Below are 72089 nucleotides of genomic sequence, written 5' to 3'. Positions count from 1 at the left end.
TTTGAGAAACTAGTGATTTCTTATGATGGCCCTGTTTAAGGGACTATGGGCCAGATGTACTAATGATTTTTGCAGGCGCAAATGGGTTTTAGACCTGTTTACGACTGCAAAAAATGTGTGGCCCACGTACTACTCCTATTTTGCGAGTCGGAAATCAATTTGCGACTCGCAAAATAGGATTAGTGACTCGCTATTAGGAATGTGGAGTTCCAAGGGCGTCCCATCCTAATAGCGATTCCTGAAGCTATATATGACTAGTTTGCGATTGCTATTGCGGTAGAAAAACGATTGCTGTTTACCACCCTTCAAAAACAGGAAGGGGAATCCTGGGGAAACCTTCCCTTTTGTGAGTGGCTCTCAAAATATTTCTCAAGGGCAGGCAGTGGTCCCTTAAAAATTGAAACTGAAAAGTTTCATGTTTATTTTTTAAATGCATCCCGTTTTCCTTTATGGAAAGCAGGCTGCAATTAAAAATAAACTGCTTTATTTATAAGCAGTTCCAGACATGGTGGTCTGCTGACCCAAGCAGCCGCACCATCTCTGGGAGTGCAGCCATTCCCAATGGGGTTGCAAATTGCGACAAGCTCATTAATATGCTTGAGGCATGCAATTTGCGACTCCATTGGGAATCGAAACAGTGTCTTAGACATTGTTGTACATCCCAATTTGCGAGTCGCAAATTGCGAGTCGCAAATGTGGTGCAATTTGCGACTCACAAATTGGTGGGTCACACATCTGGCCCTATATTCAATACACGGCCTGAGTTCTCCATTTGATATTGGTACAAAGAATAGTAGGGTAATGGTTGAGGAACCTAAGGGTCAGATGAAACCATTGCCCATATTTTCCTTCAGATACTTTTTTAAGTAACCATTCTCAACCATAGTCAAGACTTAAACCATATTTCAAGGGATTTGGGCATTTTCACTCGATTTAAATGGCAATCCAAACGCCTATGTGGTGGAAGATTTTCTCCTTTTCTTTTATCAGTAACTTGAGCAAAGTTAGCATTACACTGAAGCAGTTGACAATCTACTTACCCCATTGCAATTTCAGTTTAAACATCCCTTCTTCGAACTTTTTTGATCGGATAATTTGCCAGAGTAGCTTGTTTTATAGAGCAATGCTCATAAGAATAATATGAGAAAAGGGATACCATTCTGGAATCTGTGTAACATGAATGAATGAAAAAGCTTTATTCGATTTTAAAATACATAAAATCATAAAAGCAACAGATTCAATTTGATACATACATTAGTTCATATAATACTTTAAATGAAATTAAAAAACAATTAAATGTAGAGAATATTTAAGCTTTTCCGTTTTTTTAAAACACTTTTTAAAAAACCTGTCATTACAGCCACAGTATATACATCATTGAGGATAACAGAAACAATAGGGCAGGCCTGCATTGTCTCCATGTTCCATACTTTTTTTAAAAGTGGTTTGATCCACCTCAACCTTTCTTGAACATAAAATTTGCAAAACATGGTAGCATGCAAAGTTGATTGAACTGACTTATTGTCACACGGACAGCTGCATAGCTTCCTATCCCAGTTATTCGTATTTGGGAAAGTTATTAGGCGAAAAAAGATATTAAACCTAAACCTTGTCAATAAATATAAATCAAAACCATTTAGACACCAATTTAAATGGGGTTGAATAGAGTATGACACTAACATGAGTTGGTGTTGAGACACAGATTTCTTAACCAGTTCTACACCTGCCCTTAAAGTTTCCAAGTGATTCCAGCAAAGCAGCTTCAACTCCTTCCTCGTAATTTTACACAGTGAGTCGGATGCATAATAAAACTCAGGTCTCCCTAAATCATTTACAAACTTACAAATATAAGTCAGCCAGGGGATTCTAGTCGCCCGGTCTAGGCTCATACAATCTATAATAATATCCCTATTCAGGCCAAGATCGGGTGAGGTCCATACGCGGTGCCACAGCAATAGCGGTTGCATGCTAATAAGGTCACTAATGTATCGAATACCCAGCTCTGCGTGACAGTTAAAATTAGGTGTGCTTTGGGGAACAGCAAGAATAAATTTTAAAAATGCATTTTCTATCTTTTGCATCTGTGTTGAATCGGCAATGCCCCAAACTCCAGCCCCATAGATTGCTGTACTGGTACACTTTGCTTGATAAATTTTCAGTAGAATGTCTGCGGGTCTTTTCCCCATTTTTTTGGAGAATATCATCAGTCTGATGTAGCTCGTTTAAACGTCAAGGACCTAGATCTGATTGCAGGGACCCAGCTACCTGTCTCATCTAATACAATGCCCAGGTAGGAAAATGTTTTGGTGGGGGCGATCTTCTCTTTCCCTGCAAACAGACGACACTCTCCATTCTTGCGTCTGCCACAGGTCATTACAAATGTCTTCTTTACATTAAGTTTCAACCCCCTCAAATCCATGAAATTCATATATGTGTCTAGGGCCGTTTGTAGCCCTCTTTGAGTTCTAGCCATGACCACAGCATCATCGGCATACTGGAGAGAAACAATTTGATTGTGTTTGACCTGGGGGGAATCACGCACCTTTACCTTCAGCTCTTTCTCTAAGTCATTTGTGTATAAGTTAAAAAGAAAAGGGGCGAGAACACATCCTTGCCTGACGCCCCGCCGGACATAAAATGGCTTGGTGCATTCGTCGTTAGTGCCAAATCTGACTTTTGCCTTGGCACCCACATAAAGCTGTCTAAGGAAAGAAATTAGGACCTCGTCCATCTGCATCTCCTCCAAGATCTTCCATAGATGACTGTGATTCACACAGTCAAAAGCTGCACTTAGATCTGCAAATACAGCGTAAATTTTACCCTCCCTTGCCTGGGTATATTTTCCTTGAAGTAGTGAAAAATTGAGGACTTGTTCAACTGTGCCCCGACCTTCCATAAATCCGTATTGAACAGGTGACAGGATTTCTGCTTCTTCGGCCCATTGCTGCAGTCTATTCAGAATTACTCTTCCAGTTATTTTCATAAAAGAGTCCAGGAGCGATATCGGGCGATAACACGAAGGATTATTTCGATCACCCTTTTTGAAGATCGGGATAATTATTGAGTCTGACCATGTGTCAATAAAACCCAAGTTGCAACTGGCCTCAAGGACACGTACAAGGAGCAGGGACCATAGCTCGTTCTTAAACTTAAACAGATCGATGGGAATGCCATCTGCTCCCGGCGCTTTGCCACCCTTGCTTTGGTTTATAGCCTCTGTAATTTCTTTGACAGAAATAGATAAGGATAAAGGGGCAAAACTGTCCTGAGGCCCCCCTGTTAATACTCTGGTTTCCGCAATGTTGTTTACCACCCCCGGGTTGTAAACGTCTGAGAAAAAGGTAATCCAGGACTTTTCGGGTATTGCCACTTCAATTTTTGCCAGGTCTGCTGGATTAAACAATGGTGCTCGAACTGCAGCCCAAAACGAAGAGCTATCCCTTTTTTGTGAGGCTTCGTGTAGATTCTGCCATGCATCATCTTTAATTTGTTGTTTACGTGCCTTCCTTGCTAGATTATACTCCTTCCTGCACCTTATTATATCTGCCTTGTTTCTTGGAGTTTTATGCAGTGCTTTTAGCAGTTGTGAATTAGTCTTTGTGCAGGACGCGTCAAACCACCTAATGTCACCATAGTTCTTTTTACTTGTTGGTCGCTGGAGGTTTGCTTGTATTATCCTGGTTATCTCGGCAAAGGAGTCTAATATATCCAGATCAGAAATCTCATCCTGCAGGCATTTAGTAATAGGTACTATGGCTTGCTCTATGATTTTTGAGTTAATTACCTCAGGAGTGCACTGTGTCCATCTCAAGGTGTAACCGTTTTGACTGGCCAATGTGCAACGTGATGTCCAGGCCAGCCTTTCCACCAGTGAACAATGTTTTTCCTTTGGGAGTAAAATTTTAAGACTAAGCGGAAGATGGTCACTAATTCCTATGATATTGGTTGCAAAATCTGCAAACCAAGTTACATAGGAATTAGAGATTGTTATAAAGTCGATCAAAGTGCTGTGACCTCTTCCCACAAAAGTTGGACTAAAGTCCACTGGGGGTAGACAAAGCAAATTTGCAAAACCCAAGTTATGGGAGGCCATCATCTCATTGAGCGCATGACCTCCATTGTGATGGGAAAAATGTGGTTGGAACTCGGTTTCGTCCTCAACGTAGTCACCACATCCGCTCCGGAAGTGTTGGCACAGATTATGGTTAAAATCGCCTCCCCAGATAAGGATTGAATCCATCCCTGGTTTTACCTCCATACTGCGAATTGCCACATCAATGGATTGTACCATTTCATTTACTTTACCCTTTTCTGAGCTATTATACATATCCATATTATACATTGTAAAGTCACATCAATGGTCCAGCATAGTATCAACCCTTAAGGTACCTCTGTGCCATCCATGGCTTGAACATTCTCTGGTTGTTTCTTCGGGATATATGGCCAGTGAATAGAGTGGACACATTGATTGTCCATAAAATTACCCCTTGCCCTTGAATCTATCATCATGCCAACTGCCACAAGCATGAGAGTACACTTACATCATGGATGGTAAAGGGAGGTGAGGGACAGATGGCTTTAAAGTGTTTGACAAGGTGTGTGGAGGAGGCAAAACTACTAAGACCAAAGCAACCCCTCCATCTACTCTTAGGTCTTTGAGTTTCCTATCAAAGCACGTGGGTTTGTTTGGGCATTCTTTTAAGAAAAGTTCACCCTGACTGCAATATAGGCACAAGTAACCCTTGCATCAGCGTCCTTTTTATCCAGAGAAAAGCTGCGTTGTACCACCAATCTGCATACACTCATCCTTCATCATTTTCTCTACCTCGGTTGAGGAAAACTGAAAGTCAACCTTTTTTTTTCATTTCTTTCTGAAATATAATGGTCTAGATGTAGAACAATGTCAACTAAGTGTGCACAAATCTGGGGTTGCAGTTGAATTTGAGACAAGAGTAATTTTTAAAACCTAGAGGGAAAAATGCCCTCCTTTCTTCCAATCACCCAACCTCTGCAACTAATTAAATTAAGTAAGACAGAATATTGTTGTGCAGTTCCTGTAGAAAATATACAGGATCTGCGCGTTTAGACAACATACACTGTAGGCTTGGCGTCAGACGTACTCTGATCACCCCCACGGGGTATGGTGGCCCATTTGTACCAACTAGCTCACAGTGCAACTAGAATCTCCTCTTACCAAGGAGAGAATAGTTCTTGGCAACCATCAAATATGACCACCCTGATCCCTCAGGACCGTGGAAACAATGTACTACCTTTCTCTCAGTAACTCATGCTTACTTAGGGGTCCATTACGATGTCAGGCGGATTTCCTCTGCCAGGCTGGCGGTGGCTACCGCCAGCCTTGCGGAGAGAATCCGCCCCACATCATCAGCCCAATTCTCCCCCCGCCAGATTTGGATGGCGGGAGGGACCGCGGCGGTGTGAAACACCGCCCGCCTGTTTACCGCCCCGGTTGCCTAGCGGCCGGGGTGGAAAACCAGTAACATGGTGGCGGTATCTTTTAGACACCGCCCGCCATATTACTATGGGCTGTGCACAATGCATTTCCGTGGCGGCAATGCCGCCACGGAAAGGCATGCGGAGACTCCCTGCGGGGTCCCCTTGCGGGCCCCCTGGGAGTCTGTGGCTTGGGGGGGTGCACATGGGGGTACCCATGGTACCCCCCCGCATTTCAAAGTGCAACATGACAGGCACCGCGTGGTGCCTGTCATGATGCACTTTGAAAAACACAACATGCACTTTTACCATTGCGGCGGGCAGAGATTCCTGCTCCGCCCGCCGCAATGGTAAACATACAGGATGCGCCCGCCTGTGTGGCGGGCGCATCCTAATGCCATTTTCGGGACCCCCGCACTGTTAGCGGGCGGTCCACTTCTCCGTTAGGGTGGCGGGCATATTGGACCCCTTAGTTTTTCTGAGAGAGACACACCAAATAAAACAATCTAGGCGTATTCAATAATCATTTATTAAACAGTTGTAATTCTGGTGTAGAATAAATGTGCTGCAACAACTGTTAGACAGTATAGGATATAAATGATTAACAGTACTATAAAAGTAAAAGGATAGTATAGTTCTACCATCTTACTAAATTCATGATTACATTCAAGTATATAAAACACATTATAAAAGTTGCATACTCCTACTATGCCTCCCTAACTAGATGCACCTGAGTGTACCTAGCATGAGTATAGATGTTAAGCAAGAATTCCTCTAGGATCTAGTTAACCCCATTACCTTAGGTGAGACTGTGAGACCCTGTCCTGTTCTTGAGCTGGACACCCTGCGAGAGATGTTAGACCACTGAGAGCTGGAGCATCTGCAGTCAGGAACCTCAGCGTCTCTGGTCAGTGTGTCGGCCGGGAAGTCTTGGTTGCCTCTAGCTATGTTAGCAAGATGTGATGTATATATACTCATAGGTCTCTCCACGGGTCCTACCTTTCTGTGTTATTGTGCTGGCCTAAGGATGACGTTGGGCCTGATCTTTGTACATATATTTTATACAGGAGATGGTAGTCCTGCTGTGCTTCCAAGAATCCTCATTCATAATGTATGAGATTTGGAATTGGGTAAAACCCACGTTCTGAATGCAGCGTAATATCTAGGTAACAGGTCAGGCTCTGTAAGTGTAATGTAGAGAGAGAATATAGGTGAAGGGTAACAAGTTTACCGAGGCCTATATTATAGTACCTATATGGAATATGACAGTATCTTGCTTTCTTCATTTTAGGTCAATCGACTCATTTTCTATGGATTACAAAACTAAACGAAAAAATGACAAAACTCAACAATAAACAGTCGTCAATTATATATATAAATATATAATGGGATATGTATGTATCTATGTGTATGTATGTATCTATGTACGTATATATGTAATGCATTAACAGCCCACAATTCAGCATCCTCTCCTTGTAGTTTCTGGATTTAAGTTTGCCTTTGACTATGTACAGTGCTCTGCTGCCTTTTAGCTAGTTGCACCCAATAGCAGTTATGTATATACAGATACATAAAATGGGGTAATTTGCCTGGAAAAAGGGGATAGTTCATGCCACCCTGTCTCCTGTGAAATGAGAAATAAGAAAGGCTACTTGCAATTGCACAACTGAGGCCGACAATGGATGACCCAAAGAATGTACTTGTGCATGAAACAAGAACTTTTGGATTTTTTTATGTTCCCCTTCAGAAAGTTGAGGGGTAGCTAGAGGCATAGGCTAGAATTCTGCAACTACTGGGTATCATGGAGCCTCATCACTAGTGATGCTTGGAAGAAGGACTTAAGGGGGAAGTAGATCTGCCTAAAGGGGTTTGAGGGAAACCCATGGTTGCTAACCAACTGTGACATAGTTTGAATGCAAGGGTGTTAACCTAGCCTGACTGTAATCAAACGGTTGTGCAGCGCCGCATTCTCAGTCCATGAAGCTGATAATCTGGCTTGCTCATTGTGGAGAAGTGTGGCTCAGTGGTTAGAGCAGGCAGACCTTGATGCAGAGCTCTAGCCAGGGACCAGGGTTCGATTCCCGCCTCGGCGGGTCTCCGGCTCATTAATTCCCCTGACTGGATATTCTCGCCTCAGTGCCTGTTCTGATCATGGGTCCCACGCTGCAACTCTGGGCAATAGCTTGCTTAGTCTCCACAACGGCCCCAAAAGCGCTGGGATGCCTGGCTGCACCTGGGGGGTGCCCAGGAGTGGACATTTCCCAGGAAAGCCATGAAGGGTTCCTAAGCGGTATACGGACAGCGCCGGGACACCTCCGGTGGAGGTAGCTGTGCGCTTTACAAATTCCGACATTTACATTTACATTCATTATCTAGAATTTTTCTAATATAACTTTTTGTGAGATTGTGAAGGCCTGATACTTATGCAACAGCAGAATTATATCACATGCTTTACAGCAGCAGAAGTAAAATGGCCAACATGGTAGTTCATACTAAAGCATGGGGATAGGACTAAGACCGGAAATGATAGAGAGTAGATCCTGTGAAAACAGATAGAATCATCACAATGGGTTCTCCGTTGAATGAGGATTATGCCATTCTTTGTTATAGCGATATTGATTTCCTCCTACCAGAAAGAAAGTTGCATTAATCTGCAACTGAGCTATTGATTTCAGGCATTGACCAGAGTCTTAGAATGTACAAGGTTTGAGGAAATCACTAGAGACAACAGGCAACAGATTAGCAATCAATCCTATAATTTAGTCACTGATATGTATTCTAGATGCGGGCGAGAACAAAACTTACCAAAGTCATTCATTTTGAAGCACATCTGGAAGAACCTATACTCAAACTACACAAAGTCTCACCCTTCCAAAAAAATTACTAGCCAGTCCACTTAGGCCATCAAACTGCACGAATGGTCAGTCATGCTTATGGAAAGGTGTCATTATAACTGTTCCTCACAATCTTTCTTTTTCCAGAACAATTCCCAGAACCTCACAAGGAGACAGGTTTAGTTTATTTTCAAAGTTTTAAAAGGCCTCTATTGGCCCCAGGCCCAGCAGTGTCTGAAACTTTCCTTTCATTACACAGAAATGGGTCTCCTCCACAATTCCCAGGAAGAGTTATCAGGTTCCCTTTACCTGTGTAGGATACTGTTTGTAGTTTGCAAGTGCGCAAGAGTTCCTAGAAGCTGCTGCTTTCCACTTTTTACCACTTTGACTTTGGTTATTGCCTGGACATGACTTCTATTTATATGGAGACCTGCCCAAACCAAGATGAAATCTCGCAGTAGCTTGCATGAGCCAGAGCAGAATGGAAGAACAGGACAAACTTTTACTAGACCTTTTTTGGCTGGCCCAAAATGTTTTAGGCTGCACTCCCTGCCTCCAGAGTACCTCTTGGAGTTCTTCTGGTGGGGGGCTGGGGGGTGTAGTCATCTCTGCATTTCCCCAATACAAGTTCCTTGTGTAGACAAATAGGGGGTCTTGATATTTACTAATGCTGAAAATTACATGGAGGGAACTGTTTCATTGTCTTATGAAGAATTTATCAGTGACCTCCAAAGTAATCCTTAGAGGCTATAGGCAGGGTGCATGGTATTTAAAAGTAGGAAATGTGAAAAAGTTTAGTGGTAAACATGTCGTCACAGTGTCCTAAAAACTGTTTTTAGTGCATTAGAGTTGGTTGTTCCATAAGAAAGCATTGGGGTACAATTTTATGTTTGATACAATAAGCATATTCTTGTCATGTCACACAAAGATTATTTGGTTCTGTACTTTTCTTATTCTTTTTCCTGAGCAGTTTGATATGTTATACTTAATCTTGGGATTTATTTGTTAGATCTGAGATTTTCTCATTCCAATTGTCATGATCTTCACTAAGAACACCTATTCTGTTCCTTTTCCAACACAGTTTGTTGCATGGGTATCTTTATTTCCCAAGCGGTATGGATGCACCACACATCCCCTAACACAAGGGAGATTTCCTATTACTCCATGTTCTTTCATTTTTGTAGATAATGCACTTCAATGTGGTTTTCCTGATGAAGGCGCCATGTTCGCTGAAACACACGTCGATACATTAGAGAGCCAGCACCACATTCATTTATTTGACCAAATTATGTTTTGTGTGCCTCGTCATATGTATCAGTATATGTTCTGTCTCCATTTATTGTGATGTTTCATTCATTTATGTGAATATTTATATGTACATTTTGTGATAACGAGATCAAAGATATATAGCTGCACCATTCTTAACATAAATATAATTTTGGCTATCATGATGTCACATTGTCTTGTCAGTGTTAGTATGTGTCCCATTAATTGATTCATGAATTTCGAGCCATCATTTAATATCTTCTTAATATTTTTGAACTCACGAAATTGAGATATTTCTATAATTGATTGGTACATTGATTTTACGTTCATCATTGTTTAAATTGAGGTCTGCTTCAATTTCTGAGTGACCTACATGTTGCCTAGTGATTTTCTAATACCAGTTGTATTTTCCCTGTCCTAGGAATATTCATTTGTTACAGGGGGGCCTTATTTTTGCATTATAATATCTGATAAATCTTATCTTCAACTAACAAACAGCTATAAATGTAATTTGATTTTATAGCACACCTAATTCAAGTCTGATTTGTTATCATTAGTTTGAAAAGATAGCTGCCTGATATTCCTGGCAACTAAATCTGCATTTTGTTCTTTCACTTCTGCCGGCTAGCAGTAAGTATTTCAGTAGGCGGGAATGACGGGTGATCTTGCTTCCAGGACAGGGAAAAAGGTTGTCATGAGGTTTTCTGCCCTTAACAAATTATGAATGCACCCATCTTTGTGCTCGTCCAGAACGTCTAACCTCCATCACAGTAAGCCTCTTTTTGACACCAGAGTGTTAGATCCTGCTGGAGTATCAGTACTTGTTTGACAGGTCTGCTTGGGTTTTCATATGCCACTGTGAGCAAACTTCAAAGGAGGGTAACTAGATGCTAAAACAATTAATGTGTATCCACTGTCTGGTTGCTTAACTTAGCATTTGTTCTATCAGATTTCAGTCTCTGAGTTTGTTGGGGGTACAGGAACTGCCTAAAATTAGATTTTATTCTAAGATGTGGGAGAACACTAGGATTAGTGCCTCCCCTTCGGCTCGAGACCACGCCGCGAGGTACCGACGGACAGAGCGGGGCCTCATTTTTCCGAGCAGTTGCCGGGTGAGGTGAGGCTTTCTTCCCACGCAGAGTTGGGGAAGACTTCTTCTAACACCTGCACCGATCATGAGGATATGGTAGGATGGTCCTAGTGACCACTCTTTTGACTCTTGGTAATTGTAGCAAGGTTTGTTAGAGGTTTTTGATTGTTTCTTATTGGTACACTAAATGATAGTGTAATTTGCAGTAGCATATATATGAGCTTGGCCCTGACGAATGCCGGTGAATATACACCTCACGGCAGAAACATGTTGGCCTTATTTACTACCAAGCAAATCAGACAGTGATTTTTTCACACTGTCCATACACTGTTTTTTAGACTGACGTCTAGGTGAACACTAATAAATTTCCATTGTTTGCCTCGATAGTCATTTTAATACACATCACTTTATAATTTCTTTGCACTGCTTTTGTCAGCTCCACCGATGGTAAGGACACTTACGGTGACTGGACTACGGCCTAGTGATACGAAGCCAAAAACATCAGGGCTTTAGTACACAGACCTAGTTCCTGGATGTCCTACATGATGAGGCTCCGCCATCTGGGTGGGCTGATAGGACTCAAACTGTCATGTTGAGTGCTGCCTGATTCTGTGGTAACTGATGTATTGCAGGAAGATATGTTAAGTCCAGTGTTTGTCTGAGCATTCTAGCCTTTTCCGACCTTCAGGTTTCTTTGTTGTTTACTTAGAACACTAGGATTACCATGGTACACTCCCCACACACACTCCCAGCACTCAGAGCCCAAATTTAATGTGGCAAAAGAGTTCAGCAATCTTGATAATGCCCAAAAAGATTAGGGTCAGCCTCTAGAAAATTTACTTCATTGGCTAGGACATCCCCAGAGGTGATTTGCATGCCCTAGCTTGGGCATGGCATAAATGTGGCATTTCCATAAACTCATTTTAGAATGCTCCTGCACATTCGGAAGACCAGAAGAGTAAAGGGATTGCTATTTGCAGCTTGTGCAGAGCCCTGGAGCACTGGAACTGTTCTGACTCTCTATATGTAGGACAAAGTAGTGTGCTCTGAGGGTCATACAACTCATCTCCTGTGTAATCTACAGGGAAACAACAAGCTACAACAGGCCTATTCCTGCAGTTGCCAAGTTGACCAGTTACTACCAAGTGGCGCACCTCCACTACATGGTGGAATGATCACGTACACTCACTGAAAAACATTGGTGTTTTATCGACTAGGCTATTGCAGACACTCAAATTTGGAAGATACCATGGCCGCCAAGTGCACATTGGCCGATGGGTGTGTATGTTTCCTCAGTTGTGAGGGCCACAATCGAGGTATGTGACAGTATACAACAATGATATGGTCTCTCCACTCCAATATCACCACAAACACCTGTGATAGACAACCTAGGCTTTCCAACGGCATTCACAGGGATGGTATGTAAGGCTTGGCAAGAGGCCAACTGCAAGCGTATAGGAGACCTATTTGACGCCGACGGGCAGGTGGACATCCGCACACTGCAGTCTTGATACAACCTGCCTGACACAGTGCAATGGCAATATCTGATGGTGGCTCACTTGTTCACCCAACCCTGGATCTGCTCTCATGCTAGCAGAACCTTGGCAATATTCGAGAACTGGATCCTCATGCGAGCTACAGATAGAAAGTTACTCTCAGACATCTACTGCTTCTAAGGGAAGCTGCCCTGTCCCCCTGCATCACTGGCCCATGCCTGATCATAGAAAGAATGCAAACTTACCTTCACAGATAGAGAATGGAATTATATACTCCATTGGGTGCACTCCTCAGCGTTAAACACAACCAGCAAAGAAATGCTCCTCATGATTGCCCACTACTGGTACCACATCCCAGTCAAGATAGCTGCATGGAACCGGTTAGGAGATGGGCAAAGCTGGCGTCGCTGTGGGCAACAGGATACAGTCACACACATCCTATGGCAATGCCCCAGGCTAGAACCCTTTTGGTCCAATGTCCTGGAAACTGGAAAACACCATATTTCAAAGAGATATACCCAAATTCACAAGCTATATCTTTTTAGGCCTCCCCAATCCCCTCACATACTCACTGAGAACACATTGAGGCAGAGCGATCACCTTACTGCTGGGAACAGCTAAACAAATATTACTTGCTAGGTGGGGCACTGAAGTTGTGCCAACACACTTGAATTGGCTACGTAAGGTCTGGGACATATTGGGCATGGAGAAGCTAACCGCAATAGCCACACAACAATTGCCCCGCTTTGATAAAATTTGGCACCCCTGCATACAATATTTATCAGAGCAATACCAAGAGCTATCCTGTCCCCAATATCTGAGAATCCTACGCTTAATGACACAGACTCCAGCTGCTAATTACTAACACACAGAGAATACGTTAGACACCTTGATGAATGGTGATGCCCCCACACCTGCCCCCCCTTCTTTTCATGGGCTTGGTTCTCTCTTTCCTTTCTTCTTCCTACTTACCATATTGTTATAAAATGACACACACTGCCCGCTAGAAGCTGAATCACCAGCGGCCATTGGATGTAGATGGATGTAGATGGTTTGTTGTATATTGTGTTACCAAAAACTAATAAAAGAGATTTAAATCCTAAAGTGAGAATGTAAAATCTTCGACCAGTGCAAACCTGTCTAGAATATCCGACCCACACTCCAGTGAGGTCAGTGTCTAATTGTGCTGAGGTCCTATCTACTGCAACCATTGACTTTCATTGACTCTTTGTGTTTTCTCATAATATTTCTACTTAAAACGTTTAAAATGCACATCTCCGGTAGCCCATGTTGGATTTTTGTCATTTTTGGAGTAATTCTGTTTATTTTTTATTATTATTATTAAATTAAATGTATAAGGCGCACAGCTACCCAGAGGTTTCCCGACGCAGAGGACAGAGTGCAGGGAAATCGGACAAGCCAGGTCTTGAGGCCTTTGCGGAAGCTATTATGGCAAATTTCGTGACACAGTGGGGAAGGTAGTGAGTTCTACAACATTGGGGCCAGATACGAGAAGGAGCGTCTACCCATACGTAAAAGTTTGAATCTAGGAACTATGAAGTTAGCTTGAAATGCGGAGCGAAGTAGACGGGACGGAAGATATGTCTGAGCTAGGGAGCGTAGGTAATGGGGTGCTGTACCTAGCTTAATCTTGCATGTAGCATAAGGCCTTAAATTTCGTCTGTTGCTCAATCCTGAGCCAATGGAGATCATGCAAAGTGCATATGATTGAGGATGTTTTCGGTACCTGATGAAGTAGCCTGGCAGCAGAATTCTGCACCACCTGCAGCTTGCGTACTAACTTCCTATTTGCTTCTAGATAAAGGACGTTGCCATAATCAAGCCTCAACATGATTAGGGCCTGAATGACTGTTCTTTGAGTAGAATCAGGCATCATCCATAATATCTTACGGAGCCATTTGAGAATAGTGAAGCGGTTAGAAGTGGTCTTCGCTACTTGCTGTTTCAATCACTATGCCCAAATTACGTACAGTTTGTACTGGTTTAGGAAGTTCACCCATTTTAGGCGGCCAGTGATGAGGGCCCCGAAGATCTTTATCCTTCCCCATGATCAAAACCTCAATCTTACCTCAATTTAGCTTTAACCAGTTATTGTGCATCATGTTGGTGATTTTATACAGCCCTAGCTGTAGAGATGAAACACTGGATTTGTCATTGGCGGATAGTAAAAAAAAAAGCTGGGTGTCATCTGCATAAGAGAAGATTCACAACCCAGCTTCTGCCGCGATGGAAGCTAAAGGGCTGACGTAAAGACTGAATAGCATGGGACTAAGTATCGATCCGTGAGGCACTCCATCAGGAGATGAATAGGTCTTGGAGCAAGCCAATGGAGAGAAGACCTGAAAAGTCCTGTTGGTGAGGAAGTTTTTAATCCACTCCAAAGCTGATACAACAATTCCCATGGACTGGCTTTTAGAAGGGTAGAATGAGATACTATATCAAAGGCGGCACTCAAATCTAATAGAATGAGTGCCACCATTTCCCCTTTATCCAGAACCAGGCGTATAGTTTTAGTAACTCCTAAGAGAGTAGACTCTGTGGAGTAACCGGCTCTAAAGCCCAATTGGGACCCGTGTAGGATGTTATTGGATTCCATGAACCGTGTAAGCTGTTGATTCACGTGTTTATCAAGGATCTTAGAAAAACAGGAAGTAGGGAAATTGGGCGGAAGTTAGAATGCTCAGCTGGATCCGTATTTGGTTTCTTCAAAAGAGGAAAAACCATTGCGTGTTTCCATTCTGCAGGTAAAATGGCTTCCCTTAGTAAGGCATTAAGTAGATCCATGATGATCCTTAATGAGGAGGAATTACGTTTTTGAGAATATTGACCGGAAGTGGGTCATTAGGGGAGCCTGATTTAAGACTATTTAAGATGGAACTGAAAGATAAAGGGTCTAAGGGTTTGCCAGTATTTTATTTTCATAATAGACGCCGAGTCAGAGATCCCGACTGGGCTATTACAGTCAGGAGTGAAGGATGGATTCATTAAGTGCTGTTCCTTTTTAGTAGTTGCAGACTCGAGTTCTGCATGGATCTTTTCTACTTTTTCGATGAAGAACTTCACCACAGTTTCACAGTGTGCTTCATCAAGTGTCGGGGTTACCGATTGACATGTTGCTCTCGAGAGATCCCCAACTAATTTAAACAGGACTTTTGCATTATTTTATTTATTACATGTTACTCAATTTTCTAATACACTTTGGGATTTTTGTTTGGCTTTTCAACTTTATTGCTGTTTTAGTAGTGCATAAATACTTCACAATATGCCTCTAAGTTAAGTCAGTCTGCTCTGTGCCATAGCTAGCAGGGAGTTGAACTCAGGGTAAATTAGTTACTTTAAGGGTACACCCTAACAAAGATAGTAATTATCACTTGAGGTGGAAACTTACTTCCCGAACCACTAACGCAATTTCTGATAAGATAAATATAATGTTATTCTAGTGCTTAGGTGAATGAGGTTTCCAGGCCACTTGGCTCTCCCAGCTTTAGAACTTCCTAAACCATAATGGAAAAACGCAGTCATACCTATCTTTACCGGCTGTCAGCTGTAAGCAGACTGATGAAGACCAAATATATAGCCGCATTATAGAGATATATAAGCAGATCGGATGGAGATGGAGAATGGACTCATTTCGACAAAATGTTAGCAGGCCAGCAGGCAAAGAGGAATCAAGGCATGAAGAATAAGAAAATGAAAAGGGTGTGGCCGAACACTACAGTTGTGACACTACAGTCAACACTGAGGGGAGTGCAAATTGTGGACTGCATGTACCATGATGTCAAGGAGCAAATGTTTCTGGGATATGATGTAGTGTCCGGCTACACCCTTTCACCTGCCTAAACTGATTTACATTACCTCCTCTACCATTTATCACATGTTCCTAATGGTCCTTGTAGTAAACATTGTATTACGGCCCATTGATTACACTTCATCCGGCCCGCTCCAGAGAGTACAACCGAGCTGGAGAGTACAACCCAGGTGCGGAAAGTCTCGGCCCAAGTCAGACATTCCTGCCCGACTGCATACGTAAAGTTATGATTTATAAATGACCTCTGTGAATACAAAACTCTCTAAGATTTCCTTAGTGAATCAGGCCCATAGTTAGTAACACAATGAGCTAGAAAAACGTTCCTTTACATGGTGGTGAAAGTTCACAGCCAGGAGAGACTCATCACCATCTTACATTTGTTACTAGATGTGGCCCTGTTTTTGTTAGTTTCTATTTGGCATGGATTGTGGACCACTCAAACTGCATTGTTGATGCTTCTCAAGGACACCCTTGCTCTATCCCTAGGTGTTGCAAACATGTTCTTCATACAAGTGTAAGCTTTGAGCTCTGTCATATGGAGGGGGTTTGACACAAAATGGTTATTTAGTTAAAGCAGATAGAACAGTTTTTAATAAGTTGTGATGCTCAATTTTTTTACATAGATTAAAAGGGTTACCCTTATGAATATTTGATGTTGTTATAGTTGTAACAGTAATGCATTAACTAAATTCATTGAAAACCTGATGTCATGCCCTGTCATGAGAATTATTTGTATACAGTTTGTATATTTACTCATTAAAGATTAGGGGCCAGATGTAGGAAGCCCTTTACCGGTCGGTAACGGCCGAAAATCGATATTTTCGGCCGTTACCGACCGGTATTGAGCTTTCGGGATGTAGGAGACCGAAAATAGCCCAAATCGGTAAATTTACCGATTCGGAAAAGTTACCGAATCTGTAAAATACCGAATCGGAAAGTTTACCGAATCGGAAAGTTTACCGAATCGCAACGGTTTGCGATTCGGTAAATTTACAGAATCAGTAAATTTACAGATTCAGGAAAAAAACGAATCGGTAAATAAGAAGTGGTAAAAATGGATATTGAGATGTAGGGAAGCTCTTAAATACCGAATTTGCTTCAAATTCGGTATTTTAGAGTCGGTATTGACCATGGATTGGAATCAGGTGGTAACCAGGTGCAACCTATAAAAATTGACCCAAAATGCAATTCTGTTTGCACAATGGCAGCATTTTATGTCATTGCAAGACGGCTACGGCTACAGGAGGAAGGAGAGAGGGAATGGCAGAGAGAGGAGCAGGTCTACAGGCAGAGGGTCACCTTGTTCATGCTCACAGAGGCAGATATACTGCAGAGGTACAGGTTGGCCCCAGACACCATCTTGGAGCTCATCAGGGACCTCCAACCACTGTTGCAGCACACTACCCTAAGGGCACATGCAATTCCACCCCATGTGCAGGTGCTGTGCAGCCTCCACCTGCTTGCGTCTGGGAGCTACCAGAGCGTGGTTGCTGCGGTAGGTGGGGTGACACAGAGCAGCCTGTCAAGGTTTTTCCACAAATTCCTTGACGCCATGTTACACAGGATGGAGCATTACATTTCTTTTCCTGCTACCCATGCTGAACTAGTGCAAACAAAATCTGACTTTTACCAGATGGCTTGATTTCCAAATATTATTGGCTGCATAGATGGCATACACATTCCCATTTGTCCCCCTGCTGACACAGAATATATCTACAGGAATAGGAAGTCAAGCCACACCATCAATGTGCAGTTGATTTGCAATGCAAAGTGCATCATCACTGACATTGTGGCAAAATTCCCTGGGAGTACCCACGACTCCTATATTTTTCAAAACAGCGGCATCTATGCACGGCTGACTGCAGGGGAATTTGGTGAAGGATACCTCCTAGGTAAGACACAGTGTCTGACCCCAATAATACATATTGCAGTAAGAAGTAAATGTGTGCATGTGAGTAATGTATTACCTTTTCCTTTTAAGAGACAGTGCATATGCCTTCCGCTCTTTTATACTCACCCCCTACCTCAACCCCTCAACACCCAGCCAAAGGAGATATAACCGGGCCCACAAAAGCACACGGAATGTTGTTGAAAGGACCTTTGGTATCTGGAAAAGCAGATTCAGATGCTTGCACAAGAGTGGAGGTGCAAGGCAGTATACCCCCATCACCTGCTGTAAGATAATTGCTGCCTGTGCCATGTTGCACAACCTTGCTGTTAAGAAGGGTAATGAGGTGGAGTTGTCTGACTACGAGGATCATGACGACGACATTGCTGTGCCTGAAACACAACCTGCTGGAGTGACAACACCAAGTGATGGCAGATACAGACGTGAGGAGATTACACGCAACTATTTCTGAGTAAGTAATGAGACACAGACAGGTTGTGAATGAGAAGAACGTAATTTAATATTGCCACAACGTTCATGCACTGAAGTGCAACAAATTAAACAAAAGAAAGGTGGGGACTACATGTCCTGGGTTACATCACCCACACCGGCAAAGTCATTTGCGCCCGCGCTTCCCAGAGCCACTGAGATGTTGGTCACTGCTTTCCTCATGGCCTGCAGCCTCAGCTGGGCGCCTGCTGCTCCTACGTGGCTGAACTACAGCGCTTGCCAAGCTGCTGCGGCTACTGCTGTCGTCTCCCACAGCCACATCCAGGGCAGGATTCAGTGCAGTGTGTGGTATTATCATTGCCTCGAGGGCACTGGTGATCCTGGCCATGCCCCTGGTGACCTCGGCCGTGTTCTGAGTGAGGCTCTCCTGCATGTTAATGCCTCTACGGCATAGCTGTGATGTGGCATTGGCCAGACGATTCATGGCCCTATTGTTTACACGGGCGTCCCTGCGCCTTGTGTGCTCCAGGCTGTCCAGTTTTGAGCACAGCTGGGTGATTGTAGTGCTCATTTGCTGCATCCCTGCAGCTAGGTCAGCATTGGTTTTGGATATCTCCCTGTTGCTTTCTACCATGTCTCTGATGCCCTTCCCCATTTCTCCAATTTGTTCGTTTAGGACACGAAATTGGCGGTGGCAGGCCTGTATGGATTTCACCTGCATGCGTTGGATGCGCACCATGCTCCCCTCCAGCCCACGGAACACAGTGCCATCTCCAGGTCCACCTGCACTGCTGGGCCTGCGTTGCCGTCTGCGCGAGGTGAAAGACTCTGTGGTGGGCTGCAGTGCAGCAGGACTCACAGGTGCAGTGGCTTGAGCCTCACCCTCTGCTGCCTCCATCACTGGCAGTGGGGCCACGACTCGCCTCCTGGCTGGTTGTGTGTTCTTCCTCCTGTGTCAGGTCCCCAACTAAAAGGTTTTTAATCAAGAAGAATCTCCAGCCGTATCAGAGAGCAATGGTGGTTGCCGCGTTGTCCAGGCTGTGTAAACAGCCTGGGGTACAGGATCGAATCCAACATGGCGGCAGGGAATCCCTTAAGAGCAAACGGGTCAGCGCTCTAGTCAAAGCGGCAGCATTGAGTGATGCAGGTGAAGCGCGCGGTGAACTGAGCACTTCACCTGAACTGTGAGAGGAGTAAGAGGTGTATCCTAGCGTCGCGTTAGTTTAGGGACAAGAAGCAACGCGTCGCGAGTTTCGAGGAGAAAATACCTGAGTTTGTGAATTCCAAGACAACCCAGTAAGAATGTTCCTTTATTTGTTGACGAAAAGTTTTCCGTGAATTTTAGAACTGCGCATGCTCGCAAAGGCGCCACTTTCTATAGCGAGTGCGCAGAGTCACAGAAGGCCGCTCAGAAAATACAGAGACAGCACAAGTAACCCAAAAATATATTCCGAGTGCCGTTGTACTTGGGAGCTTCTGAGAGGTTACGTTTTTGTTATTGAAGGACAGTTTACCCTAAGTCCAGCACGATAGTAGAGACTTAAGATACATGAGTATAGTGTTCAATGTTCTACTAGCTGAAGAAGTGTTTAGAGTCTCCCATAGAAAACATACACGGCAGTGAGTTAACTGTAGTGTTAATTAGCGCTCTGCTCCTGGAATAGCATTAGACAACAGTGAAGTAACTGTAGTTAATAAGAAGATATTCAGGTGATGAAGATGAGAAATACTTACCAAGGCTTCAGTTTTCTATTCTGTAAGTGAATACCTGTAGGAAGGAAAGATAAAATTAGACTTAGCGAAAGAACACCTGATAATACCTATCCATTACAATATAGTGCATCAGATAAAGAGTAGAAGAATACTGAAGCATAAGAAGAGAAAGTAAAGGCACACAACTACTGAGTAAGTTTAGAATATTCACAGAAGAATAGTACTACTAGAAAGAAAAGAGTGAAAGAGTGATATACATGTATTTTATTTTTCAGCACATTTAAAACAGTAGCGCAGAAGAAAAAGAAGTACATTTAAGAAGAAGAAGAAAAGAAGAAGACATTGTGCATTCTCTTCTCTGTCCAATTCCCCTTTCCCCGTTGGGGCTCTACTGGCTACGCATTTATATATTGTGCGTGGCTGGGGAGTTCTGAGGAGGAATTGGGAGCTTGCGTCGTTCTGCTCCTGTGTCATTGGCCAGCAAGAAAGGAAGAGCTGGTTCTGACATAGTGAAGTGCCCACGAGGTATTGGCACCTGAGCAGAATGGCGGAAGGTTTGGATTTAAAGAGGTTGGGAAACATTCTAGATGAAATACAAAGAGAATTAATTACAGTTAGAGAAGAAAATAGAGAACTTAAGAAGGACACCACAGAATTAGCACAAAGAATAGGGACCCTAGTTTCAGGTGAATGGTTTAAGATATCTTCTCCAGTTTTGGGTTCTTTTGGGGATTCAGCTCCATCTCAGTCTAAAGTAAACACACAAGTGATACATTCTTTATCCCCGGTGATTCCCCTAGCACCTCCAGAACGCTTTAGTGGGGACCCACAGAAGGCTCAAATCTTTTTAACACAATGTTCATTGCACTTTATGTGCAGACCTGCATTATTTCCTGATGCGCAGTCTCGTGTGGCATTTATCCTATCTTACTTAAGTGGGGATGCTGCAGCTTGGTCAATGCCTTTGGTCACCAGAAACGACCCTGTGCTATTTAATTTAGATGACTTCAAGAAAGACTTCATGCGAATTTTTGATCGTCGGAAGGTGTCTCAAGCTACAGATAATGAACTTTTGGAGATCCGACAAGGAAATAGAGAGTTAGTGGCATACTTGGCACAATTTAACAAGTTGGTGTTAGAGACGGAATGGCCTGAAAACAAACGAGCCGCAGTGTTTTATCGGGGGCTAAAAGATGAATTAAAAGACGCTTTAGCGCAAGTTCCCAATCGCCCAACTGAAATCTCCGCTTTGGTGGATCTAGTGTTGGAGATAGATTTTCGCCAGAGTGAGAGAAGGGGTGAGAAGAAACGAGATTATCGACCTAGTGTACCGCGCTTTGATAGAGCCAGATATGAATCACATAAGGAATCAGATGCCAATCGCGGAGTTGAGCCCATGCAAATTGGAACTATCCGTGGACCTCTTACGAAAGAGGAAAAGGAAAAAAGATGAAACAATAAATTGTGTCTTTATTGTGGAGGAAGCGGGCATTTTGTTCGGGATTGCCCCAAAAAGCCCAAGTCACAGTCGGCGGAAAACGCCCAGCGCCACCAGTAGATGGAGTTGGACTGGTGGGTGCAGAAACAAATTCAGCTCCCAAGAATCATGCTTTGGCTAATACATTACAATCAGCCGCCCCTCATTTGGTGATATCTGTAACTCTGAGTTATCGTGAAAGAAGATGGGAACAGATTGCAGTAATGATAGACTCTGGAGCTACGGGAAATTTCAGCGATTTGCGGTTTGCTGAGAGAATTGGATTACAAGCCATTCGGAAAGAGAAGAGTGAACCAGTTAGGGCAGTCGATGGTACCAACCTGTCATCTGGCCCCATCGTGAGTCATACGGAACCAGCGCAATTAGAAACTACAGAGGGGCATCGCGAAATCTTACAATTCAATTTAATTGATGCCCCTCAATTTCAATTGATTTTAGGGTTACCCTGGCTCACAGAGCATAACCCCACCATAGATTGGGCAGCAAGAACGATAACTCTGAACTCAAAATACTGTAAGGAAAATTGTCTCCTAGACAAAAAGAACGGAGTCGATAAATCACCTGCATATCATTTGAGTGAAAATGAAAATTCGGTCTGTGTCATAAATACAGTGATTTTGCCCGAAAAGTATCAAGAATACCAGGATGTCTTTAATGAAGTTGAAGCAAAGAAATTACCTCCACATAGGGAATATGATTGTAAAATCGATTTGAAACCGGGAGAGAATCTTCCCTGCAGTAGAATTCATGCTTTGACCGAACAGGAAGACAAACATTTGAAGGAGTATCTGGCAGAATATCTAGAGAATGGGTTTATTCGGCCTTCACAGTCTCCAGTCTCTTCCCCCTTGTTTTTTATTCCTAAAAAGAGTGGTGAATTGCGCACGTGCATAGACTACAGGGCAATAAACCGGATAACAATCAAGAACCGTTATCCATTACCTCTAATTTCCACTCTGTTGGACCAGGTGAAGGAAGCTAAAATTTATACAAAACTAGATTTGCGAGGAGCGTACCACCTGGTCCGAATCAGAGAGGGAGATGAGTGGAAAACGGCTTTTAGAACTAAGCAAGGTTTATTTGAATATCAAGTAATGCCGTATGGATTATGTAATGCACCAGCAGCATTCCAACATTTTATAAACGATGTACTGAAGGATTGCATCGATCAGATAGCAATTGTATATATCGATGATATATTGGTTTACTCAACTGAAGTAGAAACACATGAAGGACATGTCAAAAAGGTACTACAAAGACTTCGTGAAAATGGTTTGTTTGTCAAACTGGAAAAATGCGCTTTTGATGTAACCACAGTCGAGTTTTTGGGATTTGTACTTGCTCCAGGAGGTATCACCATGGATGAAAACAAGATCAAGGCTGTGGTTGAGTGGAAATCTCCTACATCAGTAAAGGAAATCCAAAGTTTCATAGGATTTGCCAACTTTTATAGAAGGTTTATCCAGGATTTCTCGAAGAAGTTAATTCCAATAACACGTTTATTGAAGAAGGGAGTTCCTTTTCAGTGGAATGCGGAAGCAGAGGCAGCATTTGTACAGTTAAAAAAGGATTTCACCACAGCACCCATTTTGCTGCATCCAGATCCTGCGGAACCATTCTTTGTAGAAACTGATGCATCAAAAACTGGCCTTGGGAGGGCTGTTATCACAGAGACGCAAGACTACGGGTCAACTCCATCCAGTGGCCTTCCGCTCTCGCAAATTAACACCCCCAGAAGTAAATTATACCATCACGGAAAAAGAGCTACTAGCCATCAAAGATGCCTTTAAGGAATGGAGGCACTATTTAATGGGAGCTCAGCACATAGTAACAGTATATACAGATCATCGAAATTTGAAATTTTTAAAATCAGCCAGAACCTTGACTCCCCGACAGCTACGCTGGTCCTTGTATTTCTCTGAATATGACTTTGTCATTACTTATCGACCTGGAGCCCAGAATGGAAAAGCTGATGCCCTGTCCAGGTTAGAGACAGACGGAGTTAAGGAAAAGATTCTAGAACAGGCAATTATACCAGCAGAAAAAGTGATCAATGCTGTATTACAAGAAACTGTGGAGAATCGAGAGAAATCGGATATCTTGAGTTGTGAAGAAATGATGGGTTGGTTAAAAGAAGATTCCAGAAGAGAAATTCGAGAAGGCCTACCTTATCACAATGGAGCATTATATTTGCCCACTCCAGAGATGCAACTAAAAGCTTTAAAGGAATGTCATGATAGTATTTTAGCAGGGCACAAAGGCATCAACAAGACTAAGGAATTGGTGCGCAGACGGTTCTGGTGGCCAAACATGATCAAGGACATACACCAGTATGTAGCAACATGTGAGACTTGTGCAAGAGGAAAATCAGAAAGGAAACGTCCGCAAGGTTTATTACACCCATTACCCACCCCTCCTTTTCCTCGGCACACTGTAACTTTAGATTTAGTGGTAGACTTACCCTCTAGTCACGGTTATGATACCATTTTAGTTTGTGTGGACGCTTTTACAAAGATGGCACATTTTGTGCCTTTAAAAGGAATGCCCACTGCCAAGGTGTTAGCAGAAGCCTTCAGTCAGCATGTAGTTCGTGCACATGGCATACCTAAGGTTCTAGTGTCAGATAGGGGCTCTCAATTTCTGTCTCATTTCTGGAAGGCGTTCACTAAGCGTTTGAACATCGAGAACAGGTACTCGACAAGTTTCCATCCAGAGTCTGATAGTCAAACAGAGCGCACCAATCAAGAACTGGAACAGTATTTGAGAATGTGTCTATTAGAGCAGGAAGGAGACTGGCCAGATTATCTTTGGGCAGCAGAATTTGCACACAATAATACTATAAATGTTTCCACCGGTTACACCCCGTTTTTCTTGAATGCAGGCAGACACACGCAACATTCTTTAAATTTCCAAGAAGTAGAAGTTCCAGCAGTTTCAGATTTAGTAGAACATTTGACACAAGTTCATAGTAGAGCCATCCAAAATTTAACTGTAGCAAAGGCCAACTATAAACACTTCGCAGACAGGAAAAGGAGAAAAGAAACAGAATTTGTAGAGGGAGACAAGGTTTGGTTAAGTACAAAAAATCTCAGACTAAAAGGGGTTAGAAAATTCCAACCACGATTTATTGGACCCTATCCAATTGAGAAGAAGTTAAGTACACTAAATTACCAGTTAGAATTACCCAAGAAGTTACGAATACACCCAGTCTTTCATGTTTCATTACTAAAAAAGGTAGAACCTGAAGTCAGATTAAGTAAGACCCCAAAACCAATTCAAACTGAGAAAGGAGAAGAATTTGAGGTTCAACAGATTCTAGATTCTAAACTGCAGAAAGGGAAACTATATTATCTGTTAGACTGGAAAGGTTATGGTCCAGAGGAGAGATCTTGGGAGCCAGAATCTGAAGTAAATGCACCTCGATTAATAGCAGAATTTCACAAAAGATTCCCAAACAAAATCCAGAAGAAAGGAAGACCTTTGAGGGGGGGTACTGTCAGGTCCCCAACTAAAAGGTTTTTAATCAAGAAGAATCTCCAGCCGTATCAGAGAGCAATGGTGGTTGCCGCGTTGTCCAGGCTGTGTAAACGGCCTGGGGTACAGGATCGAATCCAACATGGCGGCAGGTAATCCCTTAAGAGCAAACGGGTCAGCGCTCTAGTCAAAGCGGCAGCATTGAGTGATGCAGGTGAAGCGCGCGGTGAACTGCGCACTTCACCTGAACTGTGAGAGGAGTAAGAGGTGTATCCTAGCGTCGCGTTAGTTTAGGGACAAGAAGCAACGCGTCGCGAGTTTCGAGGAGAAAATACCTGAGTTCGTGAATTCCGAGACAACCCAGTAAGAATGTTCCTTTATTTGTTGACGAAAAGTTTTCCGTGAATTTTAGAACTGCGCATGCTCGCAAAGGCGCCACTTTCTATAGCGAGTGCGCAGAGTCACAGAAGGCCGCTCAGAAAATACAGAGACAGCACAAGTAACCCAAAAATATATTCCGAGTGCCGTTGTACTTGGGAGCTTCTGAGAGGTTACGTTTTTGTTATTGAAGGACAGTTTACCCTAAGTCCAGCACGATAGTAGAGACTTAAGATACATGAGTATAGTGTTCAATGTTCTACTAGCTGAAGAAGTGTTTAGAGTCTCCCATTGAAAACATACACGGCAGTGAGTTAACTGTAGAGTTAATTAGCGCTCTGCTCCTGGAATAGCATTAGACAACAGTGAAGTAACTGTAGTTAATAAGAAGATATTCAGGTGATGAAGATGAGAAATACTTACCAAGGCTTCAGTTTTCTATTCTGTAAGTGAATACCTGTAGGAAGGAAAGATAAAATTAGACTTAGCGAAAGAACACCTAATAATACCTATCCATTACATTATAATGCATCAGATAAAGAGTAGAAGAATACTGAAGCATAAGAAGAGAAAGTAAAGGCACACAACTACTGAGTAAGTTTAGAATATTCACAGAAGAATAGTACTACTAGAAAGAAAAGAGTGAAAGAGTGATATACATGTATTTTATTTTTCAGCACATTTAAAACAGTAGCGCAGAAGAAAAAGAAGTACATTTAAGAAGAAGAAGAAAAGAAGAAGACATTGTGTGCATTCTCTTCTCTGTCCAATTCCCCTTTCCCCGTTGGGGCTCTACTGGCTACGCATTTATATATTGTGCGTGGCTGGGGAGTTCTGAGGAGGAATTGGGAGCTTGCGTCGTTCTGCTCCTGTGTCATTGGCCAGCAAGAAAGGAAGAGCTGGTTCTGACATCCTGCGAGGCATGGACGTGGCTTGGCCCTGCCGCGTCACTCTCCTCCCTCGCTGGTGCAGTCCCTGCTGTGGCTGTGGCTCGACTGGCTGATGTTGCCCCTAGGTATAAATAAGCATATGTCAACTGAGTGCTATTGTGTCACAGTCACTAAAATAAATGCTTTACACATTTTACTGTCATTATTCAGCATTACTTTCACTGCCTTGCTGATGTCTGTGCAGTTACACATGGTCTTACATTAGCTGACTACATTTCCCATAATGCATTGCTCCTATATAGTGCTAGCAGCACTGGACTGGGGTTGCCCTGTGCACAAAGGGTTAAGGGTAGCAGGTTGGTATGGGGTGTCATGCTGCGCATGCGTCTTACCTTTTCCTTTGGCTCTGGCTGAGCTGTCCACATCTCCTAGTCCCTCAACACTGTCTGGATCGATGGTTGAGGCCACCAACTCCTCCAGGTCAGTCAGGGGGGGCGCTGGGTTCCTGCCTCCACTGTTACACCAGCCTGATTATGAAGCTCAGACATCTTCTTTTTTGTGAGGCTCCTGATGTCATCGAAGCGTTTCTTAAGGTCATCAATGCTCCTGCTTGTAACTCCCACTGCATTGACCCTTTCTCCAATAGCAAGCCACAGCTTGCGTTTTGCTGACTCAGCTACAGTGAGGGAGTGCCTGCCAAACAGTTGCTTGTGGACTCTCACCACCTCCTCCACAAGTACCTGCAGCTCCATGCTGCTGAACTTAACTTTTCTTTTCCTCTCTGCCTTCTGACTCTCTCTGCTGCTAGCCATTTTCACTGTGGTAAACTCCCAAAAATCACTCCCTGCTGCTCTGTGTCTCTGCTCAGATCTGACTGCCTCTCCAGAACCTTCTAATGAGTTGCAGCTGCCTGGGTAGCCACTTCCTGGTAGGGAGGGGGAGGGTGGTTGCACCTGATTGGCTGTTTTCATTAGTTTCACTTTTGCTTGCTTGCCGATTCGGTATTTACCGATTCGGTATTTCCAATGCATTCCTATGGGCCTTTTGGCCCATAGGGATGAATGGGAAATACCGATTCGGTAAATACCGATTCGGTAAATTCCGAAAGTCCGATACCGAATTTTACCGATTCGGTAAAAAATACCGATTTTTTACCTACATCTCATTTAGCGATTTTTGAATACCGAATCGGTAAAATTCTGTATTTAAGAATCGGTAAAATCAGATTACCTACATCTGGCCCTAACTTCCCTTCCTTTCTGCTGACAGGCAGAGATGATAGCAATGGTAACCGTTACAAGAGGTTCTAAAATTCCTGATTTGGGGTGCTTGCGGAGGACTCTCCAAGATCATGGGGAGTTTGCAGCGGTTAACTATCAAACCTGCACATGGAGTGTGGACACAGACTCGTTGGAAGGTATGCAGTTACTAGCGAACCTAAAGAGAGGTACGAATGGCTTGAATGTCTTACATTTTTATCAATTTGGGGAGAAGGTTATATACCGTCTTTCAAAACAAAACCTTTATCACTTTCTTTCTGCTTACATTTCTCAAAATTTTTTGTGTAAATGCTACTTTAGCACTTCCTACTATACCAGAAATGCAATTCACAGTGTCTGAGTTCCATTTACTAAAACAGTTATGAACTCTTTTAGTTGTGATTGTTTTCACTTATTCAAACAATGTGGGGAATCCAACATAGTACCAACACCGTTCAAGAGTCTCTAGCACAATCTGAGGTAATTCCTACAACAATTTACATTTGTGACTATGCTCATAGGACGTTTGGAGGGATCTTCATTTGAGTTTCTTGCTCTGCAATCCTCCAGGCTAGAAGCATGAGTACTATGGCAAAGAGGTGGTCAGATATACCCTCACTCTCTGGACAAATCAGAATAGTTTTCTTGATAGATAACATCTTGTAGTAGTTCTGGTGCCCTGAAGAGGGTTGCTTACTGGCCCTGTGTCTTCAATTAAGCCCATTGGCTTTCAGTAGACAAGGCACATTATGAATGTTTTTTCTCTTTTTAGTAAAAGCAATGGTCAAAAACATGATATACAGTGTTGCAGCAGTCACCTTTGCTAACATTAGAAATCCTGAAGAGTGAGAAAATGCTTCCCAAACATGACTGGCGCACCCCCAATAGTGTTGCCCATAACTTTTTGTGGTGAATTTTAATTGTTGTGTAAGAATTGTGTTTGCATGAGACAGGAGAGTGGATGCTGTCCACAGAAAACGTCCTCGCCCCCCACTTTTTATTTTTCTGCTGTTTCATGATGAATTCTGGAAAGAGGGAGTCTCTGTGAGGCGGGAATCTCTAACCCAGTTTGATTGGCAAAACCTTCAAACTGTGAGATGAACTGACTATTTACTTGCACTTGCACTTTGGAGGAGGAGAGCCATGGAGGACTTCTCGGCCCAACAGGCACTGTGGATTGAGTGCCGATGCCCGCTAGCGATGCCATCTACGTGCCCAGAGCGCATTTCTGGCCGCCGGTTCTCTCGCAGCGCGAGACACATGTGGGAGGGTAGGTCTGTGCCCGTTCGTAGCCGATCAAGGCCAGGCTGAGCCTATTCCCTAAAGTCTCTGGCCCGGAGAAGCTACACTTGTCGCAAGCTTGACCCTGCTCCCACCACGAGGTACTGTCCTTTTAGTTTCTACCTTTTTGTTCACTAGGACACTAGTAGCTCAATCCCTAGTTCTAACTGGTGTGGGACTGTCTAGGGATTGTGCATGTGACTCTGTAACGTTTTCTAGTTGTGTGCTCCAACAACTTGCTGAGGCCATGGGTAGGTAAAAAGGAGGTGGCCCTGGCCCTGCATCAGGCCCTGCTTCAGCTCTGGTACCCGAGTCTTCCCTAAAACCCACCCCCAAGCCCACCTCAATTGACTGGATGGTTCAGCGTGCTGTTACTGCCATTACCAGTGAAATTGCTAGAACAGAACAGAGGCTCTCCATTACTTCCAACGGGTCCAGTTTGGGCACCCCTTGCCTGTCTGTTTGCCTGTCTACGATCACGCACCTGCATACAGTCTCACCAGTTTCCCCTAGTACCAATGTTGAGCCTTCTCACCTTTACATGGACAAATACCTAAACGAACAACATCCCCTCCGTCAGCCATACCTGCTCAAAACCATCTAATGGTCTTCATAACCAGTTTGTTTATTCACTGCCAATGAAGAAACCCAAACAGGGTAAGAAGCGCAAGCAGGCACCCAGCCCTCCCATTTTCAGCCCAGTTTCCATCCAAGTGCTGGCCCCCCCAGTAGGGGCCGGAGGCACCAGCGGACCCAAAGGTATATTCTGATGCCCCAGAGAATGCAGTTGTATCTTCTAATCTTTCACCACAGGCCGAAAAAGGTCGCACACTTTTATACAATTAATGAACTCTTGGGAACACACCTTAACTCTTTTTCCAAAAATGTGTGTGCCCGTATCCGTACTATTCTTTCCCCACTAGTCTCCGGTCTTGACTCCATCGAGTTCAATCCGGCCACATTGGGCATTAATCTACTCGACTCAGCTAAAGGACCCTTAACCGACTTAGTCACCAGTCTTTGTACCTCCTGTTGAGTGTCCAGCACCCTGTTAGGAAAAAATGTATCAGCAACACAGGCTCTGCCATCTGGTAGCAGTTTGCCACCTCAAGCTGCCAACCACTATTCTGATAAATCTGCTTCTGCTCTGCCTGCTGATCAAGTACTTTCAATCTCGCCCAACCCCGTTATCAACGCAAGAGCTCCAGGGATCAGTGTCCCACCTTTTCACTCCATGACGTGCGAGCAACTTCCAGTCATCAACCTACCACCGGCAGTATGCCCGTATGTGGTCGTATTGAGAGGGGCCCCTTCTTTGCGTCCAGATCAAAGTGAATCCCATGAGCAGCTTTTCAACTCAACTCTGAACTGGCTGGCCCGCCATAAAGGTCTACACTATTGGCATGCCAAGGACATTCTGCATGTCAGGAGTTGCACTTGGATTGGCATAAATCAGTCAGACCCATATGTGGACTGTATCGTGATTAATTGTAGACTAGTACTGCTGCTTTTACCACTATTTCCATGGTCCCCTTAGGCTTTTTTATAGATACCCCCAGTTCATGGGTGCGTCATCCAAATCCAGTACCAGATAACTGCGCCTTTGCTCGACCCCTCCACAATTACTACAGGGTTACTAATACACATAGTAATCTCTTAGCTCCGACAGTTTCCAGCAGTCCACTCACCCTTAACACCCTGTCCTTTTCCCAGTCCCTACTTAGTGCCCCCCCTGTTACTTGCCCCTTTCCCACATCCAATAGATTTGAGGCACTTTCCGATCTTGACTGACTCACTAATCCAGCGGCAGCCTCAATACTTGGCCCTTTGGGCACCCTATCTCCGGCAGTTAATCCTTTAGTATTAGATACTGCAATTCCAATGACAGAACACCTATACTATAGATCTTTTTTGGTTCTTAGTTGGAATATGGCAGGGCTTAAAGGAAAGATCAACAACGATGACTGGAGGGTTTTTGATTTTAAGTATGATTTAATCCTCTTTCAAGGGACCTGGCATACTGAGCACTAATTACTCCAAATCGCATATTATGTCTTGTGGCCTAGGCAAACTAAGAACCAACACAATTAATATTAACAGCCATGTTTAGACATTCGTCAAGACCGTTTGTTACCTCAGACTAAACTTTAGTTTCTCTGGGACAGGGAGTCCCCACTGTGCTCTGGTCTGTTCCAAGTTAAGTAAAAGCACAGGAATAGTAAGTAACCTCATCAGACCGCAAATTAGAGAGACGTTGACACCTCCTCAGAAAGGGGCATATTTACGTTGCCTGGCGCATCTCTGCAAATCGGCAGAGATGCGCCAGGAAAGATACGGCACGCAAGTTTATCCTTGAGCCACCCATGATGCGCCGCATTTACAATGCGGAGCACCATGACGCAGGAATAAACAGATGCGTGTCGCATTTTAGGCGTAAAGTTGGTGCAGTGCTGAAGTTGTGTTGCGAGCGGCACGCAACTCCAGCACTGTTCCAACTTGCCCTATTTCTAACTTGGTGCATCAAGCCTTACGCCTGCTTCAAGCAGGCGCAGGGTTTTGACGCATCAGCTTTGGGAAAGTAACTCAGTGAAATCTTGTAGATTTCACTGAGTCACTTTTCACGGGCGTTCCTGCGACGGAACGCCCCACCCCTGTGTGGACACGCCCACATGAAACCTGACGCAGGTTTCATGTGGCGTAGGGCCTTACATCGTGACGCATCTCCATAGATGCGTCACGTTGTAAGGATGCGCCACATGTACGCCGCATTGCGTGACGCAACAGCGGCGTAAACGTGGCACAAGGGGCTTGTAAATATGCCCCTAAGTGTTTAATTCCCAATACACTGGTGTGGCCACTCACGGAGCGGGAGTATGGGGTTTTAGCAAATGTGGCTCCATTCAGGCAGAGGAAAACTGTTTCCTACGCAGTTAATTAAGTGCACTCCATCTACCCCAACCCTCACACTGCACCTGGAGCTAAACCAGGGTTTCATTGAGGATACGATCCAAATGGTGCCGCTCCTACTATGGGTTAGCATCTGGTTGAATCCAGCCGCTAAACTTTGAAAGGACATTATTTCCGACGTTTCCCCCATACCTTGGCTGAGCTATTTAAGTGAAACTTTCGGCTCCAATGACATACCCTAGTGGCACACTGAACCTATTCGTATCCCCAATAACACCAAGTCTGAGGTGAAATTATTATTCAAGGCTCATTGTGCAAAAATTAGGCTGAAAACCGAGCTATCAAAACTCCGGGCTGGTGCAATATTACAGTCGTTTTTATACCATTAAGCTTTCACAGTATTGGGCCTTGGAGCTGAGCAGGTGGGAGCAATCTATACTTTTTCGCTTTAGAGCTGGCTCAATCTACTGGTCTTTATCTTTTAAACATCATTTAGATTCAGTGGGAAGTAAGGTCTCTCTGTGCTCGTGTGACAACAAATAATTCCCTTATTAAGGACGTTAGGTCTTCGTCACTGTTGTCATGCACCCCTTCACTTACAGCCCCTCAGTTCCCCTGAAATTGTTTTCCATGTCTGTGCCTTCTTGAAAGCAGCACTCAGAATCAGACAATATATGCTGGATTAATCCGACTGAATCTTTTATATGTAGCTTGGTAAAGTACACTGATCTCGGTAGGTGAGCAGGGTTTTCTCATTAATGTGGGGTAGAAGGAGCACATGGCGGACACTTTCGAGGTTTTTTCCCTCTCTCCATTCTCTGTTCTTGGCTCTTGGCTCTTGGTGCTATAACCGTGTTCTCACCCCTTAATCCACAACAGTGCACTTTATTCAGAATATGTTTTTTATACCCTAGGTTCTTTTTAAATTTCTGATATATTTCATGTGCTATATTTATTTGTAATTGCATGGTTTCCAATTTATTTCACCCTGGACACTTCACGGACTGATCTTGTGTCTTGTTTCACATACAGGATGTCCTTTACCAGTATTTTAAATATTTTTTACATTTGTATCATCCAAATCATATTGTGTGTTCACAGTTATATTTCATATTGTTAGATTTAGGTGGCTCTAGTTGGCAAATAGGGACCCCCAGTCAGGGTAAGGGGGTGCACTCCTAAAATAACCCCTGCTCACCCCCTGGTAGTTTGGCATGAACAGACAGGCTTATCTCAGAGGCAATGTGTAAAGCATTTGTGAACACATATGTTATATGTTATGTTATATTTAATTTCTATAGCGCACAGCTAATCGAACATGTCCTGGGGCTAACTACAGAAAGAGCACAATGTATGCGACACAGACACTAAAACAGCAATGTTTTCAGCTTTTTCCTAAACAGTAGAGGGTCCTGAATGGCTCGAAGAGCAAAAGGCAGCAAGTTCCAGGCTGTGCTGGCTTTGCGCACAGAAGAACACCCGCCAAGTCTTTGGCGGAAAAACCAAGGGGTCTGCATCAGCAGCTGGCCAGACGAGTGCAGCTGTCTTCCTGGTTTATAAAAAGCAAACCTCTTCTGCAAATACATGGGACCCAGCCCATAAAGAGCTCTACGTGCAATAGTTAGCATTTTAAATTTCAGTCGGGATTCTACTGGTAGCCAGTGTAAAGAGTGCAAATAAGTGCGCACACAGTGCCTAGATAGTAAACCCAAAAGCAATCTGTCCGCTGAATTTTGGACAACTTGTAGTTTCTTAATAGGAGACACCGGGCTGCTGACCAGAAGGGCATTAGCAGAGTCCAAACGGGACAAGATGAGGACACGGACCACGGTTTCTTTGCCACTACCAGGCAAAAGGGGGAGAAACTTCCTAAAGGTTTTCAGGATGCCAAAACAGGTGACAGCCAGTCTCTTTACTTGTGAAGAGAAATTCAGGTCAAGATTTTTGACGGCGCCTTTGTCAGCGATAGGTCGCGGAAACTCGGGGAGCCAATGCCTATCCTTGAAGTCCATTGAAAACGAGCCGTAGAGAAGTACTTCAGATTTACCCTCATTACATTTCAGCTGAGCATGCACCAGCCACTGAAAAACCGAGGACAAACAATGTTGGGCCTCCACTACTGAATCATCCTCCTTACTCCAAGCTGGGTGTCATCCGCGTAAGCCATCACTTTAGCCTCTAATGACTCAGCAAGATAAACCAGCGGAGTCACATAGATGTTAAAAAGCAGGGGGCTAAGTGATGACCCCTGCAGCACACCCGTAGACACTGGGATAGGCACAGAGGCACACAGGGGGAGCCTTACCTGCTGAGACCGCCCTTCCAAGAAGGACCTGATCCACAGCATGGCCGAGCCTGAAATGTCTATCTCTGCCAAGCGGTCAAGTAGAAGAGAATGGGGCACAGTGTTGAATGCCAACGAGAGATCCAACATAACCAGAGCAGCTCTCCCGCCGGCATCCAAACACCCCTGGATCGCCTCTGATACCTCAAACAGAGCTGCCTCTGTGCTATTAGAAGCACGGAAGCCAGATTGTGGCGGATGGAGCAAACCTGAAACCTCAACATAGTTGGTAAGCTGAGAGGTTACTACCTTTTCGCATACCTTAGCCAAACTTGGTAAGAGTTATATAGGGCTGTAGTTCTCAGGAAGGAGGGGATCAAGAGACGGCTTTTTAAGGAGAGGCAGGATCAAAGCCTGCTTCCATATCATAGGTAAGTAAGTACGTTTATTGTTATGCATAGTTAATTAAAACCAGTACAAACATTTTGCATTAAAAATTTTTTACAAATATCATAGAAAGTTTGATCATTTAAAATCGGCATTTCTTTAAAAACATGCAGTGGAGGACCCAAATTGAATATCTGGTAGTCTTTTCCTGGGGCCAGGGCAGCATGCACCCTGTGCAACCTGGTAGCTGTTTGCTTGTTGGTTGTGTTAATGATCGTCGATTTTTGCAGTTTTTGGCAGTCTTTGCTCTATTATAGCCAGGAACTTAACGTATCTGCAGTTCAGTTTGGTATTTGCAGGATTCAAGCAGGCGAGCACTGCTTGCCTTCGTGTGGTAGTCCCTATCTGCTTGAACTGATCCTTTAAGAGCTGTTGGCGGGCTTGTCAAAGCTCTTCGCAGAAGCAGGTCATGTGGAGTATGTCTCCTTTTTCTAAGTTGCAAAGTGGGCAGGCTTCGTGGCCGTTGCTTCTGAGCCATGGTGGAATGTGTTCTCTGCTGGGCAGCACCCCTAGTCTGTGTTTCAAGAACTTCAGTTTGATGGTTTTTGAATAGCCCTGGCTGAAGTATGCTTGTGGTGTCAGTGTTTTGTACGTGTTTAATGTCATCCAAGCATGGTTTCTTTTTGCAAAGGCCGCCTTGTCCTCTAGTAAGGAGAGAAGTCTTACGCTTTTCCAGACTAGTTTTTTGAACGGATTGTGCCCGAGTTGCATATCCCAGATCGCAGATGCTTTGACGGCCCCCAATGCCGCCTTCAGGTAGAAGCGTGCCTGAGATACATCCCTGCTTTGTATATCAAGCCACAGCAGTGAATTTAGTGTGTCGATTCTGGCAGAGCGGAGTTTGTGGCAACAAATGATGTAAGCTCCTTGTCTGGCAAGATCCTGTTTTTGCAAGCCAAACTCCAGCCTTAATTGTGCGGGTGAGGTGTAGGGCGGAAGCGAAAACATTGTTCTATATGCTTTTGCCTGGATGATGTCTAGGTTCCTGGAATCTCTTCCTCGTAGTGCCTCACTTCCGTAGGAAATAGAGGGGAGTAACTTAGCCTGAATGACTTTCAAGTAAGGTGTCAAAGTTGGCCCTGAAAGTTGATTGGCTAAGTTTTTCAGTGTGGCGGCAATCAGAGCTCCTCTTCTTTTTGTTTCCTGCAGCTGCTGGGCAAATGAACCTTCACTGTCAAAGATGACTCCCAGGTATTTGTATTCGCGAGATGGCTCTATTTTACGGCCGCCCAGGAACCAGGGCTTCTGATGTTTGTTCCTGTTGTTGATTGACATTGTGCGTGTTTTGCTTAGGTTTATTTTTAAGTTGTTTTGCATTGCATAGCTATGCATTTCAATCAGTAGCTTCTGTAAACCAGTATGGGTATGGCTGAGAAGTACAACATCGTCCGCATATAGTAGATTGCTTAGAGTTTTTCCTCCCAGCCTCGGGGAGTGGGAGTTGCATGAGTTCAGTTGGCTTGATAGATCCGCCATGAATAGGTTGAACAGTATCGGGGCGAGCACGCACCCTTGTTTGAGACCTTTGGTGGTGCGGACTTTGGATGACAAATGGGTGCTGCTTCCCAGCTTCACCTGTACCCAGGTGTCAGAGTGGAGAAGCTCCAACATGTTTAAGATCGGTTGCGGTATACCCCATTGTGCTAGTTTCCCCCAAAGCATGCCTCTCTCGATGTTGTCGAATGCAGCACTAAAGTCGATGTAACACAGGTGCAGTGGCAATTTTTTAGTTTTCGCTGCATCAATAATCAGAGATATGGTCAGAATATTGGTAGCTGTTCCTGTGTTTTTACGAAACCCAGTCTGGTTCAATGGTATGATTTGGTTTGAGTCCGTCCATGACACAATCTCCTCTAAAAGTATTTTGCCTCATTGTCAATGAGGGCACCTAGGCGGTAATTGTTGGGATCCATTTTATCGCCGTTTTTATGTATGGGGACAATTGTCGACCCTCTCCAGGACTCTGAAATTCTATTTAGGAGTCTTATTTCCATAAATAGTGGCTGCAGGATGGTTGCCCATTTTGTGTTATTTTCCTTAAACAGGGCTGGCGGGATGCCATTGGGGCCCGGGGCTCCTTCTTTCCTGCCCTTGCAGATTTGCTTTGTGATTAGGGCTATCTCCTGTGCAGCTGATATTTCCGAGATGGCTTCGGGTTGGGTTTGCACTCTCTTAATGAGTTGCACTGGCAAGGGCGTTGTGAGAGCTTGATTTGTGGTGTTACATCTTTGTATTCCTATAGGTCGAGGGGGATCATTGAAATGGCTGCTGAGGTAGTTGATCCATGACTCTTCTGCTATATGGGATCCTAGGTCCTTATGCTGTGGCCGTAAAATAACGTTCACTGATTGCCAAAAGCGAACACTATTGTTGCTTTTGATATCATGTAGCAGCTTTGCCCATGCCTCATTTTCTGCGTCCCTTTTGATTTTCCATTTTGTGTGGTTAAGCTCTGCCCTTTGTCTTTTCAGCATGGCTCGTAAATGTGTATCTTGGGGCGCTGATCTTAGCTTTCTTAGAGTCAGGTTTACAATTCTTTTCTGTGACCTTAGTTGTGCTCTTGGTCCTTTCGTTAGACTGGTTTTATTGCTCTCTATATGGGGCTTGCTTTTAAGGACGGTCTTAGTGGCCAGATCGTTTAGCAGTGATTCTGTGTATTGCTCCCAATAGGAGATGTGCCCGGCTGCGTTTGGTTTTTGGGTGTTGTACCTTTGAAGGACAGTTTCGGCCAAGGTAGTTATGTTAGTTGGGGTGCATTTGATTCTTTTTTGATTTATTGAGTAGATCTCTCCCAATCTTTTATTTGGCCTGATTGCTGGTGGCGTCTTGGATGTTATATGGCATTCCTGAGGGCGATGATCGCTTTCACCCTTGTCCCCCATTCTGAACCCCTGGATGTGTGGAAATAAAGCAAGGCTGGCGAATGTGTAGTCCAAAATGGAACTGGCAGATTGTGAGTAAAATGTTTCTACTGGAGGGGAATCCGTCTTGAATCTTCCGTTTAATGCCCGAAGGTTTTGATGTTCTAGGTCGTGTAGTAGGGTGTTGTTTTGACGCTTGCGCTTGTTTAGAGGAGAGCTTTGTGCTGGTATACTGTAGATTGTGTTTAGAGCCAGAACCTCCTCTTCTGGTGATGAACCGAGTAAGTTTTGATTAAAGTCCTCTGTCAGGATGACGAGTGGGTTTTCCAGTTGAGTGACATACTCCGCCAGTTGGTTCGAGATTTTGTTTGAATCTTTAGCTCTGTGTTTGGGGTGGACGTATGCGTTGACAAGGCATAACTCTGCTTCCTTATTGCCAAGCTGTAGCTTTATCTTTACTGTTAGGGTTGAGGATGTCAATGAGTCCATGAGAGAAGCCGAGGATATTGTTGTAGTAGAAATATATGTTGCCAAGCCTCCTGACTGGTGTCCATATATATTGTTTCTGACCGCTGCTGTTGAATAGCAGATAAAGTCCGGGATGTGTTTTGTGCTTGTCAGCCAGGTTTCTTGTAACATTATTATATCAAATAGGGAGATGTACTTTAGAAAGTCCGGGTCGTCCATTTTTGAGGATAGGCCATTTATATTCCACGAGCAGATACCTATGGATGACGCCCTTCCTCTTTTATCTTCCCTGGTTTGTTGGTGGCGTCAGACCTCTTCGGGGCATGTGAAGATCGTTCGAGACAGCGTTTCTCTTGCTGGTGCACGGGTTTGGTATAGTGTCTCCCCTGTGCTGGCTTCTGCCCGTTCCCCGGTGCTGCGGGAGTTCATATCTGTCATGCTGCCTCTATATAGCTTGGTGGTGGTAAACGTACGGGTCAAGTGGCCCTTTGAAGCTGGGGTACGCCTGCCCGTTGTCCACGCTGACTCGGAACCTGTTATCGTCGGCGGTCTATCTATTGGTTGCTGCCAGGGGCTATTTACCCTTGTTTTGGGTGAGCGTCCCAGGGCGCCACGGAGTACGCTGAAGATGTTGGCCTGATGAATCTCTGATGCTGGGCTGATTCTCCTCAGGAGAGGTGAGGGACAGGCTGGTTTTTGTAGAGGGACCAGCTTAATACCCCAGGTTTTGAATTGCTCTGCTTCTGCTGCGATCAAATCACCGATATTGCTAGAGGACCAGATTGTCCTCGTCGCCTCTTGACTGTTGGGATTAGGAGCGGGCAGGAATTCCATATCATAGGGACAAACACCTCTCGGAGCGACTGATTGACCATTAAGTTCACTTCTGGATTAATGGTCTCTGCCACATCCGACATAAGCCTGGCAGCACATGGATCAGTGGGTGAGCCCGACTTAAGTGTCCTAAGGATTCTAAGCGAGCTAGGCAAATCTACTGCTCCAAACATAGAAAACGAGGAGGCAGATATACCCATAGGCAACACCGGCAGCTCATCAACAATGAGTTTCTCAGAGGGGGTAAGAAACATCTCTTGGATGCTGGATATTTCATCCTTAAAAAATTGTGCCAAAGTATTGCACCAGGTCTCCGAAGTAGGTGCCCCGGCCACTTGGGCGCTAGGGGCTAGGAAATTCTGCACAATGGCAAAAATTTCTTTTGAATTGTTATTTGCTCGCTCAATACAAGCAGAGTAGTAAAGACCCTTGGCCACACTTATTGCCGTATAATAGAGTTTCTGCTTGAATCGCAGGGCGAGTTTATCCAAGGAGCCATAGCCCCTGGCACACCATGCTCTCTCCAAGAATGTACACACATGTTTCAATGTCCTCAGCTCAGAGGTGAACCAAGGCTTAGAGGGGGACTCTCTCCTAAGCCTAGATTGACATGGGGCCGCCAGAGCGGTAACTGAGCTGGAGATCCAGTTAGTAAACTGAACCAGACTATCCTCCAGGTCCTCAAAAAAGGGGGGCCGTGAGACAGCCAGAGAGTTACTGAGCTGCACGGGGTCCAATTTCCTACTATAGTTTGGCCATGACAATTGGCCGACCGTGGAGAGTGAAAAATGTCCCATGAAAAAAATATTGGAAAATGATCTGACCAAGTGGCTGGTCTGGGCTTCAGCACAAATAGAGGAAAATTAGAACAGATGATGTCCAAGGTGTGGCCTCCGTGATGGGTGGGATGTTTAACCCATTGGGAAAGGTTGGCCAAGTGCAGGGAATCCCAAAATGCTACAGAATCGGCTAAATCAGTAAGATCTAGATGGAGATTAACGTCCCCAAGATGCACATAGAAAGAGAAACATAGTACACGCTCTGCCAAAGCCTCCCCACAAGTCTCCAAAAAGGTGCTAGCTGAGGCCTTAATCCAGTGACAACACTACAGATGGACACCACACAGTTTATTATTATAAAATAAGTATTCTTTATATAGACCTATCACAAGGATACAAACTACAAAAATCCACAATACCGTACTTAAAGTGGTAGTTTTAGCTTAGTTCTGTTTAGTTCTTAAAATGCGACACTTTGAGTCAATGTACCTTGCGATGCGTTAAGCTTTCACAACAAGAGAGTTGCAGTGATGGAAATGCGGCAAAGTTCCGATGCGAAGAAATAAAGGCGTGAAGAACTTCCAGTAGCGGCACACTTCTCTGATGATGCGAGAAGTCTTGATTCGATGCAGCAGCTGCAACACCCTTGTTCCGCGATGCGACGACAACAGCTTCGGCTGCGACACTCTTCTCTGATGTTGCGAGATGCTTCCGCACAATGCGACCACTACAGCGGTGACATCCAAGATGCAACGATAGCAGCTCCGACAGCGGCACGCTTCTCCGTGGGTGCGAGGCGCTTTTCTTGATGCTGTGCAATACGACAGCTATAGCGGCAACATCCAAGATACGACGGCAGCAGTAGCGACGGCGACACGCTTTCTCCTTTGTTGCGAGATACTTCTCTCGATGCGGTGCATTACGAAAGCTACAGCGGCAACATCCAAGATGCGAAGCAGCAGCAGCAACGGCGACATGCTTCCTCTTCGTTGTGAGACACTTTTATTGATTCGGTGCAATACGGCAGCTACAGCGGCAACATCCAAGATGCGACGGGAGCAGCAGCGACGGCGACACACTTCTTCCTCTTGAGTCGCGCTTCTAGCTCCTTGTGACACGCAGTCCCTCAGAAGGATCAAAACAGCAGCAGCCACTTCCCAAGGAACTCTGGGGAGCTGGGGGTTGAAGTCTGTTGTCCCTGAGACTTCAGCAGGAGGCAAGCTCTGTTCCAAGCCCTTGGAGATCCTTACACTTTGATGAAAGTACCCAAAGTCCCTTTCTCCTTTCCTTGGCAGTCAGGCAACCACTGCAGGCCAATCCCCCAAGCAGCACTTCAGTTTAGGGATACTCTCTCCTCAGTTTCTTCAGGTTCCTCTCCTCAGCAAAGGTTTCTTCTTGTTGTCCAAAAGTGATCTACATTCTTGGGATCAGGGTCCCAATTTTTATACCCCCAAATCCTTTGTCCTCTGAGGGCAGAGGGGCCTTTACCTAATCCAAATTAGTTCTGTTCAGTCCTGGAGCACTCTGTTTACATGACTCCTTCTTTCCTTTCAAAGGGCAGAAACATCAGATGCTCCACAGGAGGTGAAACCATCATTGTGGAGGGAAGGCACAGCCCTGTAGCACTCTGTTGACATGACTTTTTCTTTCCTTTCACAGTGCAGGGCAGAGACATCAGACGCACCACAGGAGGTGGAGCCAGCATTGTGGAGGGAAGGTACTGCCCTATTCAGGCCCCAGGTCCAACTCCTCCCTCCCATCTAGAAGCAGATCTCTTTATTCACCACTGGGCGGACTTACCCTGTCTCCTGGAATCCCCGAGCCCTGTCACTCAAACTCCAGACAAGAAATACACAACCTAGCAGAGGCAGGCGTGGATAGTTAGGCAAGAAAATACCTACTTTCTAAAAGTGGTATTATAGTTCTCGGTCTGGGTGCAACAATAAATCATGTCTTGTGCCCAGCGGGCAGCAGTGGGCAACGGCCCTGTTATCCAACAGAATGCCACCACTCTACGCGCCATTAACATCCCCATATCTACCAACCTCCGGATTGCCACCGGAAGGCCCCTAGAGTGTCCGATGAGCGCCAAAGCAGGATCAGGAGTCAGCTCGATCTCCAGAATCTTACTTATTTCGGTAAAGATCTTGTTCCAATACGCCTGCACCCCAGGGCAGTTCCACGCTAAGTGGAGAAAGTCAGCGATTGGCGCATTACATCTCTAACATTCCGCCGATGTGCGCAATCCGTATCTATGGAGTCTCTCGGGAGTGTAATATACTCTTTGAAGAAATTTGAAGTGTATCAATCTATGCCTTTAAGGAGATCTTTCTGGTGTTAACACAGCAATAGTGCCACATGGCGTCGTCAATTGTAATCGAAAAGTCCCTCTGCCATTCCATTTGGGCCTTCATGAGCTGGTCTTCCTCGTGGGACATTGCTAGCTTATATAAATTGGTCAGTAATTTACGGGGAGATTCCGTTTTTATGACGTAGGTGAGTTCCGGGACCTCCGGTGGTTCCGCTAGATCTGGCCTTAACAGTTCGAGGAAGGCACTGCACCCTCTATGGAATTGGAATCGGAGCAGCTGTGTGAGGTCCCTTCTATCGCCCGCCAGTTGCACCCAGGTTTTGACCCTGCCATCCTTGAAAAACTCACCCGCCAAGTAAATACCTAGTTGGTGCATGGCCCTGACTACACCTTTTTCGCCGATGGGGGGCAGCCATATTGCCCAGTCCACAGGCATGAGGGGCGAATATAGCAGCACACTCCCCTACCTCAGCAGCAGAGAGTGCCATGCATGATTGGTCGCTGTGATTGAGTCCAGAATTCCAGTCCTGCGGTCCATTGGCCATAACACCGGGAGAGTGAGTGGCTCCACAAATAGCCTTTCCATACGTACATGTGGGATGCTTTGTTTGCCATGTACCCAAGTGTGCAAGTGTGATGCCTGCGCTACTCAATAGTAAAGTTCTAGATTAGGGGCTCCAAGGCCTCCCATACTGTACGGCAGTGTGAGGGTCGTCCATTTAACTCTGGGCTGCTTACCTGCCCAGGCCAGGGTGATCATAAGCCGGGTCAGTCTTTGAAAAAAAGCCTTAGACAGTACAATCGGGATTACACTGAAGAGGAATAGGAGCCTGGGCAAGACTACCATTTTCATTATGGCAATGCGCCCCAGGAGGGAGAGAGGCATCCTGCTCCAAGTTGCCACATCATCCTCCAGTTTACCGATCGACACTCCGTAGTTTTCTCTAAGCAGCAACTCTGGGTCAGTGTGGAGATGTACACCCAAATATCTGATTGGTTCCTCAGTCCACTGTAGCGGGTATTCCATGTCAAACTTCTGGGTAACCGGCGTTAGGGGGAAGGCTAGTGATTTAGTCCAGTTTACCTTCAAGCCGATAGGGCGCCAAAGTAGACCACTTCCCTAAGCATCGGCGAGAGGTTATTCTAAGGGTCACGAACATACAACAGGGTGTCATCTGCATACATGGAGACAACAATGTTATATGTGGGGAAGCGAATACCTTTGTTGCCATGGTATTCCCTTAGTGCGCAAGCCAACGGCTCCGCAGCCAAGGCATACAATAGAGGGGAGAGCAGGCAGCCCTGCCGTGTCCCTCTGCCAATAGCGAAAGGTTCCGTAACTAGGCTGCCAAGGCACACCCTGGCCGAGGGTTTGTTGTAAAGGGCCCCTATCATTTGGAGGAACGGCACACCCAAGCCCATCCTCTGCAAGACCCGACTCAGGAATGGTATGGTATAATGGTGGTCATTGTTTAGGTCACTCGGCGGGAGTCCCCAGGAACCAGGACAGGGAACTTCGGTCCCTAGACATGTTGCATAAATTAGATAATGAATTGGAGACAGACAATGATGTATAACCTAAACTTCGGGAAGCCCAGGAACGAAATAGTACTGCCCTAGAATGCCATTGTTGTTATGGCTTCAAAAACTATATTGCTAGGGCACACAATGAAGAGTGGCTGCTGGGTAGGCTCCTAACTTGGCTCATTATACCTGAATCTCAAGGCGCCCCAATTGCATAAATTCAAATAGGGGATGGTGAGAAGCTCTATTCTCCAGAGGCCATTAATACTTCATTTAGGCAATAATATGACACACTCTAAAGACATCTGGTATCACCCCTGCCAGGGACTCAGATTGCCTTTCTGAAATGGCCGTTGCAGTGAGAGCTTGCTCAGGAGTCCTGTAGAGGAACTGGGAGGCCTGGAGACAGTTCAGGAGTTTCAGTTTGCTATAAAGCAAATGGCTATGCATAAAACCCCAGACCCAGATGCCCTACCTGCAGAGATCTATTCCGCTTTTGTGGGACCCTAGCCCTGATGTTGGAGGAACTCTATGCAATTCCCTAAGATTGGGAATACTACCTGAATCTACACCGGATGAAGTTCTGATCCCGCTTCCCAAGACCACGGTTCAAGGAGTTCATACCTCAGCATTTTGTCCCCTGTCCATGCGCAACATGGACTTAAAAATCCTTAGCAAGGGTCTGGCCCTCCGACTACTCACCCATATGCACACACTGATCTAAAATGTCCAAAAAGCTTTTATCTTGGCCCGCAGCACTTCACTTATTCTTAGGCTTTTATACAATGTCTTTTACCATCCGAAAGTTCAGTCTCGAAGGGGAGCCATACTGATGTCGGTAGGCCTTGAAAAGGCCGTCGACATAGTGCGCTTGGACATCTTGTTTGAGGTCATGGGATGGACAAGGCAAGGGGGGGGTTGGATCAGTTGGGTTAATCTGCTCTACTCTACTCCGACTGCGCCAGTCAAAATGGGCACCACCATCTCCCTATAATACAACATGCACAGAGGCACCAGACAAGGTTGCCCCTTATTCCCCTTTTTGTTCGCATTGGCCATTAAGCTACTGGCAGAGCTCTTTGTTCAGGAAGGAATAGGCACCAACATAGTGGTGGTGGAGTAGGAACACAATATACCTCTTCATGCGGACGAATGCCTGCACTGTTTGGTAAATGAGCCCATGGATGCTGCGACCCAATACACCTTCCGGAGGAAGGTCTCTTGCCGCCTGGTAAATAACATCAAAACCTGCCTATTGTTCATGTCTCCGGGGACCTACCAGCCACCGTATTATCTGCCCAACTTGACTTGGTCATCTACTTCCTTTTAGTACCTGGGTAGCAGGGTATCCAGGTGTTTCATTCAGTAGAAGACTTGCTGGAGGGTAATCTGGGGAAGGTCCTGTGAGTGCTTAAAACCTGTGTACCTTTTGAAGATCTCTTAAATTGCCAGTTGTGGATATCTGTGCCCAAAATGCTTATGCTCTCAAGGTTGCTTGACTTTTTTTATTATCTCCCGGTCGATTGCCAACCTCTTGGTTCTGACAGCTAGATACTCTGCTTAGGGAAGTGATATGGGATAAGGACAAGCACAGAGTGGCTCTGGATGTACTCCAATGTCCACCTGATGTTGGTGGCCTGGGTTCTCCAGACTTTGTGCTGTACTTTATAGTGGCACAGCTCCAATGGGTCACTCAGTGGCTTGACAGGCCTCACCTGGAGGAGTTGCACACAGTTGGGTCAGCACTAGACAAGGGAGCGCTGCTTACAAAGCTGTTCCACGCATCCGTGCTGATTCCTTGTCCGGCTGCATTACTAGTCAGTCCCTAGTATATAATACCAATGTACCCAGGGCATAGGTACCCAGAGGTCTTCCTAGGGCTGAAGCATGCATTATACCACCCATAAGAGATCATTCTAAATGTAACTACTGGCCTCTAATTGCAGCCTGTGTAAGATGGTGCATGCACCACTTACTAAAGATATAGGTTTACTATATCTAAGGGTCACTGCACTAAAAACCTATAAGTCACCTCTCTAGCAGGCCTTTCCAATCCTGAGGGCAGGGTGCTTAGTTCTAAGTGAGAGGTTGCCCCTGCATGAGCAGGACACCCCTGCAGCCATTCTCACGGGGTGTCAGTGAAGCAGCGTTTACTATATAGAGGGCCATCGCATGACCGCACGATGACCATCTCGAAAATGGCTGCAAAGAATTCTACCATGTTTGGTATGTATCAAACATGTTGGAATCATACCGTAAACAGTGTGGTAGGTATGATTCCAAGCACCAAGAGAGTCCTCCGTTAGGCTGTCAGTGTTACCGGTAACAGCCTACTAGTATCATACAGCACAAAATGGTTGCTGCTGACCAGAGTCACATTTCTGCCCCCTGCTGCTGAGCCAAGCTCAAGCAAGGGAAAGTAGAACAATAGGCATCCTATCATAGGGAGGTGTGAAAACCTCCCAGACAGGAGTTAGTGTATTAGGGCTGGGTGGGTGCCCTCCCCAGTGCCTGAAAGTCTGCATGAGGGGCATATTTGGTGTCCTTGTGAATAGTCCAGTTCAGACCAGTCGTGGAAGCTGTTGGCTCCTGATCTGGTGCCAATCTGGACAAAGGACACAGGAGTAACCTCCCCCCTATCCAGACCCTCCCCTGGGAGGGTCCCATAATCTTCCCAACCCTTTCCTTACGGTACTTATGGGCTTACCTGGGTTTAAGTCTCTAGATTCATCGTGGACAAGATTCAAAACTGAAGCCACTGCACTTCTACCATCTGGGCACTCTGGACTTCGTTTGGGTCTGACCTTGTCTCCCTGTCAGTCTGCTGCATCATCTGTGCTCCAAATAGGATTCTTGCAGGACCTGTGGAGCATCCAAGACACTTGAAGATAATCTCCCTTGAAGTGAAGGAGTCACTTCCCTGTATTCGCTGGCACCTCAACACTGCTGTCCGGTCTGCTGATCCCAAGCTCCTGCGGACCCTGAAGGGTTCAGCAACACAGGTCATTGGTTATCCACATCTCTCGAGGCCCGAGGTGTCCTCTCACTGAGTTTGAGTAAAGGACCCCTTGTGTGGGCTGCATTAACCGAACCCCTGTGCACTGCGTATTTTGCAAGTGCATATGCTTGTTGGCAACTTTGCGACAAGTGTGTTGGGCTCCAAATAGCCCCAAACTCCAGCAACTACTTCCACCATGATCTTCAGCCACACCGCCTCATGGGCACTCCGACCTGCTCCTGTTGGTGAGCTGCTAGAGGTCCTCTCGTGACTCCTCTGCCTCCAGCCTATGGGTCCATTGAGGGTCACCTTTTATTTACTTGGGCTCCCCTGAGTGCTCTGGGCCTGCCCTGACCGCCCTGCTTGAGGAGAGTCTTATGGACCTTGCTGGTTCCAACCGTGCACCTTCTTGATTACCTGCGTGTGTTTCATTTGCCAAGGCTCGTTGGTGCTCCCTCCAGACACCGACCCCTCAGCACTTGACATCCTTCATGGGACAGCTTGTATCTGGCTCCTGGTTGTCCTCAACGTCACCTGGTCCTCGCAGCTGCAGAGTTAAGTTCACCGTCATCCTTCCTGAAGCACCCGACATCGGAGGGCATTCGTCTTCCAAGTCTCCTGGTCACACCTGACTGACATAGACTATGTCTCATCTGCTTTCAGGTACTCCTTGTCAAGCAAGAATCCATGTCTGGATTCCTCCGGAAACTTTCTCCTCTTCCATCAGCAGCACTATTCTGAAGTCCTCCATTGGGTGCGATGGCAGTTTCCACCGCCACTTCACACCTATGCACCCGGCCCCCCTTCGATAGGTAACTTGGGTACCATGATATCCACGGATGGGGTGGCTCTCCAACCTTCTGTCTTCCATGGGGTCTCCTTAGGGTCCACTAGGATGGGTCCCTAATCTTTAAAATTCTAACCACGACTTGCACATAGACTTGTACAGAGCACGCGGTCGTGTTCTCACACTGCACACGCTCTACGTGGAGTCCCTATCTGCTCACCTTGGGTGGTTCTGTGGGTCCCCAGCAATTCTACGTCCTACTGACATTGTTCTGACTCGAGTCGGGGTTCTTATACCACTTTCTTAGTATATTGTTTGGTCCCCTCCTAGGGCCCACTGTGTATTAGTGCTATTTACTGTGATTTCTTTGCTAAGGTATTGAGTGCTTTGTGTCTATCTCCAAATAGGAGGTACTGTAACGTTCTAGAAAGTATTTTATAATAAATACATATTTTTATACATACTTTGTGTGGTTCCTTTTCATTTAATCTATACTATAAGATTACATTCTGGTAAAACAAGCTGCTTTACACTCCTTCAAGACGAAGCCTGAAGGCTGCTCTCCACAGCTACCACTTTGATAGCTTTCTAAGGTTGTCTGAGACCTCTTGAATCACCATAAGGGTTGAATGGACTGGTGCAAGGTGCCCACTTACATTAGTGGACATCATATCCCAGGCCAGCATCTCACATCCTTCATCATTGTTGGTGAGTCTCCCAAATTGGGACCCTCTTTCTTTTTTCCCAGCTTTGCAATTGTCAACCTCGACTGAAGCCGGGCTTGTGACGGTCGGCGACTGTTATCATTTAAGTACCCTGCTCCTGGTGGAGGAGTTGGTTACTCAGTATGACCTACCCGAAGGCCAGTTCCTGACATATGAGGAATTAATGCAAACGTTCAGTGACTTATGGACAAGAGCCTGTGAGGAACAGGCAACACAAGCAGTGCTGCAGTTGTTGGTCTCTGTGATGCTTTTTAGGGGCACTGAATGAGATGGCTCATAAACCTTTGTAAGCACCCAGATGTAAAGTCCACATTTGTAAAGCGCACAATCACCCGTAAGGGTCTCTAGGCGCTGGGGGCCGTCGGGAAGATTAGGCGAGCTATTGCCCAGAGTCACATGGTGCTGGGCTAACCTGCCGCCGGAGCCGGGGATCGAACCGAGGTCCCCAGATTCCAACGTCAGTCGCCCTGGCCGCGGCGCCACACCTCTCCCACAGATGCAGATAGGGAGAGGCACTGGGGCACGACCTCATGGACCCAAAGTGATGTAGGGTGGTGGCATATCCCACAAAGGTATCTAGGAACACGAGGTTGAAATATTTTTCAATTTATTTATGTTCCCATGACCTACAGACATCCTACAGTGTCCAGGTCATCTATGGAGGAGAATCACATGGCTGCCCCAGATGTCAACTTCTTAATGCAGACATTAGCCATTTGGAACGTCCCCCATGTATAGCTGTTTTGGGGTAAGGTGATACATACCCTGAATACTACGCTGGGTCACACACAAGCTTGCACCTTGGAGATTTGTCTATTTGGGTTGTTATCCAAAACTTATATCGTGGAAGGAACTCTCTAGGTTCCTGGATTTAGCTCTGGCGCTGGTTTTGAGGTGGAAAGTGATGGCCTGTAAGTTCACAATGGGACTAGTGGGAAGGATGTTACCATGTGGGCCAGGGCATAGGAAAGGGCTCTGATTAGGGTGGATGCTTGGGGAGTGCAGATTTGATTGATAGTCAGACTGTAGACAGAGGTGTTGGAGGCCAGGGAGCATCCACTTGGAGATGCGGATTAGGGCCCTGCTTAACAGGTTGGATAGACTGATAGAGACAATGAGGATCCCTCAGGAGATAGCAATAGAGATGGGCGCAAACACTTGGGGAGGCCAACCACTACATCCCTGAGCTGTGACACTTTCGCCACCAGTTAAGGACTTGCTAGGCAAATGCTCCAAATCCTTCTGGAACCCTTATTATTAACTCTACTACCCGGGGTCCCCATTGGCCTTCAAGAGGCTGTCTAAGCACTCCTTTTCTGGTGTTTTTATTTAAGCATTAATGAACCTATGCGCATCCTGCTACGTTTGTGTTGCTTTCTTTTCTTTTTCTTTTCCATACATTGACCTCTAAGATTCCCCTTTATCTCACTTCTTACTTATAGTCTGAGTAAAGGTGAGACATGATACAGACATCTACACTACTACGGCATTCCATAGTTTGTTTTATATATCCTGCTCTGGTTGGGGCCCGAAGGAGCTTGGGGAGCAGTGCTTAATTTGTAAAATATGAAGTCCAGGTGCTCAAATATTTGTCAGAGGCCACACCAACTTTCCCCTGGCTCCGCCCACTTCCTCTACAGTGGGCATTACCTTCCATACCCTGTCTGTTCCCTCCACCAGACCTGCAAACGCCCTTACACCTCCTTCCCTCCCGCTGTCTCCACACACCTGTGCAGTTTCCCCTCTTGTGCTCAGCCTCTATCTAGGCAAGCTCTAACCCCCACCCCCTTTTGATGTCTCCAAGGCCTGTCTTCTGTTGCGTGTCTCCACCTCTTCTAATATCTACTTGAGGCCTCCTCCCCCCTCAGCCCTGATCATGACTCCCCTCCCCCATGTCAAGTTCTCGCCTGGTTGTCCCCTACTTTCCTTCAGGTCTTTTCGCTATGCCTGACACCTCCCCATCTTACACACCCTTCTGATCCCCTCCTTCCTGCAGGCCTGCACACTTGCTCCTCTCGTCTGCTTTCTAAACATAGACTCTCCCCTCTTCCTTACAGGGCTGCCCTGCCCCCCTTCTGGTCTCCAGTCTCCTGACATCACCTGCCCTCCTCAGCCCTCTCTAGGCAGGCCTCCAAACCAACATCTCTCCCGCTCTCTCCTCTGCCCATACTGGGTGAGATTTCCGGGCCGGACTCACCCCCGCTTTTCAACCTTCTCTAGAAATGCACTGCATACCCCCCTGCAGGGAGGTGCTCCAATGTGACGGCAACTCACCGCCTCACTCTACAGACTAACCACTCACAAGCAAGGACATCAAGTACCAGGACATGCCTGCCAACAAGCCTTTCACCCCCACCGACCCTCAAACTCCCCTGGAAGGCTGCAGCCAGGTGCGTGGACTGAGGCCTCGTGATTCTTGCAGTGTTCTTCACAATTCCCACACCCTGCAAATGACCTTAACAAAAAGATTATTATCACACTTTTTATTGCTTTCATGGATTTAATTTCTTTTGAGCCCAGCCAAATAAAAGTAAAGTACGTCAAACATGTACAGAACATACCTGCCAACAAACCCTTCACCTCCACCACCCCTCAAACTCCCTTAGGGGCTGCAGCCAGGTCCCTGGGCTGAGGCCTTGTGATTCTTGCACTGTTCATGAGCTTAATTATTGTGCCAGGCACATTCTTGCATGGCTTGCCCCTCTGACCCCGTGCACACCATGGATGTAGGATGTATGCTTGCGAAAAGTTCAGCTGGTGGGATGTTTGGGTATATTTCGTTTGCCTTTCTTGCGACCTGGTTATCGCCACTTAGGTTTGAAATTGTACATGTTAGACTGTACATTTCGGTATTTTGTGCAAGCAATGTTGTTGTTTGAAAATAAATATGAATGAACTGCTTATGCAAACAAAAGGGGGCAGAGCAATAAGAAACATGTAGAAATGTGTCCATGAGATAATCCTGCAGCTTATGGGGAGGTGATTTGGAATAGGTTACACAAAGACAGTGAAACTACTCTCTACACAAATAAACTAAAGTAGGAAACGTTACCTTGAAAAGGGTGTTGCTGAAAGAAGAGACCACTTGTGCGTGCAGAATGTCAGTAGGCCAGTCAGTCTGCCTTAATTATAGCGCTGATGCCAGGGCATGTGGCTCCTACTCCTCATAACCTTCACTGTCTTATGTAACACATTCTTTATCTTGATGTACACACCTGATTTACTGTCAATGTTTAATCTGTACCTGTGATGTAAAGCACTGACAACCTGCAGAGGAATGAGTATTGCTAAAAACGCTTTAAAGAAATAAAACAAAAATAGTGTTTTTTAAATTGTTATTTGTGTAAATACTGGGGCGACCAACACATCTGACATTCTTACAGTGTATGCATATCTCTTATAAACAGGGACCGAAAAAAGTCAAAAGCTTTTCATTGTTAAGTACCTGGAAGAGTTAAAATGTGACCCAGCCAGGACACTCCAGCAAAAAGAGACCTGATGGCCCCTTAATTCCGCTTTTGTTAAGGGGGCGAAGCTGTAATCTGATAAACCCTCTCCCCGCCTGCACCTTGTTGCTCAGAGCAAAAACAGAACGTGCAAGTGCTGCTGAAAGTGTCCGAAAAATTACACCATGACCAGTTCAGCACATTTCGGTGAGGCCCAACCTCTTGGCAGGGTAGACGGCGTCTACCCCCCTGAAAATAGTGGGTAGACGGTGTCTACCCTCGACACGAGCCCTGCATTCTTCTTTCACTCATCCATCCTTATCTGAGCAGGAGTAATGCAGCAGTATTCAGGAAGGGCAGGCTGCACAAAGTGAGCACTTTTGGCGGCCAATGAGTATTCTCTCTGGAACAGGAGCGGAGACATTACCTGCTTGCAGACGGAGGTACCAGAGCTGGGCGACAGGGTGCATTAATTAAATAAATAAGACTTGAGCAGACGGTGTGCAGGTGACGTTACCTCTCCACTGAGTGTGAACTGCTGCTTGGTGGCGCAGAAGTTCTTACTGAGAGGGAGCAGATTATAGTGACTGGTACATCGATATTTTTTTATAGTTAGTGACGTAGCTCACCTGCTTTCTTTCCTGGGCCCTGGGATGGTGTGCACACTGATTGGATGGCGCCTTCGTCAGGGCAGCTGCTCCAAAGGTTTGTTTGGGTTCACGGTTCACCACCGGTTTTGCTGGGCACGTTCACGCGACCCCCTCTGGCAGGGCTGAAGTGCTGTTGAGTATTCCCGTGGTGCAGGCCACATGCGGTGACGTCACTAATGTCACCTGCGCCGCACTGACACAAGCCTGGGCCTGGTCTTCGAGGGGGTGGGGGAGACTGAGGAGGCAGGGGAGTAAGGTAGTACTGGGCGGAAGACACAAGTTCTCCAGACAAGAGTCAGCGGCTGCAGCTGGCTTCAATAGACTAAAACCTGCACTGTTCCCTCCAGTATAGAAAATGCCCGCCTTTTGCTGCTATTCGAGTGACCTCAGGACCATGTCAGGAAGCGGGGAGGCGGCGGAAGTTAGAGCTTGGGGGAGGTGCCCGTTTGAGAAGGCGCCCGTTTGAGAAGGCTGATGTAACATGACCCGCCCGGAGGCTGCGCTGCTTTTTTTAGGCAGTAGGAGGGACGTGATTACAGCCGGGGAAAACAATCATTATAAACCCCTTGGGATCATCATGGGAAAGCACTGCTCCACCGTGTGCTCTCTGGCAGTCCCAGGGAGGCGGAAAGTGCCTCTTAATAAGGCATGCGTCATGAGGAATTCAATTTGAATAATTTTACGACGTAGACCCGGCCCTGAGAAAGAAGTTCCGGTGCTAAGCACCGGAAAGCACCTGCACAAAATAAGCACTGCTGGGGAGGGGCAAGAAATGAGGACTGCATCTGTATTGGGAACCTCTATTATACCACACTCCCATCAAGGGACTACTAAGTTTTCAATTTCTCCTTCTGATCCATATAACCTTGCTTGATATATTTACTAGACCACTATTTGCAATGTTGTTGACTTGGATAGGCATGCCATGTCTCAAACTTTTGATGATACCACTATGACTTGTCATGACGCTTGTACATTGTTTAATATAAATACTATTAAACACAAATTAAAAAAAAAACATGATTTTCTATTCGTCGCTGATCATGTGTTATTTTTTAACACATTTGTAGAGGACTCTTATGCCTTATTAGTACCTTCTCATTTATTAAATGGATCATTCCCAAAATATACTTGTTGAGTTACATAAGGGGTTGTGTTATCCTTTATGAATGAACACTCTGATATGTCTCAGAGTTATTTTGCGATATTTGCAGTAATGATTTTAACCTTGCTTGCTTTAGTCGAAATAGTCTCCATAATGCATTTATTCAGTCTTACTTATCCGGTCTTACAATGTCCTGAAATTAGATAATTATAATACAATTAAAGAAGATGAACACAGAAATGCCTTATCTTCTTGTATTATGTTTCCTTTGTAATAATTTTTTTCAATATGGAATGCACCAGTCAGAGTAATAACCTTTCTTCTTTTTAGTTTTTTCTGGTTTTCAGCTACAAAAATTATGATGGTGTAAAATGTGTTTTGAACAAAGACTGTAGAAGAGGAAAGTAGACTGTAAATCAGTAACATGGAGGATTGTGGCTCTCAACATGGTTACATTTCCCTTTAAAGTTATCATATCCAAATGATTCACTGATGTTTCTTGACAGATCTCAGTCAAGAGTACTTGGTTGAGTTACTAGAACAGGCGCAGACAATGAAGAATTTTAACATTTGGCCCACCAGATGATTTGTTTGGAGTTGAGCTGGGAAGGTGGGCAGAAATTAAGGGTTGCCGTAATGAACATAGCAGGTAGCGTACTGATTCAGTTTTTGTGGAGGTCTTCTATCAGGGGCTCCTACTCTGACTTACCAGGGATCAGATTGTAAACTCTGAAGCACTGTTCCATTTCTTTGCAGGAGCCAAGTAAACAGTTACTTCCAGATTAACCTATGCTCAACCCTCTGGTAGAATGGAATGAAAGCAGCTAGCTTTCACTTAGCGACAATGTGTAACTGTAATAAAGCAAGCAGTAATTAAGTGAAAACATAACACAAGACAAATCTCACACTAAGTTAGAACAAGCATTTGCAATGCAATCGGTCTCGCCTTTTGGACCTTATATGCAGCCGCGGCAGGTAGTGGGAGTACCGGCCGGGCGGTGATGTGGGGAGGGGGAGGGGCAGGGTGGGGGTTAGTAATGTATGGATTACGGATTGAAAACGACTTCCATTCTTCATCGCTCTGTTAGGGAATATCTAGATTTTGAAACAGGGCCAGACAGGAAGCTAAATCCTGCTCTGGCTAATATATTCAAACCCGCCCTGCACTTGAAGAGGCTGCGAGTGGGCTGAAGCCATGGGGGCATGGCTTGGCCACCCTGGTAGCTCATTCTGTTCTGAAAGCAGTCCCCTCACCTGCAGCCTAGCAGGGAAATGCTAACGTTGCAGTAATGCCAATTCGGGCCTCTTCCAAAATGTACACTGCACCAGGAGCAGCTTTTCAAACATGAGATACGGTACACAGATCACCTCGATTCTGTGAGTATTTCTCTAAAGGAACCAGTTTGAGGCAGGAATACAGAAGCCAGGCCCTCGTGGATATTGTGGAGGAGGTGGTAGGATGTCGTAGAGGTCAATAAAACTAATCAGCATTAATACTACAATCCGACAGCTCTGTAACGTTGCAGATATACCATATACAAGCGTTTAAATCTGGATTAGAAACGTAAAGTTTGATATAGAGAACGGCGGTAAGTAGGCACACCTGTATCTGCTGCACTCTAAGAAAGGCTCCACCACCCCACCCACAAACGGCCCTCACCCAGCACCCACTGCGCATACTGGCATGAGACCTAGTGCAGGTCGGAAACGGGCCCCACGACCGATGTATCAACTGTGAAATACAGCAATACACAGAGTTCCTAAGGCCTTTGGGCAAGGGCAACGTCGGCGCCACGGCGCCACTGCACCCTGCTGCACTAACGGAAGATGCGCCCATTCAAGCCGTTGCAGCTCTCGGCACTCCCTTTTCGTTTGATCCCAATGCAATTCCTCACGTGGCACTGAGGCAGCATAGGAAACACGTGGTGATCCGGAAACATGAATGGTGGTGTCCCCTGCACCAATGGGGTCAGCCTACGTCACAGGCAGGCCGCATTCCATCTTCTTTCTCTCACATTTGAAAAGGGGGGGCCCTCGGCCCCCCCGCACGCATGGCGGCGCGGCGACCGCCTCACCCCCTCTCCCCGCGGGTCCTTCGACGGTGGGGGCGTGCCCTGGGGGCGCGGCCCACCGCCGATTGGCTGGCGCCTCTCCTGACCCGGAATCAATGGACTGGTTCCGGGTCGGGGGGGGCGGGCGTGAGGAGGGGCCACCCGGCCCCTCGGGAATAAGAAGTAGGGAGCGCCCAGGAGACTCCCTTGTCCCTGGACGCTCCCTCGCTGAACGTTGTGCCCCGCGTTCGGGGCTTCTTTGTTTTATAATTCTTTTTTGCTTTGTTTTTCAGGACTTTTCGAGCGGTGCAGGGGAGACGTCGAGTGGGCAGGAGCGCCTTCGATTGGGTTCATCTCTCCCCTTTTTTCCCTTTAGGCTTCCGAGGTGGCGAGGCAAGAGCGAGGTGGCGAGGAGCGGTGACTGTGGCGCATTTAGCGGAGCCACGTCGGAGCCAACCGCGTCGAGAGGCAGGAGCGTCGCGTACAACTAGAGCGGGTTAGCCGAGGAGCGGCGGAAGGAAAGTGAGGCGGTCGGGCCTCGTGAGGTATTGTGTAGACGGCGGGAAGGGGCAGGGCAAAGACGTGCGGGAGAGCGTCGGCCTCTGAGAAGAGGGTGCAGCTCGACGAACGGAGGGTTTCTGTGTCCCTGCCCGCCCCACAGGGGCTTGATTTAAGACGAAGGATTGTGGCAGAAGGTAAACGAACGGCCGGTGATTGTTAGGCGGTTGGAAAGAGCTCTCGCCTCGGGGATTACCCGCTTCGCGCCCTTTTTTCGCTGTGGTTTCACGCTGGTGCGCGTAGGGCAATTTTGTAGGGGGGGCCCCATATAAAGTGTGTGAAAGAGCGAAGAGAGCGAATTTAAGCAAAAGAGGGTTGTGCAAAAAAAAAAAAAAAAAAAAAAAAAAAAAAACGAGGAGGCTATGTGAATATTTGCACGTTACATTCATATATTTGGTGATAATTCATTGTACTGTTTGGGCAACACAGTGTGCAATTTGAAGGAAAACGAAGTGACATTGCCTGGTGCGTTATAATACATTTTACAGATTGTTCAACAGAGGGTGCAATTTCAGAAAACGAGGTGGCATTTCTTTAGGGGTTTGTCATTACTGTGTGGTATCAAATTGTATTGAATTGTTGTCCAAGTATACAGAAGAGGTCACATTGTTTAAAGTATTTTCTACTGTGGTATTACTTATCTCATGACTTGTTGTTCGAGTAATGACACAAAACAGTGAATAATTGCGAGCCTCTGCAATATAGTGTACCGGCCTTTTGCATTGTTGGCTTTTTAAAGGACGGTATTTAAGTGGGATTTCCCAAAATTTTCCGGCTTTATGGCACAGTAGTAATACCTTTTTTCAATTTCAGGCAACCTTAACAATATTCTCGGCACGTTTTCACTCGCAGACAGGGCACGCAACATTGTGGGAGCTGCGACCGCAGATCATCATCAGCGGCGGAGAAGCAGGACTGATCGGTAAGAGGGGTACGGGGGGCTAGCATTCATTGCTCCTGGTGGCCGCCGGGTGGGTTTACATTAGGTCTACTCACCCCTTTACATAAGCGGACAAGCCGCTAGTGTTGCGGTCGCCGTTGCATGGTGCTGAAAGCCCCCTGGTGACCCTCCATCTGAAAGGTACACACAGTTGACCTGTTGAGAACAGAGTAGGCAGCGGGTGTTTTTGTCTGTGAGGGTAAGTGTCATGCCGGGTCCAAGGGGTGGAAAAAGGGGGTCCAACATGGAGGCTATGATGCGGGCTATGATGCGGGAAATGAGCGACATTAAGCAACAGCTAGGACAAATTAAGGAGCGGGAGGCGCGGTTGGAGGATAGAGAGGGCGAGGCACCGGGCCCGTCCGGGAGACCGGTCCGCAAGAGGGTGGCACCAGTGCCAAGAGGGGAATTTGTCACCCCGCAAGGGAAACCTAGGTCCAAAAGACCCAGGGAGGCGGTCCCCACCCCAGGCCCAGGGGATCCGTTACCCGCCGCACCCCCCGCGGTGGTCCCACCCCCGCATGTGCCTACACCCATTGCCCCTGTGGTGCCGGTGCCGACAGGTCAACCAGTAGACGCTGGGGCTGCTTCCGCACCGGTGCCCACAATCCCGGGTACAGGCGGGCCACACCCGGCGCCCGCTCTGCCAGCTGTGCCAGGACCACTGGGCATAACCCCAGTGGTACCTGTTGTCCCGGGGGGTAACGTAGATTCAATGCCACCCGAATTGTTATCTCGGCCATGATGCCATGGCTCCAAAAAGGAGGAGCCTTCCCGAATTCTGCAGACCATGCGGCAGAGGCGGCAAGGTTCGTAGAAAAAATCAGATCGGCACCGATCGCCGACAGTGTTGCATTGCCAATTTCTTCTCCCCTTGCAGGTCCAAGTGTTCCCCAGCTGGACGGAGTACAAGGGCAGCCGCCCCCGGTGCCCGCGCTTGGTAAGGAAGTGGCATTGCCGCTCTTGGGGGACGGTGTAGTACCTTCCAGGAGCGAAAATCTAGCTCAACATGTGTCTTTAGCTGTTAAAGAAATGATTTGGGCTGACAAATACGTGTACATTTATTCTTTATTATTGGATAATAGGGAAATGGAGCAGGCGAAAGCACTGAAAGAGTGGATGCTCCCAAGTGAATGGAGGGCGCAGTGTACTAGATTCAGGGTTGAGGAAAATCTCAATAATTGGATGCAAGCATGGGCCGTTTTCACTGCAGTTAAGGCTGAGCGTCCTCCAGATCTGCAGGCTGCATTGGCTTGCTACTCGAGCAGGATTGTGGGGTGGAGTCAGCAGTATTCTGGGGAAGCATGGAAGGGTTATGATGTAAATTTTAGGAAGGCATTGGAATTCAATAGAGCATTACCATGGGACTCGGTAGATTCCATGGCCTGGCACAAACAGTTCTCTGACACTGCACCTCCCCCTCAGTTCGGTGCGGGCAGGGTGTTCACTAGACCGCAGCAGCCCTTTCGGCCCCCCCAAACGAGTGAAGTACCTGGGAAATTTAGGGCAGGTGGGCCAGAGAAGAAAGGAGTGTGCTGGGATTTTAATAAGCGTACCTGCACAAGGGCCGCGTGTAAGTTTAGGCATGCATGTGCCTCCTGTGGGCACCCCTCTCATCCAGAATCTACCTGTAGGTCCAAGCAAGGTAACACGGGACAGAGAGGTAGGGGAAGGCCGCTATAAGTCAGACACGTCACGCCCCCCCACTCCAGTGGATGTGGTGGCAATGATTCCACTCTTGAACAGATACCCTGACCACAAAACGGCCACCCTACTCCAGGAAGGTTTTTCTAAAGGTTTTAGGATCCCGGCCGGGGGATACACAGGCAGTGCGCACTGTAGAAATCAATTATCAGTCACACACAATCCGGCTGTTGTGGCCGCCAAAATTGACAAGGAGCTTTCCTTAGGCAGGATATCTGGCCCTTTTTCTGCAGTGCCAAGACACAACTTTGTGTGTTCCCCACTGGGAGTTGTCCCCAAGAAAGAGAAGGGGCAATTCAGATTGATTCATAACCTATCAGCGCCAAAGGGGGCCTCACTGAATGATGCCATTGACGAAGATATCTGTAGTGTTAAGTACGCCTCTTTTGATCAGGCTGTGACCTTATTACAGGCCACTGGACCCGGGGCGCTGATGGCGAAATCAGACATAGAGTCCGCCTTCCGCCTCCTCCCAGTCCACCCGGCAGACCAACATCTTTTAGGTTTCACCTTTAGAGATAGGTTCTACATGGACAAATGCATGCCTATGGGTTGTTCTATTTCTTGCGCCTACTTTGAGATGTTTAGTTCATTTCTTGAATGGGCCATGAGACAGGTGACAGGCCACCAAAGGGTCATGCATTACTTAGATGATTTCCTCTTCCTCGGTACAGCGGGTTCTCAGGAGTGCGCACTAGCATTGCAGGAATTTTGCGTGCTCATGCGGGCTTTTGGGGTCCCGCTTGCGCCTGGGAAGACGGTGGGCCCGACCACCTGCTTGGAATTTCTGGGCATCGAGATTGACTCGGTGGAGAAATGTTTTAGACTACCTAAGGACAAGGTGCGCAAATTCAAGACGTCGCTACAGTTATGCCTCCGGAAGGAGAAGGTCACTTTGCAGCAATTACAGGAGGTGGTGGGGCAACTGAATTTCGCATTAAGAATCATCCCAATGGCTCGCCCCTTCTCTCGCTCCATCGCGCACGCGATGCAGGGGCTGAGGGAAAAGCACCACCGCACGCGCCTATCGTCTGAAATTCGCCAGGATATGCTTATTTGGATGGCATTCCTGGAGGATTTTAACGGTAGGGTGGTCTGGCCCGGCCCGCTCTCTACATCAGCGGAGTTAGGACTATGGACCGATGCGGCCGGTAGTATGGGCTTTGGTGCCATCCTAGGGAATAGGTGGGTCGCTCAACAATGGCCAGAAGAATGGAACACATGGGGTTTGCTCGGCAACATTGGCTTCCTGGAACTTTTTCCAATATGGGTGGCACTGATGGTTTGGCCCGAACACCTATGTAACCAATCAGTGGTGTTTTGGTCAGATAACATGACAGTGGTGGAATGTGTCAATCAGCAGGGGGCGCGGTGTCCTTTCATACTTCGTCTGATCAAAGAAATTGTTCTGCGTTGCCTTAAACTGAATGCTAATTTTAGAGCCAAACATGTCCCTGGTGTTTTAAACAATGCTGCTGACGCCCTTTCTCGCTTCAAAATGCAGGTTTTCAGGGAACATCTCCCCACAGCAGACCCCTCGCCAGCACACTTCCCAGCAGTACTTTGGCAGATTGGTGCCCCAGATTACAAGACCTCGTGGTCGCTAGCCTAGCCCCCAGGACCAAGACGGCTTACGAAGGGGCGTTTCTGTCTTATTGTTCCTTTTTGGGGCCACAGTGGGAAGTGCTTTGGGCGAAGGAGGATGGGTTTGCAGCCTATTTAGAATGGATGCACAAAGAGGGGCGCTCAGTAGCAGCGGCAACCAGACATAGGGCAGCAGTGTCATTCTTCGCTCAAGCTAGGGGCTTCCGGGATCCCACCAATACCTTTATGATACGCAAGGCTTTAAGGGGATGGCGCCGTATTCAGGGACACCAGAAGGATAAGAGGAAGCCCATGGGGTTGGCCCGGCTAACAGCCTTACTGGGCACGCTGGAGATTGTCTGTAACTCAGAGTGGGAAGTGCTTCTTTTTAGGGCGGCATTCTCCCTGGCATTTTATGGGGCACTGAGAATTAGTGAACTTGTGGCAGGATCTAAGGCTGACATACTAGGTGGCTTGCAGAAGGCTGGGGTGACGATAAGGGGTGACACCATGTGGGTGATTATCCAGAAATCAAAGACCGATCAAGAAGCTAGGGGTCACACCATAGTTCTGCAACGGGCCCCCGCCAACCCGTGCTGCCCGGTGAGGCACGTGGAATCACTCATGGGATTATTGGTCGGTTCAGCAGGCAGGGCGTTGCTCTGTCACGCCGACGGGAGCCCCTTGACCAGGTATCAATTCAGGAGAGTGTTCGAAATAGGGGTTACAAAAGCGGGTCTTGATCCTAGAGATTTTGGATCTCATTCCTTCAGGATTGGGGCAGCAACTGAGGCGGTGGCGGGGGGCCTCCCAGTGGAAAGAGTGAAGACAATTGGGAGGTGGTCGTCAGACTGCTATAAACGTTATGTTCGGATTGACATGCTATGATTACCTGTCACTCACGCTTGGTCTCTTTTCCGCTCTCTTACAGTTTCTCAGACCTGTTACGCAGGGGAGGAATTTGTCGTCGGGCACCGCCAATATTCATCGGCACGGAGCGGCGACCAGGAAACAACAAAGAACAATGTCTGGATTGTTGGTCATTCATATGTTAAGCGAGCAGAATGTGTTTTCCTGTCAGGTGACAAGAAGGAAAGGGCGGCACAACTAGGGTTGAATATCACGTTCTTTGGCAGAGGAGGGTTGTGTCTTCACGAGTTTAGGGGATTCTTCCTAGGGCTGTTAGCACGCCAGCGGGCTCCACCGTCAGTGGTGATACTTCACCTTGGGGAGAACGATTTGGCAACACTGGGCAGGCGCACCTTGATTGAGGAGATTATCTCAACAGCGGGTTGGATAGCTAGGACCTGCCCCGGGTGCACACTAGTATGGTCACAACTAATACCTCGACTTCAGTGGCGGGGGGGCGATTCAGTCAGGGCGTTGAATCACTCGGTAAAGAGGATCAACACACGGCTGGATAGGTTGTTCCGAACCCCCGTGTTACAGTCAATACCTCATGGGTGCATCTGGGGTCAAAAATATTACTTGAAAGACGGGGTTCATCTGACAGACGAGGGTAATGTCCTATGGGCTGACAATATCTGGGCTTGGCTGGAGGGCTGGGGTAGGAGGCTGTGTCCTTAGATAGGGGCTAGAGGGGGAGGCCAGATCGTCGGTTAACAATACTGGCCTGTGGCGGTAAGGTCATTATCGGTGAGCACATATTTGAGGTCTGAGGGGGCGGGCATCATCCTATGGAGGTTCCCGCCCAGGGGGAGGAGCCTGCGGGCCACTCCCAGTACTCCAGGGGCAAGGTAATATGCAAAGGAGCGCGGGTAGGAGTAGTTCACGCTTTCCTTAGGCTGGTAGCCACCCCGCGCGCGTGGACTCATGACGCCACCGGCGCAGAGTAAGGGCCCTCCTTTAGTGGGTAAATGGAGTTTGGGGCGTAGACCGGGCAATTCCCGGGGTAACACTGCGCATGCGCACTTCTAAGGGGAAGGCGCAGCTTGTAGGACCTGACACCGGTAGTGACCCTGCCATATGGCCAGAAATGTACAAAAATCAAGATAGGATGTTTAGTTAAGCTAGGAACAACTTGTATTAGAGTTTTGTTAAGGTCAGGCTCTCAAACTTGTTGATAACGATTGTATAACTGAATGTCCTGCTGATTTTTGTATTTCATTGTTGATTATGCAATTAAAACCCTTTTTTAATTTCATACTTTAATAAATACGGCCGGGCGACTAGCGCCCGCCTTCCAAAGAGTAAACACGTCTCGTGTCCACGTTCCTTGGTGTTGGGTGCCGGATTGGGGGGGAGGCGGCAGCTAGTCGCTGACCATGTGAAAAGGGGGGGCCCTCGGCCCCCCCGCACGCATGGCGGCGCGGCGACCGCCTCACCCCCTCTCCCCGCGGGTCCTTCGACGGTGGGGGCGTGCCCTGGGGGCGCGGCCCACCGCCGATTGGCTGGCGCCTCTCCTGACCCGGAATCAATGGACTGGTTCCGGGTCGGGGGGGGCGGGCGTGAGGAGGGGCCACCCGGCCCCTCGGGAATAAGAAGTAGGGAGCGCCCAGGAGACTCCCTTGTCCCTGGACGCTCCCTCGCTGAACGTTGTGCCCCGCGTTCAGGGCTTCTTTGTTTCCCACCCACCATCCCTTGGTACAAAGCTTAAGCAGCGTTATGTCCGGTCTAATGGTAAGTTTCATAGGTATAGACCGCGGGAGAGAGTAGGTTGTTGTGGTATTTTGTGATCTGTTGTCAGGACCTTTTTCCCTTTGTAGAAAAATGATGTTTGAAGTGAACTATATTTAAAGATATGTGTCGTTAGGCCTTTTTTCCCTTTGTAGATATACGTAGATATTGTGATTATGAGCAACATGCGTGAACTGAATTGTAATTTTATGCCATGTGTCGTTAGGGCTTTTTTCCCCTTTAGCTATGCGTGGATACTGTTATTTATTAGCCAGTGTAGTTGTCCTTTAGACTTTTTTCCATAGGTCGTCGTATTTATTAGGTATGGGGCATGCGGTAAGGTCATTATCGGTGAGCACATATTTGAGGTCTGAGGGGGCGGGCATCATCCTATGGAGGTTCCCGCCCAGGGGGAGGAGCCTGCGGGCCACTCCCAGTACTCCAGGGGCAAGGTAATATGCAAAGGAGCGCGGGTAGGAGTAGTTCACGCTTTCCTTAGGCTGGTAGCCACCCCGCGCGCGTGGACTCATGACGCCACCGGCGCAGAGTAAGGGCCCTCCTTTAGTGGGTAAATGGAGTTTGGGGCGTAGACCGGGCAATTCCCGGGGTAACACTGCGCATGCGCACTTCTAAGGGGAAGGCGCAGCTTGTAGGACCTGACACCGGTAGTGACCCTGCCATATGGCCAGAAATGTACAAAAATCAAGATAGGATGTTTAGTTAAGCTAGGAACAACTTGTATTAGAGTTTTGTTAAGGTCAGGCTCTCAAACTTGTTGATAACGATTGTATAACTGAATGTCCTGCTGATTTTTGTATTTCATTGTTGATTATGCAATTAAAACCCTTTTTTAATTTCATACTTTAATAAATACGGCCGGGCGACTAGCGCCCGCCTTCCAAAGAGTAAACACGTCTCGTGTCCACGTTCCTTGGTGTTGGGTGCCGGATTGGGGGGGAGGCGGCAGCTAGTCGCTGACCATGTGAAAAGGGGGGGCCCTCGGCCCCCCCGCACGCATGGCGGCGCGGCGACCGCCTCACCCCCTCTCCCCGCGGGTCCTTCGACGGTGGGGGCGTGCCCTGGGGGCGCGGCCCACCGCCGATTGGCTGGCGCCTCTCCTGACCCGGAATCAATGGACTGGTTCCGGGTCGGGGGGGGCGGGCGTGAGGAGGGGCCACCCGGCCCCTCGGGAATAAGAAGTAGGGAGCGCCCAGGAGACTCCCTTGTCCCTGGACGCTCCCTCGCTTTCTTATTTCTCTAAAGGAACCAGTTTGAGGCAGGAATACAGAAGCCAGGCCCTCGTGGATATTGTGGAGGAGGTGGTAGGATGTCGTAGAGGTCAATAAAACTAATCAGCATTAATACTACAATCCGACAGCTCTGTAACGTTGCAGATATACCATATACAAGCGTTTAAATCTGGATTAGAAACGTAAAGTTTGATATAGAGAACGGCGGTAAGTAGGCACACCTGTATCTGCTGCACTCTAAGAAAGGCTCCACCACCCCACCCACAAACGGCCCTCACCCAGCACCCACTGCGCATACTGGCATGAGACCTAGTGCAGGTCGGAAACGGGCCCCACGACCGATGTATCAACTGTGAAATACAGCAATACACAGAGTTCCTAAGGCCTTTGGGCAAGGGCAACGTCGGCGCCACGGCGCCACTGCACCCTGCTGCACTAACGGAAGATGCGCCCATTCAAGCCGTTGCAGCTCTCGGCACTCCCTTTTCGTTTGATCCCAATGCAATTCCTCACGTGGCACTGAGGCAGCATAGGAAACACGTGGTGATCCGGAAACATGAATGGTGGTGTCCCCTGCACCAATGGGGTCAGCCTACGTCACAGGCAGGCCGCATTCCATCTTCTTTCTCTCACATTTTGTGATTCTGCATTTTATTTCGTTTCAGTTTCAATAAAGGTTAGATCGAACTTTTGAACTGTAAAGTTGATATTAAAAGGCACTCGTTCCGTTCTTGACACCGTAAGTACATTTATATGCTTGTTTTCTCTTTGTTTAAACGATGCTGTCTCAAAATATTTGTTACCTGGGCCACATTTGACTGGGTCAATGGGGTGTGTACTAAAAAAGCACAGTCTTGTTTTTTTTTTCTTATTTTGTTTTACTTAACAGAACATTAATTCGAAATAAATAATGTTTTATGAACAGACTTACGGAACGTGATATCATAGAATAAAAGCAACATCCTTCGCGGTGACTTGCCCCAGTCAACTGTTCTTTTACCACAGCGAACTGTATAACACATATATTTACAAAGCGGTCGAGGAATGCTCAGAACGTGGGTGGGTGGTGGGGTGGGGGGGGACTGTCAGCTGTGCTGCCATCAGAGGAGTGGGGTGGCCAGCAGCTGTCCTGCCACCTGAGCAGAGGTGCCAGAGCTTGGGGAGCGTCTGTCGTACAGCCGGTAACTACAAAAAATATCGAATTCAAAATATCGACTGACATTAATATCGAAGTAAAAATATAGAATGGACAAAATATCGAATGGACAGAATATAGTCAACAAAAATATTGAATTTAAGGTAAGTAATTTAATATCCTTTTTTATAAATATTGAAAGTCAAAATATTGAAGTATATCATATAGGTATTAAAATATATCAAATTTTTTATAATATCGATTTTTTAAAAGTGTTTTGTATGTTAGTATATGTGTGAAAAGTGTATATTTTTATTATATAATTTAAGTAATTAATTTTATGTTATTTAATTTTTGTGTAATTTAATTCTGTAGCGGGTTGTGGGTTTATATGGGAATAGGCTTGGAAGTAATATAATTGTAATTAATTACATGTTTTAATTTATTTATTGGTATTTATTCTGAATTAATTGTTAATACATTTTTAATTGGTAATTAATTTTGATTAATTGATTAATTGATAATTATGTTAATTTTCTTAATTTATTTTCCGTAGCGGGTTGTCGGTTTATAGGGGAATAGGATGGGAAGTAATTTAATTGTAATTAATTAAATATTTTAATTTATTTATTGGTATTTATTTGCACTCTCTGGAGTGGGAATCGTAATTTTAACCTCTACGCTATTGAACGCTTTCCCTACTGTTGCACTCTCTAGAGTGGGAATAGTAATTTTTACCCCTACGCTATCCAACTCTTTCCCTACTGTTGCACTCACTAGAGTGTGAATAGTAATTTTTACCCCTATGCTATCCAACGCTTTCCCTACTGTTGCACTCACTGGAGTCGGAATAGTAATTTTTATCCCTACGCTATCCAACGCTTTCCCTACTGTTGCACTCACTGGAGCGGGAATAGTAATATATACCACTATGCTATCCAACGCTTTCCCTACTGTTGCACTCACTGGATTGGTAATAGTAAACTTTACCCTCCCGCTATCCTACAGTAAGAATATTGTATATTTTTTATTAATATTATGTTTATATATATGTTTTAAAAAATTAAATTGTGTGTTTTTGTATTACTTAAATTAATTATTTAATAATTTTAAGGTTATTTAAGTATTTTTAAGTATATTTTAGTTAATTATTTTTAATATTTCATTAATTGTAAAATATTTTTAAGACATTTAAAAAAAATCGGTATTTTGACTTACTATATTTTTTAAACGATATTTTTGATTCAATATTTTTGTACTTACCTGTGTAGATAGGAATTCAATATTTTTGTACTCGATGTTTTATCCTCAATATTTTTGTAATTCTATATTAGTGTAATTGATATCATGTCAGTGATCCGTACAGCCACCAGGGGCCGGAGTAGGGAGGCAGCTGCCAGGTTACCTGAGCAGAGGTGGGTGGCAGTGGATGGTGGTTGGTGGCTCCTGCACTCACAGAGGCTGGAGAGACACTATACTGTCACCTGAGCAGATGTGGTGATAGACGGGAGAGGGGGTCTGCTGCACTGCCACCAGAGATTGAGGGCAGCTGTAGTGTCACCTGAGCAGAGGGGGCAATTGATGGAGCTGCTGCGTGCTCACCAGCCCCAAAGTAGGGCCGGGGCGGTCGATTAAGCCCTCTACAGGGGCATACGGCATGGCGTGACAGGAACAGCCGAAAACAGGCGCCCATCCTTCTGGCACACATAAACACGTTCCTCTGACTTCTTTGTCACTTTTGGTTAACCTGCTTGGCTTCCCCGTCGCCATGTAAGTTTAACTACCTCACGTCAAGCGCACTAACAAGCGCCGACAATTGGAAGCGGCCCAGTACGGTAGTTTTCCCGGCGACGTCAAGTGACATATCATGATTTGACGATATTTCCTCTCTAGTATGAGTTTGTCACGTTCATTTGTTTCATGGACCACGGGACCTCTGATTTTCACAGCAAGGGTAAGAGTGCCTGTCGATTACTTTTAAGTATACATTTTGCTCTTTTGACATTAACGGCTTTCGTTTCGCAACTGTGTCCGCAAAAGCAACATTCCACACAGCGTCATTTTTATTTCAATACTGACTTGACTGCCTGTAAGTAAGTAAGTAAATTTTTATTGTTTTTAGGTTAATAAAAACCGTTACAAAAAATGCATTTAAAAACAAGTCTCCACAAAAGAAATTAAAAGAATACTTTAAAAGCAAAAATTTTGGTTAAAAAGAATGACAAAGGTAAAGAACAGTAAAAATGCGGGTGGGGCATATTGTTCATGGTGGCTTGATCTAAGCCCGAGGTTTCCTCTTATCCAAGTGCCTGGATTGTTTGTTTCTGTTCTGCTAATTTCAGGAATTTCACCAGCTTCCCGTTTAATGGCGGGAGACCAGGATCGAAACAGGCAAGGACGGCTTGTCTGCGAGTGCGGACTCCTAGTACGTTAAAGGCTGTTTTCAACAGGGCTGCTCTTTCCTCATTCATCCTCAGACAAGTGCATAGTAGATGTTCTAAGTCTTCGAACCCTGTACTGCAAAGCCGGCATTTGGTCCCGTAGTTCAGTCTCAGCCACGGTGGTAGGTGAGGGATGGCAGGTAGGATCCCTAGCCTATATTTTAAAAAGGCTTCTTTAGTTTTCCTGCCATACCCCAGACCAAAATATGCTTGGAGCCCTGGAGTTTTGTATGTGCACAGGGTCATCCAGGCATGGCGCCTTTGAGAAAACGTGGCTTTGTCCTTGACATGCGAGTGTCTCTTTAAGCTCTTGTTCACTGTGTGCTTGAATTGCACGTGCGATAGAGGAGTCTCCCATAGCTCTTTCAGTCCTGTGATGGTCAGGGACTCCTCTAAGTATTTTTTCGCTGGCATTCTAGATGAACTAGTCATGTCTTGCCAGAGGTGTCGATTCAAGGTGTTCTCTGGAGAGTGCTTTAATTTATGCCAGCACTTAATGTAAGACCCTCTTCGTGCAAGCGTTTGGCATGTCAGGCCAAATTCCAGCCGAATCTGGGCTTGTGAAGTATAGGATGGCAAATTGAAGAGAAGTATATAGGCCTTTGAAATAGATGTGTCCAGAAGTTTTGCGTCAGTTCCTCTTAGGGCCTCGCTGCCATAGGTAATTGATGACTCTATTTTGATTTTAGCTACTCGAAGTAGTGGCAGTAGAGTCTCACCGCTCAAGTTGGATTTTAGCTGTTTCAGTGTCGTGGTTATTAGTATGCCTTTCCTCTTGATATCCTCTAGTTGGTTTAGGAAGCGGACGCCTTTGTCGACTAGGATCCCAAGATATTTGAATTCAGAGCAGTTTGAAATTACTTTTGTGCCAAGCGACCAAGTATGCAACTTTTTGTTCCCAGTTATGGATGGAACTTTTGTCTTGCTGATGTTCGCTTATAGCAGGTTTTCGGCGGCATAACCATGAAGCATGTTAATAAGAGTTTGAAGACCAACTTTCGTGTGGCTGACCAGGACCACATCGTCAGCGTAGGATATGCTGGGCAGCGCTTTGCCCCCTTACCGGGGGGCGTGGGAATTGCAAGCCTCTAGGGCGGGTGGCAGGTCAGCTGTGAATAGATTGAAAAGAGTTGGAGCTAACACGCACCCCTGCTTTAGGCCCTTTGTGGTAAGAATATGCCTAGAGAGGTGCGAGCCGTTCCCAAGCTTTACCTGGACCCACGTGTTCGTGTGAAATTCAATCAGGAGGCTTAGTAGAGGCGAGGGGATCCCCCAGGAGGCCAGTTTTCGCCAGAGGATTCCTCGGTTGACATTGTCAAAAGCCGCCTTGAAGTCCACAAAGCAGAGGCGGAGAGCCTGTTTGGTCACCCTAGCCTTGTCAATGAGTAACGAAATAGCCATCAGGTTAGTTGTTGTTCCCATGTCTTTGCAAAATCCCGTTTGGCTGGATGGTATTAAGCTTAGGTTTGCAGCCCATTCTCGCTGGGTCAATAGGAGGTCTGCAAAGTATTTAGCCTCAATGTCAAGGAGTGCAATCAGGCGGTAGTTTTTTGGGAGTATTCGATCCCCAGTCTTGTAAATCGGTGAAATGATTGAGCCCCTCCATGAGGCAGGAAGGCGCCCAGAGTTATTGACGGACGAATAGAGAGGGATCAACATCTCAGCCCAGTATTCCGGTTCGAGTTTAAAGAGGGCCGGCGGAATACCGCTAGGCCCAGCTGCGCCGTCTTTCCTATCTTTGGAAATTAATTTCCTAATTTGGGCCGCAGAAGGTACAAGTTTGACATCTTCACATGGTGAGCATATTTGAGGTTGTCGGCCATCCCAAAGATTATGAGGCTCACTTGATTTGCCATCCTGATGATTGAAGTGTTCATCAAGAAATGATTCCCAAGACTTCGTTATATAGGATGTTATGCCATTGTTTTTTCGGATTTAACAATTTGTTTATAATCGACCAAAACTGGGCGCTGTTGTTGCCCTTGGAAGCATGGTGGAGTTTAGCTCAGAAGTCTTCTTCATTAGTTCTTTTGATTGCCCATTTCAGTTTTTTAAGATCAGCATGATGCTTATGGAGCTGTGCTAGAAGAGTTCCATCCCCCGGGTTTTTCTTCAACAATCTTAAAGATTTATTAATTGCTTTTTTGTGGGATTTCATGGCCAGTTTCTGGGGGTCAGAGATCTTCCTTGTGACACCAGGTGCAAGAGCTGGAAAATGCCTGTAATCAGCAGTCTAAACCTGTGGCGCTCCCAGAAAAACTAGTTGACGGGTGCCTACAATATGTGCAAATCACACAGGTGTAGTTAAATGTCAATTAGGGGTGGGCGTAAAATCCGTTCCGCTCACGGATTTTGCGGATTTTCGGTAAATCCGCAATCCGCGAACTCTCGCGGACTTACCGAAAATCCGCAAATCCGCGCGCTGCGGATTTTTTGCTTGTGTTCGCACTGTTCGCGGTCCGCGGCGCGGGCAGCAACAATCTCGCACTCGCGAAATTACAAACATTACAATTGGGGAGGGGTGAAGGAAGTGGCCCAGTCTCCAACTTCCTGTTCCTGTCCAGCAAGCTCCTCCCATTGGGGTGGGGTGAGTGAAGTGCCCCTGTCTCCAACTTCCTGTTCCTGTCCAGCAAGCTCCTCCCATTGCTTAGTCCATTTCCTGGCCACTTTGAATTCGATCTTGACTGGGAAGGATTACTTTTTGTGGATGCTGCTGGATATTTGGATTTGAGGCCTTTTGGATTACTTTTGGATTCGAAATTTGATTTCACAAGTAAGTTGATAAGTTGATGTTGTTTGTTTGTGGTGATTTTTGTGTGTGTTTTTCGACTTTTTGGGGTGGGGTTGGGGGCTGGCTATGTTGGTGGGGGGCCATTTTGAGGCATGGTCCTGCAGGTCCTGGCCATATTGTGGATGGGATCAAGCGGCCATTTTGAAGTCAGGCAGTGTGCTTTGTGCCCTAGGCCCACCTAGTCTGCTCTGATTTCTTTCATTATGCCCAGGGGGCCTAGAACTCCCGCGGATTTACCGAAAATCGGATTTTTTTGCTTGTGTTCGCACTGCTCGCGTCCCGCGCAGCAACAATCTCGCACTCGCGAAATTGTAAAAATTACAATTCTGCACATGAATTGAAAACCACCTGGCTTAGTTATGGGTGCATGCATGATACAACTGTTTTGTTGAATTTTAACATGATTCTGGCCAGGGCATGGATGGCATTGGATTGTGGTGATTTTTGTGTGTTTTACGACTTTTTGGGGTGGTGTTGGGGGCTTGCTATGTGGGTGGGGGCCATTTTATTGCCTGGTCCCGTGTGGGTGGGGGTCTAGGGGCCATTTTTAAGCCAGTTTGTGTGCTTTGTGCCATAGGCCTGCACCCAGTGTGCTCTGATTTCATCCATTATGCCCAGGGGGTCCAGAATCGGTCTGTTCGCGGATTTTGCGGGTTTTTCCCCATGTTCGCGTCGTGAAGCAACAATCTCGCACTCGCGAAATTGCAATTTTTGCAATTCTGCACCAGAAAACCACCAGCAGGCAGCATAAACCTACTGAAACTTGATGGATGGCATTGGATTGTGATGATTTGTGTTGTGTTTTTTGACTTTTTGGAGTAGGGGTTGGGGGCTGGCTATGTTGGTGGGGGCCATTTTGAGGCATGGTCCTGGCCATGTGGATGGGGGTCAAGCGGCCATTTTGAAGGCAGGCAGTGAGCTTTGTGCCATAGGCCTGCACCCATTTTGCCTTGCTTTCACCCATTGTGCCCAGGGGGAGTCAGTGGTACATGAAACTACAACCCTCTCTGTGTGCTCTCTTGGATCAATGTTAAATTCCTGTTTCCCAAAAATTTAGCAATTCTTATTTTTGATATTTCCATATTGTGGTGTGCACGTGTGTATTCATAAATGCCTACTTGCAAACTATTAATTGAAGCGCTCCATATGCAACATATATTTAACTGATGTTCCTCTGTCTTCGTTTGCTTTTAGGTGCACAAAGTCAATAACTCCGCATCATCGTTGAGCATCAGTGCCAGGAAGAAGTCCTGCTGCGGCCTGCTGTTCCGACATCTGAAGAAGATGGCTCCAAAAAGAGGTGCCCGTAGCTCCTCTTGCAAGAAAGATGTCTCTACTAAGGAGAAGAAGAAGCAAGTGGCACCACTTACCAAGGAGACTGGTGGCTCGACCACTAAATGTTTGTGGAAAAAACAAAAGTCCACCATGAGTGCTGCACAGGTAGCCTGTTTAGTGGTTCAATCACCAACGACCAGTGATGTTGGCTCATCGCAAGAAAGTAGCAGCACACAATCAACACAGGTTGTAACTCATCTCACAAGTACTATTCAACAACCAAAGCCGCAACAACAACTGCATGGGCTACTAGTACAAGCACAAGTACATGCGCAAGGAGCTGTCCGAGAAGGAGCTGTCCGAGAAGGAGCTGTCCGAAAAGGAGCTGTCCGAGAAGGAGCTGTCCGAGAAGGAGCTGTCTGAGAAGGAGCTGGCCGAGAAGGAGCTGTCCGAGAAGGAGCTGGTCGAGAAGGAGCTGTCCGAGAAGGAGCTGGCCGAGAAGGAGCTGTCCGAGAAGGAGCTGGCCGAGAAGGAGCTGGCAGAGAAGGAGCTGGCCGAGAAGAAGAAGGCCGAGAAGGAGAAGGCCGAGAAGGAGAAGGCCGAGAAGGAGAAGGCCGAGAAGGCAGAGAAGGAGAAGGCCGAGAAGGAGAAGGCCGAGAAGGAGAGGTCCATGGAGAGTTGCAAGTAGAGGTCAGTGAAGAGGCCCATGTAGCGGCGCATGGAGCGGTGCAAGTGCCCACAATGGTTGTTCTTCCAGAAGTAGGGGCACAGGAGGAAATTGACTTTGGAGCCGGGGT

The sequence above is a fragment of the Lissotriton helveticus genome, chromosome 3_1 (assembly GCF_964261635.1).
Source record: "Lissotriton helveticus chromosome 3_1, aLisHel1.1, whole genome shotgun sequence".
Taxonomy (NCBI): domain Eukaryota; kingdom Metazoa; phylum Chordata; class Amphibia; order Caudata; family Salamandridae; genus Lissotriton; species Lissotriton helveticus.
Note: the sequence above shows the minus strand (reverse complement) of the source record.